The sequence below is a fragment of the Balaenoptera acutorostrata genome, chromosome 7 (genome assembly GCF_949987535.1).
Source record: "Balaenoptera acutorostrata chromosome 7, mBalAcu1.1, whole genome shotgun sequence".
Classification (NCBI taxonomy): Eukaryota; Metazoa; Chordata; class Mammalia; order Artiodactyla; family Balaenopteridae; genus Balaenoptera; species Balaenoptera acutorostrata.
The window spans coordinates 103,231,358-103,303,446 of record NC_080070.1 but is presented as its reverse complement, the minus strand read 5'-3'; the positions used below and the strand labels follow the sequence as shown (position 1 = coordinate 103,303,446).

Here is a 72,089-nt window from a genome sequence, read left to right as displayed (position 1 = left end):
TACTTGAGCTAACCTGAAGACAGCCTAGGAGACACAGATTCAAGGACCACAGTGTTTCTCTCAGTAATTAGGATTGGAGTCGGCAAGATGTAAAGGGTGACTCTGAGCTGGCAGCTACTAGCAGGTACTGTTTCTGAAAGGGCTTGTAGTGTCCTTGATTTGATACACTTCAGAAAATTCAAGTTCTCCGTAGTGCAGGGACGTGTCGGAGACCACATCCACAATGGCACCCGGCTCCATTTGGGATGCCCCAAACAGTTTTGTTTCTGTCAGAACAAAGGACAGACATTGAACATGACAAGGGCACACTTCATCAAGGTTTCAAAGAGACAGATTAGTATGTACATGGCGACTCAGCTTGACCTTGGTGTCTGGAAAGGAAATCTCATCTTCAAAGGAGTACTAGCATTGACCTCATGGGAAGGGAAGGGCATTCATTTGTATCTTCAAAGTAGACATTCTAAATAATCTGGTAATGCATTCTTTTTTTTTTTCTTGAATGGTTAAAGCGAATGTGCAATATATGTTTGACAGGCCATAAGACAGGCTGTTCTAGTTAGCACAAAGTTCAAGCCAAATGAGGTATAAGCAAGAATGACTTCCCCATACTTCAATATGTGAACATGTCTTCCATCAATACCTACCTATCTTAGTTTGGGTTCCCCAGAATATATGACTTGGGATATGAGTATATAAGTAGTTTATTTGGGAGGTGCAGGCAAACAAGCAGAGCAGTAAGGAAAGGAAACATGAAAGGCAAGGCAGATGATAAAGTGTATTTCGGTAACCAGTTACTAGGTGACTGCAGAGAGCATAACAGGGGTTCAAAACTGAGTGATGAATTGTGTAATGGATTTCCCGTTCTGCTCTCCTGTTTTGTGGACTGGCCATGTAAAAAGAATAGAATCTGCGGGACCCTAAGCGATCTGATAGTCAACGTGGCGGTGAACCAGGGAATCTTGCTAAGAGTCAGAACACTGCAAGGAAGTACTTACAGAGTAGAAAAATGTTCATGGTATCATATTAAGTAATAAAGACAGAGCACAACCTAAATATATGATATCACTCTATCTATGTGAAACAGTTTTTTTAAATGAACAGAAATTAATCTGTAAGTGAATGTACCAACTGTTACCAAGTAACTGCCTCTGAGCGATGGGACAAAAAGCGATTGCCTTCTCTTCTGTTTGTATTTCTTTATGATCCATACTGAGGATGCACTCATTATATATTAGGAAATAACAATGGCTTTTGTTTTTAAGGTATATTAAGGCACTACAAGGACACAGCATCTCTAAGGATCCCATTTAATGGTCACATTCAAAAATAAGAGAATCTTAAATGTCTTTTTTAGCTGGGTTATCTAAAGTATAGAGCACCATCATACACAAGAAAGCTGTCCCTTTAGCCTACATCTGAGATTGCCTGATGCAGTGTAGTCACCGTCAAAGATGTCAGATTAGAAGTTTCCCATGAGGCTTGTCAAGTGTGGACTTAGGCCTCTTTCTCCCTCCTTTTCCCTCTCCCTCCCTCTGTTAGACCAATAAAGGACTTTAGTCCTTTAACAAGAAAATGGGTCCTTAACACTAACATCACTGGTTGGTGAAAATCACACAGTAATGAGAGGAATCTGCTGATGAATTAGCAGACCTATTTCCGCAGGATGTTTTGAGCATTACCACGAGCTCCTTTCTCTGCAGTCTATGGGTCTTAGCTGTGTGTTCCGAGCACCACTTCCTCTTAGTAAATCAGTCCTCCGGTTTGCTCTGCAATCTTCCCACTATTCAATTACCTCTCCTGACTGGAGCTGGCAGCATGCTGCTCCTGCCCCAGGTCTTGGTGGTGGCCTCCCTCTGGACATGTGAGTGGCTTTACCCAAGGGAGGGGATAGATCACGGACAGTCCCATCACCCCTTTCAGGTGGACACTCGTCACGTGGTCATTCAAGCTAAGCTGACAAATTCCATCATCACCTTGAATTCTTTGGGAAGAAAATGTAAACATCAGTCCCCAGGCTTTTCATGAGGAGAGAACACATGTAGACTATGTTAATGAACATAAAAACTTCGCTAATTTTTCCTCTTGTTTTTCTTTCAGACACAAGTGGAGATATTCAAATAATACAACGCATAACATCCATTACCAAGAAAAAAGGAAATACGGCATCTCTTGAATGCCACATAAAAACAGATATGTTAAAGAAGAGTGTATACATCCACTGGTACCGACAGAAGCCAGAGCAGCCTCTAAACCGAATTCTGTATATTTCCTCCAATGAAAATGTTGTTCACGAACAAGGGATTGGTGAGGAAAGATACGAAGCAAGGAAATGGCCAAGTAATTCACTGCTGAGCCTCAGGATACATGGAGCAACCGAGGAGGATGCGGCACTGTACTACTGCGCCTGCTGGGATACACGGTGCGCAAGGGCGCCGCTGTCATTGAACAAAAACCCTCCCCCGCCATCACACCTGTGCAAACACACACCCCTCCTCCTTTCTGCCTCCCATAAAGGACTTTTCTGCTGCCCATGTGTCCTGAGCAGTGTCTGAGCAAGTAGCCCAAGGACCTGATCCGTGAGGCTTCTTTCAGCTAGGTCACTTTATCCTCCATCCTCACCTCTGGGGTCTTGGTACAGTTTGTAAGTGCCCCAAATTGTCTCCGCTTCACCATCTATGGGAGCCTCCTGGGAAGGAAGCCATAATCCAGTGCTGAACATGATGTGTTGGCTTGGAAAGAAGAATGAATGAATGAATGAATGAATGATGGAAGATACAAGTCCTTTTTAGTGACATGGGACTGGGTTTCTAACTCCTGCCTACCCACTCACTGACAGGGTGATATAGGAGAGTTACTGAATTGTTTATTTCTGTTTTCCCAATTTTATTTTCTTTTATTTATTTTTTAAAAAATTTCCTTTGAGGTATAGTTGATTTACAGTGTTTTGTTAGTTTCAGGTGTACAGCAAGTGAATCAGTTATATACACACACTCTTTTTAAGATTCTTTTCCATATAAATCATTATAGAGTATTGAGTAGAGTTCCCTGTGCCATACAGTAGGTTCTTGTTTATCTATTTTATACATAGTAGTGTGTATATGTCAGTCCCCATCTCCCAATTTATCCCTTCCCTGCACCACACCCCCGCTTATGCTGTGGTAACCATAAGTTTGTTTTCTACATCTGTGACTCTACTTCTGTTTTGTAACTAAGTTCATTTATACCTTTTTTTAGATTCCACATATAAGAGATATCATATGATATTTGTCTTTCAGTGTCTGACTTACTTCACTCAGTATGACAATCTCTAGGTCCATGTTTTCCCAATTTTAAGTGGGCATGGTGCTAACAACTGCACAGGTTGCTGAAGACTGAATGAGGTTCACATATGAACGTTTCAGCACGGTGTTCAACAAATCACAGTGTCCTTTCCAGCTACGACTAAACCACTTCACTGAGCCATCACAGCTAAAATAGGAGCTGAGGACCCTTTAAAAATCACATCTTACACTGTCCTCCAAACCACAGGAAAGCATAGCTTTAATGCTGACAAACTAAGAATGGTGAATAGGAAAAATTGCAGGGTAACGAACCAAGGGGATTTTGTTTCCTTCAACACTTTTCTTCATTCACAGCAAAATGAAGAAATGTCATATAATAACATCGTAGTATCCTAAGCAATAACTACAGTAATTGTTAGTATTTACCCAACTTTGTGAGCTTTCTTCAAACTAATGATCTATATAATATACAGCCTTCTGTATAAGGTTGTGGGATCGTTATTCATGTATTACTCTCTACAGTAATGATAATATCCTTCTAATTCTCATGAAAGCCATACAAAAAATCTATAACTCACAGAGTGAAAACGAGCCCAAGGATAAGTGTGTTTGAAGCAACACGTAAAGGAAAAGTAGGAGACTATTTCTCCCAAGGTGATGTTAACATCAAATGATTATAACATAAATGTTTTTTGATGAGCTTGTCAGGAGTCTGAAAGCTCCTTTATACCAGGAAGATGATCAAAATCACACTGCGACACATCTTACTGTGAAAGACTTTCATTGGCTCTAAAGCAAACCTTCCTCCCGTATTCTTGCCTCCACAGAACCAGGGCTGCCACTGCGTCCTCTGTCCTGTCCTGATTCACACCCCATTCTTACTAATCACTGGCCATGCCAACCACGTGGATTTTCCTTGTATCTTTGGCTTGGGTTTGTAGGTTGACTTTTCTCCTTTCTTGTCTTTCTATTGTTTTTGTGACCAGCGTCAGCCTTTTTAAGTGCCTCTGATTGTCCCCCTTGCTTTTCAGATGGAGACACCAACATGAGAATTTCTCAGGATCAACTCTCCTCTCCCCGAAGACTAGACAGAACAGTGAACATAAGTTGCAAACTGTCTGGGGTTCCCCTGGAGAATGCCATTGTGCACTGATATCAAGAGAAAGAAGGGGAGCCCCTGAAGCGAATCCTTTATGGCTCAGCTGACAGTTACAATCTGGATGAACCTAATTCCAGCTTGGAGACAGATAAGAAAGAGGATGGAATCATTTACCTGATAATCAATAACGTTGTCAAGTCCGATGAAGCCACCTACTACTGTGCCTGCTGGGATCTCACAGTGTCACAGAGTCAGAAGGGACTTGGAAGAAAACCTTCTCTATTACTAACTCTCAACCCCCCTCGCACTCAGGCAACCACGACAGACTCTTCAATTCTCTTAATCATGGGTTCATAGTTGTTGGAAAAGGAAGGGCCTTTAGGACAAATTTAGTCCAATGCCCACACTTCAGATGAGGAAGCTGGGGCCCAGAGATGGCAAGTGGCTTTTTGCAAAGCCAGTTAACCACAGAGGTAGGACACACCTGCATTTCAGATTCTCAGTCCAGTGCCTTTTCTTGCCTCTCTTGTGGTTAGCATTGAACTCTTTTTAGCGCAATAGCATTTCTCTCAAAGGGAACTGTGACAAGAATGGCTTGTCTTCATAAGTGATGTCCCCAGAACCCAATTAAGTCTGATTTGTAGGTAAATTGTGTGACTGACACACTGTTAAGCAGGGATAAAGGTCAGCAGGGGATGGACTCCCAGCTCTGTCTACCTCCCTGTTGTTTTCCTATGGCTACCCTATTATCCTATTACCAGTCCCCCTTCATTTCTGTAGCTTCCTATCTGTTCTGAAATCCTCAATGATTGGAATAATTTTCCTGGCATACACATCAAACATGGGGATTGCTTTCTTCACGAATATGTTTGTAAATTCTTTGCCACTTACCGAAGGACCTGCCCAACCAAGCCCTAAATTTCCTGCTCTTCAGTCTGAAACCTGGGACCAATCCTAACTGGATGGTCGTGCACTTGGTTCCAAGTTTGGTGGTCCTGATCTGCTTTTTGCAGTTCTTACCAGCCAGACTTGAAAATAACATGAAGAACAGCAATAACAACAAAATCTATACCCTTACAATACAGCTAAATACCTCTCTTCTTGGATTTCTAATAAGTAGCCAGAATAAAATTATTGATTCCAATTCCATTCCTTCACCCCAATCTGCACAATTTGCATTATTTTCCCCCCAAACTTTCCTATCTCAGTAAACAGCAAAGGTCTGTGTGTCATTTAACACCATGCAAGAATACTTGGTAAAAACAGATGGTGTTTTCTCGACCTTCCACATCTTTGGCTTTCTTCGGTATTCAGAAAAAAGAAATGAGGAAACCTGGCAGTTCTTTAGGTATTTCCCATCATATGAGATCTGAAAGGAGGAGACAGGAGACCCTGGGAACTGTGGATTCATCTGGTAGAAAGGAAACCACAAACCAGGCCAGAGCCTATGGTGTGCTGTCTGAGAACAGAATTGGCTGTCAAGACAAAGCCCAAAACCAAAACTCTCAGCTCCGAGGCAGAGAACTCCCACTCCTCTCTCTCTCTGACTTGGTGCAAGTGTAGAAACTCTTATTTTCCAGCTGACACATGCAGGGTAATCAGCAAGCCCAGCACAGAAATAATCACATAATCCTAACAATAATTATAATATGAGATTCATAACTTCTGATGATCTGCCAAGTTTGGTTGAATTTGGTCAACTATGAAGTCATCATGACACCTGAAAAAGCAATGCAAAACTTCAAGGAATCCTTTTGAAACTTGTGCTTTACTTCACTTGACTTGCTTGTTATTTCTGTATTCATTCCTCATACTGAAGAATTTAAGTTGCCTTTGTTGGTCACCTTAGAATGTGGTGAGTGAGGGGTGTGTGTGTGCATGTGTTACATAAAGCAGGATTACGAGCAAAGTGATTTTTGTACACAACACTAAGATTTTTCCATTCTTTCCAAGAAAATGAATTCTCTGTTCCTGAACTTTTGCATCATCTCTTCTAGATACGTTATCTCATGTGAACTTTACAAAAGTCCTGAGCAACAGATATTATCGCCTCCCTTTTAAAGATGAGGAAACCGACACTCTGAGATGTGCCCAAGGACACATCACCAGGAGCAGAGGAGCTAGAATTGGAACCTGATCTTTCTGGTTTTAAAACGTCTTTTTCTTCACTTTCAACCTCCTTAATGGTAATTTGATTTCTCCCATTTGAATTCTTTAGAAGCTCTGATAAACCTGTTAATATTTATTGCACCTGCCCTTCCATCCATCCCCACTGTCACTGCAATAAGCTGGGTCCTCAGACGCCTCTCAGTGGCTCATGGCGACTGTCTCTGAAACATGTCTGCTTCACCGGCGTTGCTCCCCTGACCAACCCACCTTTCTGCTCTTACATTACCTTCTGATCATGTCATTAAAACCTTCAGTAAGTCACCACCACTTATTCTTTTCAAAAAAATGTTTATTTGAAAATACTGGAAAAAAGTAAACATTCTCCAACTTTCTCCTTCTGAAACATTAAGTATTAAGTAAAGGTGCCTCCTAATCCTCTTCCCTTTCCAAGCTCCCCTACACAACAGACCCAATTAGTCCCCTACTTCTTTCCAGCTCACATCTCTAGATTCTTTTTCACTTAGATATTTATCTACTTGGAACCCAATTTATATGGTATGAGGTAGAGAGCTATTTTTGCTTTTTCCAACAGGGTAATCAATAGTCCAAAGCTTGTTTTAAAATAATCTATTATTTCCCTATTATTAAAAAATACCAGATCACTGGGGCTTCCCTGGTGGCGCAGTGGTTGGGAATCCGCCTGCCAATGCAGGGGACACGGGTTCAGGCCCTGGTCCGGGAAGATCCCACATGCCGCGGAGCAACTAAGCCCATGCACCACAACTACTGAGCCTGTGCTCTAGAGCCCCCAAGCCACAACTACTGAAGCCCATGTGCCTAGAGCCTGTGCTCCGCAACAAGAGAAGCCACCGCAATGAGAAGCTCGCGTACCGCAACGAAGAGTAGCCCCTGCTCGCCACAATCAGAGAAAAGCCTGTGGGCAACAACGAAGACCCAACGCAGCCAACAACAATAAATAAAATAAAATAAATAAATAAATAAAAAATACCAGATCACATTTTAATATCAGCATACACTTGGATCATCTTCTGGAGGATTTCTGTGTTACATAAGTTTCACTATTCTTACACCTTTATCCTACTATGTCAGTAGCTTTGCAATAAGTGATAAAACCTACTATGCTAAATGTCTCTTCACCATTGTTTTTAAAAATATTTTTCAATTATCTCATATTTATTCTTCTCATTAGAATTTAAAATCAACTTACCTAGTCCACCCCTACATTTTACAACAAAGAACAAAAAATAAAATGTTATCATAATTCTGGTTGGAATTGAGGTCAATTTATATACATGCTTTTAGGAAAGGTTAGCATCTTTATGATCTTGAGTTTTTCCTTTACAAATATGGTATATATGTGTTTATTCAGGTTTTATTTTATGCCCTTTAGTAAAATATTATACTCTTCATATAGTTTTTGTAATTTAATAAAGGATTTTGTAACTCTTTACTTACTCTTTTGTATTTTACTACCTTCATGGATCTTGAAATATAGACAACTCCTAAAATACCTTATAACTCTGCTCATTTTCTTGGAATAAGTTAAAACAAAGGAAAAGCTATCAGAAAGGAATTGGAGAGGGGGGGCAAGATGGCGGAAGAGTAAGACGCGGAGATCACCTTCCTTCCCACAGATACAGTAGAAATACACCTACACGTGGAACTGCTCCTACAGAACACCCACTGAACGCTGGCAGAAGACGTCAGACCTCCCAAAAGGCAAGAAAATCCCCACGTACCTGGGTAGGGCAAAAGAAAAAAGAAATAACAGAGACAAAAGAATAGGGTCGGGGCCTGCACCAGTGGGAGGGAGCCGTGAAGGAGGAAAGGTTTCCACGCACTAGAAGCCCCTTCGCAGGCGGAGACTGCGGGGGGCGGAGGGGGGAAGCTTCGGAGCCACGGAGGAGAGCGCAGCCACAGGGGTGTGGAGGGCAAAGCGGAGAGATTCCCGCACAAAGGCTCAGCGCCGAGCAGCACTCACCAGCCCGAGAGGCTTGTCTGCTTAGCCGCCGGGGCGGGCGGGGCTGGGAGCTGAGGCTTGGGCTGCGGGTTTGGCGGCGTGAACACAGCCTGAAGGGGTTAATGCGCCACAGCTAGCCGGGAGGGAGTCCGGGAAAAGGTCTGCAGCTGCCGAAGAGGCAAGAGACTTTTTCTTACCTCTTTGTTTCCTGGTGCGCGAGGAGAGGGGATTCAGAGCACCGCTTAAAGGAGCTCCAGAGACGGGCGCGAGCCGTGGCTACCAGCCCGGAGCCCAGAGACAGGCATGAGACGCTAAGGCCGCTGCTGCCGCCACCAAGAAGCCTGTGTGTGAGCACAGGTCACTCTCCACACCACCCCTCCCGGGAGCCTGTGCAGCCCGCCACTGCCAGGGTCCCGCTATCCAGGGACAACCTCCCCGGGAGAACGCATGGCGCGCCTCAGGCTGCTGCAACGTCACGCCGGCCTCTCCCGCCACAGGCTCGCCCCGCCTCCTCCGTACCGCTCCCTCCCCCCGGCCTGAGTGAGCCAGAGCCCCCGAAGCAGCGGCTCCTTTAACCCCGTCCTGTCTGAGCAAAGAACAGACGCCCTCAGGCGACCTACACGCAGAGGCGGGTCCAAATCCAAAGCTGAACCCCGGGAGCTGTGCGAACAAAGAAGAGAAAGGGAAATCTCTCCCAGCAGCCTCAGGAGCAGCAGATTAAATCTCCACAATCAACTTGATGTACCTGCATCTGTGGAATCCCTGACTAGACAACGAATCATCCCAAATTCAAGAGGTGGACTTTGGGAGCAGGATATATTAATTTTTACCCTTTTCCTTTTTTTCTGAGTGTATATGTGTATGCTTCTGGGTAAGATTTTGTCTGTATAGCTTTGCTTTCACCATTAGTCCTAGGGTTAGGCCCGTCCGTTTTTTTTTTGTTTGTTTGTTTTTACTTAAAAAAATTTTTTTTCCTAATAAATGTTTTCTTAATAATTTTTTCCTTATTTTCTACTTTTTAGAAATTAAAAAAAATTTTAATAAGTTTTTTCATATTTTTTTTTTAAAGGATTTTCTTATTTATTTATTTATTTATTTTTGTCTGTGTTGGGTCTTCGGTTCGTGCGAGGGCTTTCTCCAGTTGCGGCAAGCGGGGGCCACTCTTCATCGCGGTGCGGGGACCGCTCTTCATCGCGGTGCGGGGACCGCTCTTCATCGCGGTGCGCAGGCCTTTCTCTATCGCGGCCCCTCCCGTCGCGGGGCACAGGCTCCAGACGCGCAGGCTCAGCAATTGTGGCTCACGGGCCCAGCTGCTCCGTGGCATGTGGGATCTTCCCAGACCAGGGCTCGAACCCGTGTCCCCTGCATTAGCAGGCAGATTCTCAACCACTGCGCCACCAGGGAAGCCCTCATATTTTTTATTTTAAAAAATTAAAAAGTTTTTTTCTTAATACTTATTTTCTTAATAATTTTTTCTTATTTTTTATTATAAAAAATTAATAAATCTATTTTTAAAAATTAAAAAAAATTTTTTTCTGAATACATTTATTCTTAATAATTTTTTTCTTTTTTTTATTATAATAGCTTTATTTTATTTTATTTTATCCTCTTTCTTTCTTTCTTTCTATTTTTTTCTCCCTTTTATTCTGAGCCGTGTGGATGAAAGGCTCTTGGTGCTCCAGCCAGGCATCAGGGCTGTGCCTCTGAGGTGGGAGAGCCAACTTCAGGACACTGGTCCACAAGAGACCTCCCAGCTCCACGTAATACCAAACGGCAAAAATCTCTCAGAGATCTCCATCTCAACATCAAGACCCAGCTTCACTCAACGACCAGCAAGCTACAGTGCTGGACACCCTATGCCAAACAACTAGCAAGACAGGAACACAGCCCCATCCATTAGCAGAGAGGCTGCCTAAAATCATAATAAGGCCACAGACACCCCAAAACACACCACCAGACGTGGACGTGCCCACCAGAAAGACAAGATCCAACCTCATCTGCAAGAACACAGGCACTAGTCCCCTCCACCAGGAAGCCTACACAACCCACTGAACCAACCTTAGCCACTGGGGACAGATACCAAAAACAACGGGAACTACGAACCTGCAGCCTGTGAAAAGGAGACCCCAAACACAGTAAGATAAGCAAAATGAGAAGACAAAAAAACACACAGCAGGTGAAGGAGCAGGGTCAAAACACACCAGACCTAACAAATGAAGAGGAAATAGGCTACCTGAAAAAGAATTCAGAATAATGATAGTAAAGATGATCCAAAATCTTGGAAATAGAATAGACAAAATGCAAGAAACATTTAACAAGGATGTAGAAGAACTAAAGAGGAACCAAGCAGTGATGAAAAACACAATAAATGAAATTAAAAATACTCTAGACGGGATCAATAGCAGAATAACTGAGGCAGAAGAACGGATAAGTGACCTGGAAGATAAAATAGTGGAAATAACTACTGCAGAGCAGAATAAAGAAAAAAGAATGAAAAGAACTGAGGACAGTCTCAGAGACCTCTGGGACAACATTAAACACACCAACATTCGAATTATAGGGGTCCCAGAAGAAGAAGAGAAAAAGAAAGGGACTGAGAAAATATTTGAAGAGATTATAGTTGAAAACTTCCCTAATATGGGAAAGGAAATAGTTAATCAAGTCCTGGAAGCACAGAGAGTCCCATACAGGATAAACCCAAGGAGAAACATGCCAAGACACATATTATTCAAACTATCAAAAATTAAATATAAAGAAAGCATATTAAAAGCAGCAAGGGAAAAACAACAAATAACACACAAGGGAATCCCCATATGGTTAACAGCTGATCTTTCAGCAGAAACTCTGCAAGCCAGAAGGGAGTGGCAGGATATACTTAAAGTCATGAAGGAGAAAAACCTACAACCAAGGTTACTCTACCCAGCAAGGATCTCATTCAGATTTGATGGAGAAATTAAAACGTTTACAGACAAGCAAAAGCTGAGAGAGTTCAGCACCACCAAACCAGCTTTACAACAAATGCTAAAGGAACTTCTCTAGGCAAGAAACACAACAGAAGGAAAATACCTACAATATCAAACACAAAATATTTAAGAAAATGGGAATAGGGACATACATATTGATAATTACCTTAAATGTAAATGGATTAAATGCTCCCACCAAAAGACACAGACTGGCTGAATGGATATAAAAACAAGACCCATATATATGCTGTCTACAAGAGACCCACTTCAGACCTAGAGACACATACAGACTGAAAGTGAGGGGATGGAAAAAGATAGTCCATGCAAATGGAAATCAAAAGAAAGCTGGAGTAGCATTCTCATATCAGACAAAATAGACTTTAAAATAAAGACTATTACAAGAGACAAAGAAGGACACTATATAATGATCAAGGGATCGATCCAAGAGGAAGGTATAACAATTGTAAATATTTATGCACCCAACATAGGAGCACCTCAATACATAAGGCAAATACTAGCAGCCATAAAAGGGGAAATCGACAGCAACACAATCATAGTAGGGGACTTTAACACCCCACTTTCACCAATGGACAGATCATCCAAAATGAAAATAAATAAGGAAACACAAGCTTTAAATGATACATTAAACAAGATGGACTTAATTGATATTTATAGGACATTCCACCCCAAAACAACAGAATACACATTTTTCTCAAGTGCTCATGGAACATTCTCCAGGATAGATCATATCTTGGGTCACAAATCAAGCCTTGGTAAATTTAAGAAAATTGAAATCGTATCAAGTATCTTTTCCGACCACAATGCTATGAGACTAGATATCAATTACAGGAAAAGATCTGTACAAAATACAAACACATGGAGGCTACACAATACACTACTTAATAAGGAAGTGATCACTGAAGAAATCAAAGGGGAAATCAAAAAATACCTAGAAACAAATGACAATGGAGACATGACGAACCAAAACCTATGGGATGCAGCAAAAGCAGTTCTAAGAGGGAAGTTTATAGCAATACAAGCCTACATCAAGAAACAGGAAACATCTCGAATAAACAACCTAACCTTGCACCTAAAGCAATTAGAGAAAGAAGAGCAAAAAAACCCCAAAGCTAGCAGAAGGAAAGAAATCATAAAGATCAGATCAGAAATAAATGAAAAAGAAATGAAGGAAGCAATAGCAAAAATCAATGAAACTAAAAGCTAGTTCTTCGAGAAGATAAACAAAATTGATAAACCATTAGCCAGACTCATCAAGAGAAAAAGAGAGAAGACTCAAATCAATAGAATTAGAAATGAAAAAGGAGAAGTAACCACTGACACTGCAGAAATACAAACGATCATGAGAGATTACTACAAGCAACTCTATGCCAATAAAATGGACAACCTGGAAGAAATGGACAGATTCTTAGAAATGCACAACCTACCGAGACTGAACCAGGAAGAAATAGAAAATATGAACAGACCAATCACAAGCACTGAAATTGCAACTGTGATTAAAAATCTTCAAACAAACAAAAGCCCAGGACCAGATGGCTTCACAGGTGAATTCTATCAAACATTTAGAGAAGAGCTAACACCTATCCTTCTCAAACTCTTCCAAAATATTGCAGAGGGAGGAACACTCCCCAACTCATTCTATGAGGCCACCATCACCCTGATACCAAAACCAGACAAAGATGTCACAAAGAAAGAAAACTACAGGCCAATATCACTGATGAACATAGATGCAAAAATCCTCAACAAAATACTAGCAAACAGAATCCAACAGCACATTAAAAGGATTATACACCATGATCAAGTGGGGTTTATTCCAGGAATGCAAGGATTCTTCAATATATGCAAATCAATCAACGTGATACATCATATTAACAAATTGAAGGAGAAAAACCATATGATCATCTCAATAGATGCAGAGAAAGCTTTCGAAAAAATTCAACACCCATTTATGATAAAAGCCCTGCAGAAAGTAGGCATAGAGGGAACTTTCCTCAACACAATAAAGGCCATATATGACAAACCCACAGCCAACATTGTCCTCAATGGTGAAAAACTGAAACCATTTCCACTAAGATCAGGAACAAGACAAGGTTGCCCACTCTCACCACTATTATTCAACATAGTTTTGGAAGTGCTAGCCACAGCAATCAGAGAAGACAAAGAAATAAAAGGAATCCAAATCAGAAAAGAAGAAGTAAAGCTGTCACTGTTTGCAGATGACATGATACTATACATAGAGAATCCTAAAACTGCCACCAGAAAACTACTAGAGCTAATCAATGAATTTGGTAAAGTAGCAGGATACAAAATTAATGCACAGAAATCTCTTGCATTTCTATACACTAATGACGAAAAATCTGAAAGTGAAATTAAGAAAACACTCCCATTTACCATTGCAACAAAAAGAATAAAATATCTAGGAATAAACCTACCTAAGGAGACAAAAGACCTGTATGCAGAAAATTATAGGACACTGATGAAAGAAATTAAAGATGATACAAATAGATGGAGAGATATACCATGTTCCTGGATTGGAAGAATCAACATTGTGAAAATGACTCTACTACCCAAAGCAATCTACAGATTCAATGCAATCCCTATCAAACTACCACTGGCATTTTTCACAGAACTAGAACAAAAAATTTCACAATTTGTATGGAAACACAAAAGACCCCGAATAGCCAAAGCAATCTTGAGAACGAAAAATGGAGCTGGAGGAATCAGGCTCCCTGACCTCAGACTATATTACAAAGCTACAGTAATCAAGACAGTTTGGTACTGGCACAAAAACAGAAATATAGATCAATGGAACAGGATAGAAAGCCCAGAGATAAACCCATGCACATATGGTCACCTTATCTTTGATAAAGGAGGCAAGCATATACAGTGGAGAAAAGACAGCCTCTTCAATAAGTGGTGCTGGGAAAATTGGACAGGTACATGTAAAAGTATGAAATTAGAACATTCCCTGACACCATACACAAAAATAAACTCAAAATGGATTAAAGACCTAAGTGTAAAGCCAGACACTATCAAACTCTTAGAGGAAAACATAGGCAGAACACTCTGTGACATACATCACAGCAACATCCTTTTTGACCCAGCTCCTAGAGAAATGGAAATAAAAACACAAATAAACAAATGGGGCCTAATGAAACTTAAAAGCTTTTGCACAGCAAAGGAAACCATAAACAAGACCAAAAGACAACCCTCAGAATGGGAGAAAATATTTGCAAATGAAGCAACTGACAAAGGATTAATCTCCAAGATTTACAAGCAGCTCATGCAGCTCAATAACAAAAAAACAAACAACCCAATCCAAAAATGGGCAGAAGACCTAAATAGACATTTCTCCAAAGAAGATATACAGATGGCCAACAGACACATGAAAGAATGCTCAACATCATTAATCATTAGAGAAATGCAAATCAAAACTACAATGAGGTACCATCTCACACCGGTCAGAATGGCCATCATCAAAAAATCTAGAAACAATAAATGCTGGAGAGGGTGTGGAGAAAAGGGAACACTCTTGCACTGTTGGTGGGAATGTAAATTGATACAGCCACTATGGAGAACAGTATGGAGGTTCCTTAAAAAACTAAAAATAGAACTACCATACGACCCAGCAATCCCACTACTGGGCATATACCCTGAGAAAACCATAATTCAAAAAGAGTCATGTACCAAAATGTTCATTGCAGCTCTATTTACAATAGCCAGGACATGGAAGCAACCTAAGTGTCCATCATCGGATGAATGGATAAAGAAGATGTGGCACATATATACAATGGAATATTACTCAGCCATAAAAAGAAATGAAATGGAGGTATTTGTAATGAGGTGGATGGAGTTAGAGTCTGTCATACAGAGTGAAGTAAGTCAGAAAGAGAAAAACAAATACAGTATGCTAACACATATATATGGAATCTAAGGAAAAAAAAAAAAAGGTCATGAAGAACCTAGTGGCAAGATGGGAATAAAGACACAGACCTACTAAAGAATGGACTTGAGGATATGGGGAGGGGGAGGGGTGAGATGTGACAGGGTGAGAGAGTGTCATGGACATATATACACTACCAAATGTAAAATAGATAGCTAGTGGGAAGCAGCCGCATAGCACAGGGAGATCAGCTTGGTGCTTTGTGACCACCTAGAGGGGTGGGATAGGGAGGGTGGGAGGGAGGGAGATGGAAGAGGGAAGAGATATGGGAACATATGTATATGTATAACTGATTCACTTTGTTATAAAGCAGAAACTAACACACCATTGTAAAGCAATTATACTTCAATAAAGATGTTAAAAAAAATAAAAATAAATTAAAAATTTAAAAAAAAAAGAAAGGAATTGAGTGGGCATCATTTATGTCTACTATAGGTGCAAAGGGTATTTGACAGCTCCAAGTAATAATACCTTTGAATTTTCAGTTAAAAAAACCTTTCTAAACATGATTTTCATCCAGGTCTTCCCCCATTGTGTTGGGGTTTCTGAGCTGCTGTGAATGAACAGTTGCCCACCGTGGCCTCCTCCTACTTTTGTTCTCAGGCCAGAGGCAATGATTGCTCACAGGACTTAGGCCGGAACCAGGTGGATCTGGAGTGGACATGGGGATACTCAGGGCCTGTCCTGTCTGGGTCCTGGCAGATGGGCAGCTCATCTGTATTCAGAGGAGCACTCAGCTGCTTCTGGCAATTTCTTTTCCCCTGATCCACGTTGAGTGATATAACATTACAGAACGGCATCCCAAGATGGCATCTTTCAGCTTATCAGAGAACTAGACTTGGTTTTTAAGGTTTAGTTTAAATAAGGAATCTATTATTTCAAAGAGACAGAATGCTACAAATTTCTTCTTTCATCCCACGAAAAATAATAAGTCATCACAGGGCTCATTTTCTCATTTGACACTGCCGTTTTAAAAATCATGTGGCCCAATGGTAAAAGCGGTTTAGGAGAAAAGAAGAACTTTGTTCACATTGCTCAGTATATCTGTGTTGGCATATTTGCATTTTCAGTTACTGAAGCGTTTCCTCCTTTCAGAAATACATTCCCTAATCACTAGTGGAGCAGCCCTGGTGTTTGTGAGAACAAAAGAGACTTTCTTTGATGCAAACTCAGCAGTTTCAACACAACCAAACACCTGGAAATAAAAAAAGCCTTAATTCTCTGAATACTTTTCCTGGTAATTTAGAAAAGCAGTTGGTTGACCAGTTGGTGCTGAACTCTTCTTTTCCTGCTTTTATCCTTTTCATTTTCTATCAGTGCTTTTTAAAGTTTATGACTCGGAGGAAAACAGACATTTGGGTCAATTGATTTGAGGAAAAGCTACAAAATATCAGATGCCATGAAACCTACATTCAGGAACGTTCGAAAGAACCGGAAGATCAAATTGACTCTACAAAGTTTTTTAACTGCTGGTCATGTCATGAAGCTAGGAGAAGGCTGAAAATTTTGTAGGCGCTCTAACCATTGTGATACGTCAGATTGGATCAAGATATTTGGAGAAGGAACTAAGCTCGTAGTAACTCTCCCTGGTAAGTAACTTTTTTCTATTTTAACTTAATAGTGAAAAATTCATAGTTGCTTTTTAGAAAAAAACCCCAACAATTTAGGATTCCCCCTTATCTGGCTGCCACATGCTTGTCCTCAGCATCTGAAGAGCAATTTTGCAGCTACTGGTCACTGTATATGGAAACAAAACTCTCTTGTAAATGGCTTATTCTTTTCCCTGCTCGTTAGCAGTTGAAATTCTACCTTTAGAAATTCAACTTTTTATCCAAAACAGAATAGACTCAGGGTAGAAATTAAAGTATTTTGAGGACCATGTCTGTAATCCGTTGCTGTAAGTTATTGGTTCAAAATGCTTTTCTTATAGATGGGCTTTTTTAAAAATATATTTTAAAAAAATTTTTATTTTTTCTTTGTGTCTTTATTTTTGGCTGTGTTGGGTCTTCGTTGCTGCGCGCGGGCTTTCTCTAGTTGCAGCGAGCAGGGGCTACTCTTCGTTGTGGTGCGCAAGCTACTCATTGTGGTGGCTTCTCTTGTTGTGGAGCACGGGCTCTAGGCACGCAAGCTTCAGTAGTTGTGGCACATGGGCTCAGTAACTGTGGCATGCGGGCTCAGTAGCTCTGGCACACGGGCTTAGTTGCTCTGTGGTATGTGGGATCTTCCCGGGCCAGGGATCAAACCCGAGTCCCTTACATTGGCAGGCGGATTCTTAACCACTGAGCCACCAGGGAAATGCTATGGATGGGCTTTTAAATGAGAAACAATATTTACCTCGTCTCTATAGTTTGAGATAAACACATTGCTCCTGTCTCCCAATTACCTGAAAAAAATGACATTTTTGGTTTTCATCTCATCCTTAACAGAAGTGCAAAAAAATTCTTATAGTAAATGACTATAGAACATCGATAAATCCCACTTCTTGTTACTCTAGCTTCTCAGAGATAGGCTGAGATCAGCTGAAATTCATGCAGTTACAACTCTTGTTACATTGCCTGGATATGGACCAGTTTCAGGGGATTTGTGAGCTCAGTGAGCCATCTCAGCTCCAAAGTCCATGAAAAGAGTCTGCATGGTTGTATATTCTCATTTGCTCCTTCTCTCAGCAAACATTTATTGAGGACACTTTCTGTGCTGGATGCTGGAGATAAAAGGGTGAACAAGACACAGATAGGACAGGTCCCAACGCTCAAACAGCTTCCAGTCTAGTGGAAAAGCCTTCTAGATTCTGGCTTGATTGGGCCCCATATTCTTTGGCCCATGGCTGCCAGAGAGGTGGGAGGTCTTGCATTGATGGGCTTGTTTCCTTTCTTAATTGATGTAATAGCTATAAAATCCATATACTTAGTTTACTGGAAGATTTTGATGAAATGGCCACAACCATCCCATTAAAGAGAATAATAATATCACCTACTATTTACTGAGGACCAGACACCAAGATAATTAGTTTCAATGCCTTATCTCCTTCCTCAACAGGAATCCTCTTCTTCCCATTTCATAGATAAGGAAACTGAGGTTTAGAGAAGTTCAGTTACTTGCCTACAGGCACATGACTAGTTACTGTGGCAAAATTTGGGATCCAATAGCGACTTGTCGATTCCAAAGTGCGGGGTCTGGACCATCATGTGATATTAAACGTCATGTTTTTATATTCTGAATATTTAATCTTTTGTATTCTGACCTTTTAAAAGGATTTTGTAATTGACTACCTAATTAGTAATAGTTCATAATTTGTATTAATACTCACGTGTGAAAATAATGCTCCCGCTTCTAATCATGGCACCGAAATGACCTTGCTCCTCCCAGAAAAGATCATGTAAGTCATACTGAATATCCAATTATTAAATACTCAAAATATGATGCTTAGAGTATCTTTATAGAATGGCAATTCATTTTGACACCATTTCACTCAATTTTCCTTCTGTACTGGCATCAAATTTGCTAAAAATATTGAATCTGGTAAAAGAATTATAGCATTTATACTAAATTGCATAACTTAGAGCTGCTTTTCCAGACATGGTGGGAGCGAAAAATACCAAATACACACTATTATATTTAAAATAGATAACCAACAAGGACCTACTCTGCTCAATATTCTGTAACAACCTAAATGGGAAAAGAATTTGAAAAAGAATAGATACATGTATATGTATAACTGAATCACTTTGCTGTACACCTGAAACTAACACAACATTGTTAATCAATTATACTCCAATATTAAATAAAAATTTTAAAAAATAGTGCAGAAAAGGTGATACCAAATGCTTGAGAAATACCAAACTGAATAGGATTCTCTGATAAGCAGCGGAGAATTTTATTTCAATGGCCTTGAAACCATAAGGTTATTTTCAGGTAGAAAGGAGCAGTCTTCCAGCAATGAATAGCTTAAGAGGTCATCATTAAAAATTCACACCCTGCAGCAACTCATCTGGTCTACTAAATGAGGATTGGATTCTGGAAAGAAGTTACTTTAGAATTAACCCAGATACCTACCTCTCAATACATATATATCACAAAATACCTATAAAAAGTAATGAATATACATTTATTAAATAATCAAATACATTATTCCTAGTTCAATTTTGGAAATTAAAGAAACATTAACTAAGCATGAACTGATTTTATACATGAAAACCCTCTAAGGGAGGATATCTAGAAGATTTAGGCAAAATGGTGAGAAAAGATGGAATCATACTCTCCAGTGTATGTGAGGTGAGATGGAAACAGACATAACCCAAGCTGCCCAATAAGAGCAGGTTCAATTTTTCAATTCTTGACCACGTTTGTACCTAATGTGCTTTTGCTTGAGTTCCATCTTTGTTTATTGTTAGCAGGGCCAATTTTTTATGTATTTATACAAATGTTGAAAAAATATGGGCACAATTTTAAAGCAGGCCCAGAGGGAGATTTCTACAAAGGCTTTTTAGATAGTGGGCTAACACATGGCAAGAGCGTCAAAGTGTTTGGTTCTGGAACACAACTCATTGTTACAGGTAAATATTCTTTAAATTCTGTAGTAAGGTAGGGGAGCGAGGCAAGCAATACAGGCACTGCATGCTGCAGTGCTGGTGTTGGCCCAGAATTCTTGGATTTGATCCCTGTTTGGTCACGAATCAGGGTGGGGTCTCTGGAGAGGTCGGTGACTACATCCAGGTCCTTGGAGTCTGCCTGGTTCCTTCTCTGCTTAACCGAGTACAGAGGACATTGACAAGAGTTAGGCAGTTAGACCAAGTGTGAGTCCCTCAGTGGTGGATACATTAGGTTCATTGGGTCTTGGAAAATTTCGAAGACTCTTAGTTGGTTTTTTAATTTGGTTCCAGAAATAACTGATGGAAAAATTGGACTAATATTGTTCAACTTGTCATTTAGTTAGAGAATGATTAGTATCAAGTAGCAAGATATTTAACTTTGCAACCATATTCAAGCATGTCTTAAGGTGGATTTTTTTTTTTTTTTCTAAATTCAATCCAGTAAATTTGTTCCCTCCTCATTTGCCTTAAAGGTGAAATTTTGCCTGGATGAGGGGGGAACGTCTCTCAAGGATGTTCCTACCCTATGAGATCCATGGAAATGAAAGTTTTTAAAAATTTTCACAAAGTTGGTAAAGCATTGAAAAAAATGAAAGAATTATATATTTTGATCTCTTTAGTGGTTGTGATCATATGAACAAATGAATCTGTAAATTGAAAAGCAACATACCGGTCCCTCTTTTTTAACTGACTCTATTCAATGTAAATTATAGCAATCAAATTAAATAAAGGTGACCCAGATATAACTCATAAGTGTCCTGAAAAATCATTTTTAGTAGTGTGTGGTGCAGGGAAAAATATGGACTTTGATTCTGGATCTGTCACTTTCTGTATGATGATCCTTTAGCAAATAAAATTTGATCCACTGGTTAGTGCTTTAAAAAATTGTGCAAATAATGCATGCCCATTGTGGGAAAAAATTGAAAAATACAAAAATAAAGAAAAATTAAAAATTTTTATAGACACATCACTGTTAACAGTTTGATATATTTCTACTCACTTATTCCATCTGTGCAACAACCATCTCGAGTAGATGTTGTGAGGATTAAACAAAATTAAAAATGAAAATTACCTACCACAAATGTTGGGACATGGTCTATGATAAAAAGATCAATTCCTTCTCCAGAATTTAAATTATTACTCATTTACTCATTGGAATTCTTTATGAAATCAGGAGTACAGCTAAATGTATTAATTACCATCTAGTCTTAGGTCATTTTAGAACAAATGGTCGGTACTTAAAAATTCTCTCAGTTTCTATGACCAATTGTTACCTGCTTCTAAAAGTGGTAAAATGTAATAAGCATTATCTCAAATATTATTAGCCTGAATATAAGGTGCTCTCTCATCTTGCAGTAGAAATATCTGGAAGTAAAAAAAGTGTTTTTTTTAAATATTATTATTTTTTTGCAACTTGAACATACAGGCTTATAGAGATATAGACAAAAGTCAAATATTCAATTGTAGTATTTAATTTATTTGGATTTCACCTGAAAGTTAAAAATTATGTCAATACAAAACCAGTTGAGAAATATTGCTTTTTGCCCACACATTTCATTAAAAATTTTGTTCAGACCCTAAACAAGCACCTAAAACATCTACCTTAGAGCAACTTTCTAAGTCATCTCAGGGTCCGTTTGCTTTGTGATCCCCATACGATGATGCCAGTGGGTATTTCATTCAAAGAAATAATTACCCACTTATAAAATAGAAGGAAAGCATTTGTAAAATTTATTCTATTATTCTATACATGTGCCAGGTAAGCACAAACTGTAGAGACTTCAATCCCAAATAATTTTTACCAGGTAATATTAATACTCCCAAACCAGCTTTAACTGAATTCCTTTCAGGTTGATATCTTGTCCAGGTAGTACTTTTTGACCAGAGCAGGGTATTAGAAGAGTATCTTTTAATATGAACGGTTGCACAGGCACTGATACATAGGCAGCCCCTTGTTTTGTGAGGGATAATTTTGAGAAAGAAAGCCTCACCTTGTGTTCTGGCACCCTCGGTCTGTTTGAATCCTGCATGTTTTGCTTCTATATCACAGAACTAGGATTTGTAAACATATTTTACCATGCCTCATGTCATACTGGAGCTAGATCTTACTAATTATGAACCCCTAGGGCAGAAAAACAAGCAAACTATAATGCACAAACTATTTGTCACTTATTTAAACTGCTTGTTTGCAAAATCTATTTGAGAAGACATAACAGAGCAAACATATAGAGAGGCAGAGCATGAAATAAGAATAGAAGATCAAAGGCACTAAGGGAAGCAGAAGGGAAAAGGCGTCTGATAATCTAGCAAGAAGCACAGGGTAAGATTTTATGCTCAAAGGTAGGAGAGTTACGTATCAGTTATATCTCAGTAAAAAGAAGTGAACAAAAAAAGAAAAAAGAAGGTAGGGGAAAATAGTCGAATACATACCCTTTGTTAACTGATAAAATGAAGCACACCAAATTTTCAAATATGATATGTTTTCCCACCATAAAATTAGAAAAAGACTTCAATGCAGGAGTTTTGAAGGAGGAAAGTGATGTAAAGCATGGACATTGACTTCAATATCCATTCCATAAAATGGAAGAAATGGAGGGCTTCCCTGGTGGCGCAGTGGTTAGAAATCCGCCTGCCAATGCAGGGGACACGGGTTCGTGCCCCGGTCCGGGAAGATCCCACATGCCGCGGAGCGGCTAGGCCCGTGTGCCACAACTACTGAGCCTGCGCGTCTGGAGCCTGTGCTCCGCAACGGGAGAGACCGCGACAGTGAGAGGCCCGCGCACCGCGATGAAGAGTGGCCCCCGCTTGCCACAACTGGAGAAAGCCCTTGCACAGAAACTAAGACCCAACACATCCACAAATAAATAAATAAATAAATTTAAAAAAAAAATGGAAGAAATGGTCTTTAAGCCAACCCAGTTTATACTCCCAGTGCATTGATGATACGGTACCATAACATTTAATGTCATTTGGATGGTGACCCTCAGCAGATAACGTCAGGCAAGTTTTCGTGATCCAAGGTGACAATAATAGGATTTGAGGACCAGGCATCCTGCCATTTCTCTAGTCATCCTGCCTTGAAGGTCCACTGCCAGGAGTTGCAAGCTGAACTCTGAGCTTGAGCTGGAGAGAAGTCAGACTGAGGCTGAAATTTCTGGTAAAACTTCGGATGCCAATAGATTATGCTGTTGATTGGGGAAAAGCCATTTGTTTTGGACAACACAAGTTAAGTAGTCCCATATACTGATTACATATATTTAACCAATGTTCCCTTTGATTTTCTTAACCATAGATATGCAGGGGATAAGACAAGATAGATGATTGCCTATTAATTGGGTGTGTAAAAGGCACATTTCCTATGATGAAGGCTTTGAAAATTCCAGATATATCAGAGCACAGCAAACCAGGGAATCAGTCTTCCTGCTTGTTTGCCACAGATCCAATTGCAACCCCCAGATACTGAATTTCTAGCGGTGAGGGCATGACTTGGTCCCATGAGATTAAAATGTCATATTGGACCACACAATCATTACAAATTCCTAATAAAATGATAATGATAATAATAATTATTATAATCTCATTTCTGTAGCACTTTTAATCAAATTGCTTTTCAGATCTTGTTTTATTTTGGCCTCACTTCAGCACTGGTAGGGATGTTGAATTGATTTACATTAACATCATTGTTTTCAAATAAATAAAGGCTTTAGTTTACCTGATTAGCTCAGACACAGAACTTGTTAAGAGCAAAAAGAACCAGGAATAGAACCCTGGTCTCTTGAATAGCAGGCTGTTATAGTTCCACTAGGATTTGAAGAAATCAGAGAAGCTAAATTAGTCTAAAGTTTTTGATATGGGTTGAATCACTGTGGAGTTAATACATAAAAATTTTCGGCACGGGGACAAAACTTGTGGTCACAGGTAGGTATCAGAGGAATGCAATTTTTTTCAAGTTTTTGGAGGGAGGGAAGAAAAAATTAGAGTAATAGTTAAGAATCTTTAGAAAAAACAGGGCTGTGATGGTATTTAAATGTAGAAACCTTAGAAGGATTTTTAAACAAATCTGTATAGTAAAGGACAGCACAGATAACACTGTGCATATGCTGTGATAGGAATTAGCTTTGTGTCCATGTGGACTTATACAAAGTGCTCATACGTATGTAATTATTATCAAAATGTTTGACCCAAGGCTGAAGTTTGTTATTACAGGTAAGTTTTGTGAGTTGACGTATTACTTTTCTGATGGTGAAAGGGTGTTGTCAAGGAGCCTGGGCTTTGGTATCAGGCTGAGCTGGAGCTCCAGGTCCATCACTTACTGCTTATGTGAACTTGCAGATGATTCTCTGGCCTCAGTTTCCTAATCCATAAATGGGATAACAGTATGTATCGAGCATGGGTTGTGTTGGAATTGAATGAGACAGTGTGAATAAAGTACTTTGCACATTGGCTAACTGATCATAGGTGCTGGATAGGTGTACCTACAACTTATTCCAAGAGAATTGTGTCCAGTATAGAGTTATTTGCAACCTATAATATTAAGAGAACAGATATTCTCCAGTGAATACAGTTGTACTTCTAACTGCTCAAATGAGAAGTTATCTTACTGTCCACTCACACAAAAAGATTGAATTTAGACATCCTTTTTTCTCTTTAGCGGACTTTTTCCTCACTTAGCAAGAAAAATGAGATTAAAATGTGTCTGTTTTTCATTTCTGTTGTTGTTCTATGTTTGTAAACATAGATTATGAACACTTTAGGTACATAGAACAAGAAAATAAATCTTAATCCTTTATCTCAATTGCTATTATCTCTACACCAATATTTATTGCCTCTAAAATTTATAGCCAATAAGTTTGAGTTTCATACTCATGTTTATAAGGAAAAAAATTAAATTCATACAGAAAATGGTCGAGATGTAAAGTCAATTAAATGTAGTTAGAAATGTCATAAATTTGAAATTCTTATTTAAATATAAATTAGCTGTAATTATTTATTTGATTAAAAATGTGATAAGACAAAATAGAACATGCAAATCAAGATCAACAAAGTACATATACAGTTGGAGAAATTTTTAGTGTCATTATTATAATCAATCAAATATTATTTGCTCTAAAATTGAGATGTATAAAATTAAAATAAGCACACTGTGAACTAACTATATTTACAGTATGAGTAAAAAATCAACATTGTTTGCTTACTGATTTAGTATAAAAATCAGGAACTTGGCTACACAGGCAGAAATTCTCAAGAATATTTTTCCTTTTCTGCTCAACAGGGAAATCCAGTTCTTCTTTTCTTAAGAAATTGCCCATTGAATTATTAAAGTAAATCCAAACTAGTCAAAAGACAATATCAGTAAAGCATTAGCATTTCAATTGAAGATCAAATTGGAAAGAGTTCTAACATTTATAATTTCAATTGTTATATTAACAATAAATGTATAATCAAGAACATTCCAGCATTCAAGTGACATCCTTTGCGAACTGTGATGTTTTTGTACATATCTTGACATTATGTCTGCAAGAAAACTCGGGAACCATAACTTTTAACATTACACTAATTATATATACTCTTTATTCAGCAGGCATAGACACAGAAATATTTGAGCTTGAAAACAGTTCAGCAGCCCAACAGGGTAGACTCAAATTTGTGGGGAGACAATAAAAGTCAAAATATGGTGCCTTCTTAGTCATGCTTCAACTTCAAATGAAATTCCAAAATAAAATGTGTTCTTTTTTTTTTTTTTTTTTTTAATTTTTTTTTTTTAATTTACTTATGGCTGTGTTGGGTCTTCGTTTTTGTGCGAGGGCTTTCTCCAGTTGCGGCAAGCGGGGGCCACTCTTCATCGCGATGCGCGGGCCTCTCACTATCGCGGCCTCTCTTGTTGCGGAGCACAGGCTCCAGACGCGCAGGCTCAGTAATTGTGGCTCACGGGCCTAGTTGCTCCGTGGCATGTGGGATCTTCCCAGACCAGGGCTCGAACCCGTGTCCCCTGCATTGGCAGGCAGATTCTCAACCACTGCGCCACCAGGGAAGCCCTAAAATGTGTTCTTGATGAACATTTTCTAAAGTGGAACAAAATTCTGTAAGTGCATTACCTGGTAAGGTAAATATAAAAGCATTTCCAAAAATAATATATTTTAATAGAAATATTGGAAGTATTGCTGTTTTACTTCTAAACTCAAGGCACTGTTTTGGAGGTGCAGCTTTAATATTGCCCTCCTCAAAAATCTAGAGTGGTTCAGATGTGACATTGAGAAGTTGTACAAAATTAGAAATCAACAAGGAGAACTTCTTCACTTCAGAACTGAGCATGGGACCCACATTTGAAGCTCAAAGTTCAACTTGATAGATTGTCAAATACAGGTGGAGGTAGAGTCCCATTAATACAAGTAACTGTATATTGTTTTTAAAATGATAACCCCCTCCTGACATTTATTTATTTAGGAATTAAGATAAATATGGTGCATTCCAGAATCAGTTAAATGAAGAATGAGGTTCCACAGAGATGCAGAACGTGAGAATGTATTAACCGGCCAAAGAGAGCGTGTTACAAAACACAGGATAGGAAAGGGAAATAGCTTAGAAGTGACCAAAGATTCTTACCTGTAGAGAAACCATCAAAGTTACATGGTCTTCTCCCCCAACCCTACCACCCACTCTCATTCCCTTTAAAACAGGCTCCACTATGATAGAACAAAAGAGATTTAAGAAAATAAATTTGTTCTTGAATGTTCCAAGCATTGATATGGGGCAGTTTTTTTCATATTCCAACTTAGCAAGTGGAGAAGGAACCAAAGCCAAGGTGCGAGCCAGCCTCTGCTCCTGAACAGCTGTGACTTTGGACAGGTTATATAACCTCTTGAACATCTCTTCCCATTGAAAATAAGAGCAATAATAAGTACCTAGACATCTACTGTGGATGAAAGGCCATGATGAGAACTAATTCAATGGAAGCTTTTCTTCCTTTTACTATAAGCTAGGTTGTTCCAAACCACACAATATTTATGTTTCTCTAATAATTCTTTTCAATTCTATTCCATTATCCCCTACAGATAGAAACCTTGATGTAGACATGTCTCCCAAGCCCACTATATTTCTTCCTTCGATTGATGAAATAAACCTCCATGAGGCTGGAACACATCTTTGCCTTCTCGAGAATTTTTTCCCTGATGTTATTAAGGTCTATTGGAAAGAAAAGAATGGCAACATAGTTCTGGAATCCCAGCAGGGAAATATCATCAAGACTAATGATACATACATGAAATTCAGCTGGCTGACCGTGACTAAAAAGTCAATGGATAATGAACACGTATGTATCGTCAAACACGAGAATAATAAAAGAGGAATTGATCAAGAGATTCTTTTCCCTTCAATTAACAAAGGTATGTGATTATAAAGAAACATAACCTCCCATAATTCTTTTTTTCAAAGAAAATACCCCACCTTTACGATCAAGCATTAATGAAAAACAAATATAAATTGTTAAATGTTGTTACATTTAATGGTAGCATAAATGTCCCGCTATTTCCCCACAAAATTAAAATTGTATTGGCTTTGAAACATAAAAAAGAAAAAAGTTTACTGAAGCTTTTTCAGCTCAGTTTTATCATCTGAAATATAAAGGTCACAATGATGTATTTTAGGGTTGCTGTATAGATTAAATGAAACAACGCATGTCAAAGTACCTATCAATTTAGCACATAATAAATGCACAAAGAGAGATTCCATTTTTGATGATCTTACTTGATCAGGAATTAAGAACAATTACACATCTTTCAAGAAGGTTCTACTCAGCAAGCAAAGTCCCTCTCACTTCACTCTTACTTTACTCAAAGTATAACACAGAAATAATGAGTTACTAAATGACAAAATGGTGTTCATATGAGGAAGCCAGATCATGGCTCAACAAAATGTAGAATAATTACTGCTACATGTTTATTATGGTCTTAGGTTTTTGAGGTTTGTGTTTTATCTACCACTTAAGCTAAAATTTTGTAATTGAAGATCGGGTGAGCCTAAAGTGTACAGACTTACTCCCATTTTACATAATGAATGTATTTCTTGCCATTGGTAAATGCCTCTCAAGAAAGTTTTATTGCAGCCCTAGCACGTGCCAGGCCTGGAGGGATGTGTGGATGAACACACTCTGGTGAATTACTGTCCCAGGAGGGTGCACTACAGTAAAGAGAATATACACTTTTCCTAATCACTCAGGGCCATTCGTGATTCAGGCATGATGTCCCAAAGGAGTCCCTTTGATGCAGATGCTTTACATATCCACACAGTGTGGGCAGAGGGCTGGCTGTACCTTGGCCCTGGCAGCGGTCCTGTAACTCACTGGACTTGGGACTTAATGACCTGAGTATTCACCTAACAGACCAAAGGACCCAGAGTGCCCATCAGAAGAAATCATTTTGTATCAGTTATTTTCTGTGTGGTTAGGAAAACTTTTTAAGCAGTGGCAACCAAGCATAAAACAAAACTGTGCAGAGATTTTGGTGTGTAGCGGTCTGAATTTCTGAAGCAAGTCCTTTATCTTCTCAGATCGTGAGTTCATCCAATGATCAAATTACATTGGAGCGCTTGCCTTGGCTTTGTCCTGGGGCTGCGATGAAGAGCAAATGAAATAACGTCAGTGAAAACGCTTGCTTTCCAAACCATAACACTGATGTATTTATTCATGCATTCGTTGTATTTATTGATATGCTTTTCTCAAACTAACTAGAGTAAGATTACAAAAACAACCCTAATTTTCTATTTCTACAGCTAAGAAACAGAGGGGAAGCAAATAGGCAAAGTGTAAGTTTAACATAACCTTGGGTGTAAAGGTCCTATTAGGTTTTGATTTTGCTAGTGATCAGGGAAAAACAAGAATGATAAGTTCCATGTTGATGATGATCATAAAGGAGAGAAGTTCCAGTTCATAATGTGTTTTACTTGGCACTTAATTTCTGAAATAAATGTCTCCCATGGGCTTCTCAGTGCAACAAAGCGGATGGGGGCATTTCTGTCAATGTCATTCTACACTAAATTCCTAATGCTGTTTCATAGAAGTTTTTGTTGGTTGTTGTTTTTGTTGTCTTAATGAAAGATAAAGATATAACATGGAAGCACAAATCAATGAAGTGATCTTGAAGGCTCATAAAAGTAATCTGGCCCAAGTTCTTGATTGAGGAAGAGAACTTAGGATATTCACACAAATTTTATGATGAAAACTTTTTATGCTATTGTTTTTACCTCAATCAATGTATGGTGATAAGTGATTTTTATTTATCTTATAATAAATAAATTCGCTGAAAGGAAAAGAAAGAGGTTTTTAAGACATATTAAAGTCAGTTCTTAAGTATATTTTAACACCTAACATGAGTGTACTAACATTTTCCTTCTTGGGATTTACCCCAAAGTAACACAGGTTTACCCTCTACCTGAAAGTAGATTGTTCCTATGAAACGTTTCCTAAGCTGAAAGGCATAAAGCGAAGAAGCAATCATCTTAAGGCAGATCTTGCTAACAGATGTGCAAAGTAAATGGAGATAAGGCACAGATGCTCACAGATACAGCTCAGAGCTATGGCAGCTTGATGCTGAAATGCTGATGTAGTCCCTTGGCGGTGCTGTCTTGTTGCTGGAGTGCCCACTGCCTCTATCATGGCTGGTTGCAAAACAAGCACTAAATGCTATTTTTGCTTTTAGCCTTTTCTCGTAAAAGTGAAAATCCTCTTCAGATTTCTTTCTGTTAGCAAAAACAGGTACTAATGTAGGTCTTTCGTAAAAGCGAAGTGGCGTAAACTTTTGAAAAATAGGGGATACTTGTACCTTGAACCCATTTTTTAGAGCAAACCAAATAGAGGTCTCCCTGAACCATATCATAAACTAGAACCATATCATATGTACAAAAGCACATCTAGGAGAAAAAGGGTAAACCAAACAACCTCTGTGTCTCTGATTTCCTCCATCCAACAGTCTATTATTTTTTTTTAAAGAAATTTTGTTTTTGTATGGATGTTTGCCTTTTTTTTTTCATTGTAGATAAATACAACCTTCACCTCAGGTTATCATATTAACTAGAAATATGATTTGGTCTATCTCTCTATCCTGGAAAGAATTGAACTGAAATGCTGAGCTCCTGTAATAAATATTTCATTTGTTAAGAATAATTAAGATCTCTGGAAAAGAAGACGTTTTCAGTGTCCACCATGGTGGAATTATGTTGTCTCTCTATACATTAATTTCTCTGTATTTCTATGGATTATTTTTTACAAAGTTCTTCCCACCTACTCTATCTCATTTAATCCCCCATGACCATCCTTTGAATGCACTCTGTCATCACTGATATGACTTATCCTCTAATCTTTATTCCTCTTTTGTACCGTGGAATACCCCCAAATACAACTCACTCCAGTGTCACTGGGGAGTTAAAGGAGATAATGCATATGAAGTATTTAAGCAAGTACCTGGCACAGTAATAATCACTCACTAGCTATTAGCCTCATTTATATTGTTATCCTGACGTCCACAAACTCCACAACTGCAGAAAATTACGTACATGAGTTGGGGATACTGGGGGTATGTGTGATTTGGAAAGGTTTGACTGCTTTTTTTTTTTTTTGATGGGAAATTTACCTAAGTCAGACTCCTTCAAACATGAGATTCTGTTGTAGATTCTGGGATTGGATGCATACATTTTGGGAGCATCCCTTCATGTCAGCAGTGGGCGCTGAAGATGTAGAGCAGCCGCTTTTTCTGATGATTTGTCTTCTGACAGTATTTCCTGAACACTTTGGGGCGTAGGAGAGGCGAACACAGAAGGAAACCAAGATGGTCTTGGATATTACCCTCCAGTTGTAATAAAGAAGAACAAAAATGCACCCTTCATGAACTTGAACATCCTTGGATACAGAAAACAGTATATGAATTAGATCTACTGAATTACATTGAATCAGACCATCTATTCCCAGATTGTAGGGCTCTTATTTTTAATGATTCTCTCCTCTCTCGGCAGATTCTGTCAGTCTGTCTATCCAGAGACACACACGAGATGCACACTGTCAAATAATGGATATAAACAATTCACTAATACTTGCTCTTATTTCTTGTAGAGGTCACTACACATGCCTGCGTGAAAAAAAGGAGTGGTAAGTTTTTGTCTAGGTTTGCCTTTATGTCATGCTACAGCACATTTTTTTCCTCTGGATAAATTTAACTTTTGAACTTCCTTGGTTTAAGGTAGAAAAACCAGAATGCCTGGATGCTGCAGAAATAGATGTGATATTTTAAGTAAATCTATCATCATTTCCTAGGAGTCATCTTAACACAGTAAATGCTGGTTTTGGTGTGACATGACTCTAAATTAGGGGGTGCAGTGATAGGTTTTGAATTATTTCAACAGTGGATTTCCTCCACTTGTGTGGCTTGTGTTTCTAATGACTAGGGAAACGTGATGTCAAGCTGTTTGTAGATTTTTTTTTTTTTTAAGTTTTAGCCCTTGCTAGTAGCTAATACATGAACTGACACTTACCGAGAGCTTCATATACACAAGGTGTTGTGCTGTGTCTTGCCTGCATATTCTGTTTACTCCTTATAATACTCCTAGGAGGTGATACAATATTTTCCCCTTACTTTACAGATGAGGGCAATGAGCTACAATTAATTAAGTCCCTTGTACGAAGCCACACAGCTCTATCTGGGGAGTCAACCCAGCCCATCTGAATCATCGGTTCATGCACTTACTCAGTTCTCTGTCCCTCCTCTAAGATATAAATATAGAGCAAGAATCCCAAAGCCAAAGCCCTGAGACAGAGGGGGCAGGGGTGTAAGAGCCTGGGCTTCCGCTATCACAGGCTGGACTTCAACTCCAGTTCTTTCACTACTAGTTGCATGAATATGGGTAAATTCCTTACATTTTCTGAGCAATACAGTCCTCATCTGCCAATAGGGAACAATTACACCCTCCTCAGTTATTGCAGACATAAGGTCACATACGTGGAATATCTCCCATAGGGTATCCATTTAGCTGGCACAGAATCAGTACTAGTTGGTGGCCCTTTCTCCGTACATGAAGGTTCTAAGTGAATTTGGAAGCACGGGCTCTGGCCCTGCTGGTCCCTCTTCCGTTCCCCGTACCAGGGGGCCTGGAACTCAGCTGACACCTGAGCTGACTGAGGGCAGTGAGTTATGAGCACATCACCTCCTGAGATCCCTTTCCATACCAAGTGCTGGTGATTCTGGAGTTCTGACTCTATGAAGATGAAGCGTGGAAAAGGGAAATTTCCTCAGGAACGGAGTCAGCCTTGTGGTCCATTGAGGAGCCAAGTCAGGGCCATGATCATTGTTGGTAATTGTTTCTTGACATCATATATGTCTTCGAAACCTTGATAGGAGAGGAAGTGACATTACCTAATAACATCCTAGCCACAGTGAGAGATGTGAAAGAAAATACAGGTGACTGAGGCATGAGATCCTAAAGTTTCAGAGAATTTGGATTAAACAGTTTATTCCATTTTGTGCAATGTTCTCTTTACTAAGCCCCCAACCACCCCACTGTGAACACCAGCAGATTTCCCTGATTTGTACCCTCATAGGAATCTCACTGATGCTTCTAACTGCGACGCGTTCCCCCATCACTGTTTTATCCTCTCAAAAGAACAGGCAAAACTAACCAAGATGACTTCTCCTAGATTCCCTGCAGCTGCAGCTCATGAACACCAGTGCCTACTACACCTACCTCCTTCTCCTCCTCAAGAGCTCGGTCTACTTTGTCATCGTCGCCTGCTGTGTGTGTAGGAGAACAGCCGTCTGCGGCCACGGGAAGAGCTCGTGACAGAGGGGACCACAAAGGGGTCACCTTTCCTTCATCATCTCTTGTCTCTGAAAGTGTCTGCTGAGGATCTAGCTGGGCTTCCTTTCTGGGTTTGGGTTATGTCAGTTCACATGCGTATTCTTCTGTGTGCCCTTATTGTGTAAGGGCTTTTCAAAGCACTGGGCAAGCAGACAGTTTGACTCCGTGACAGGGAATTCTGCCATCACTCGGGGGCAGGGCCCAGGGCTGGCCCAGGGGAGCCTCTCCTGCCACTGTCCCCACAACCGCACCAGCTCCTCCTGCCCCCGAGTCCTCGTGCCTCCTGAGGGCACACAGCGGGCAGCTCCCCTCTCCTCCCTCAGTGCCTCCACCCAGACCACGGCCCCCACCCTCCCTGCCACCCACCCTGGGGCCGCCAGCTTTGCCACTTGAATCCTGTCCTTGGATTTTCATAAGAGACACAAAAAATAAAAAAAGAAATCAAAAGTCCAGTTTTGTCTGTGTATTTTAATTTCATGAAATCTAACCAAGGTAAGAAACAGCATGACAACCGAGCTATCACATCCAGCGCTGGTTGTAATCATGGTCACACCGCATTTCTGAGTCTTTCCCTGAGATTCTGGTTATGGTGCTTTCTTTGGGGCACTGGCTCCCACGGGACCCACCGCCAAACGAAGATGCCCGGGTTCCTTCTCTTTCAAAGGTCACCGGATTCAGACTCACTGGTTTGGGACGTTCCTGTGATGACAGTGTAACAGCCAGCGTGACCTGCACTGTGTGTGCTCAGATCTGTACTAGTGTCTCACAGGCACTGACTCCTGATCCTCACATTAACCCCATGAGAACTGCACTGACACCACAGGGACATTGGGTGCAGGGTGAAGCACACAGACTCTGAGCCCTGAGAACTTGGGTTTGAAGCCTGGGTCTGTATTAGTATCTGTGTGACCTCAGGCAGCTATTTGAACTCTCAGTGCCATTGTCTGTGTAATGAAGTTACAGCGCCCTGTCTCCTGGAGCATAAGGATTAGATGAGTTAATGATGCTTGGTCCATGCGAGGCCTCAGCAACATTAGCATCTACTGTTGGTAGCTCTGCTGTAAAAATAGTAGATTCCACACATACACCGAACCACCAAGAGTCATCTCTAATCTCATTCCCTGCAGATGGGTTAGATGTGGATGAAACAGGGACTCAGTTTCTACTGTTCACCAGGTAAACCCATTAATCCTCTAAGAGCCCTTGGAGGAAGGAACAGTTGTAGCCCACAGTTTACAGATAGAAGAGATGAAGTTATCTGCCCATCACCACTATTTTGTAAGTAAGAGTCATTTAGAACCAGGTCTCTCTGATCTCAGAGCCTGTATTTTGTTACCTCGTATCTTTTAGCTTTCCCAACACACTTTCAACTGGGAAAACAAAGCAAAACAAATGAAAAGAAAACAAAACATGCACTGCTCCTTTACTAAAGACATCCTTCAAGGCATCAGTGAGAAATTTCTAAAGGACTTGTGAGTGCACCTGTCTTCTCCTCATGTACATACTCTGGAATCACCATAGCTGCTCCCTTCGTTGTCAACACCATGGAAATCCTGCCTTACTCTGTGAGTGTGTCTAGATTTGTAACTGCCCTTTTATGGGGTGTAATGAATTGGACTGAGATTCTCAGGCAGAGCAGGACAGTGGATGGTATTCTGAGCATCCTGACACCACAGCTCCTCCCCTAGACTCAAGAGGCCCTGAGGTCCTCAGAATCTCCCTGTGGAAGCCTCTTATGTGTCCAGGTGCATTTCTGAGGTGGGAGGAAGACATACATCCTTTTGGTCCAGTCCTTTTCCACTACAGCGCGGCTGCCATGTGGTATTGGGGGAGGAACCCTGGACCAGAGGTTCCACATCACACCCCTGTTGTTAGAGCCTCGGCTACTTGGTTTGTTTTAACCAGCTGTGTCATTTCTTCTTGACCACGTAATGTTGCCTAGTTTATCCATCTTTATAAGAAAGTGTTCAAGTTAAATACTTTCAGATTTCCAGAGCAATTTACAAATTTAATGACTAACATCCTAATGAAGCAATAATAGCAAATGCTGGAATATTTCTTTCTGGTACTGGTCTAGGTACCTATTAACTTATTTAATTCTCACAAGAAGCCTATAAGACATGTGCAATTCAATCTTTTCTATAGACGGGGAAACTGAGGCAGAGAGGTCTAAGGAGGGTCCCCAAATTAAAACAGCTAATAAGAAACAGAGCTGGGAATTTGAACACCAGCAGTCTGGATACTGGAGCTCTGCTCTTAACTTCTACGTTAGTTGCTGCTAGAATAGAAACAGGTTACTTTTACTTTCAATTAAAACAGGAAATTTTCCTTCTCAGGCTAAGAAGTGGTAAAGCCAACTGCCTCTTTCCCTGTCCACATTTCCTTTCATTGCTCCTAGGCTGGGAAGAGGTTAATGCCAACTTCCCACCTACTAACAGGATTTCTGTGGCTAAAGTCCAGGAGACTTTGTTGGATGAAATAAATATCAGAGCAAAAGGATGCATCCACAGGTGTGCAATGCAAAAGTTAGGCGAAGATTTGTATAGTTCCACATTAAAACATTCAAGGCTCAATAGACTTTATAGAACTAGAGTACTCCATACACTTCTCAACTATAAAAAAGGGAAAAGTCAGACAATAATTCTCAAAGTTTTCCCCATTATGAATTCTCACTGTTTTGGAATTCTTTCTCTCTTCAACTTCACTCTTCGAATGAAATTCTGTCAATCAAGCAGCCTACGGTTAAGTAATACTTGATTTCCCCTTTTTTAAAAAAATCAAAGTCCTATATAACTGTCAATTAGCAATTCTGAGTAATAAGAGACAACCGGAGGGACTGGACTATACCAAGATGACCTAATTCAGCCAAAAGGCTAGAAACTCCACATTTTCGTTAGCCATGAAAACTTGTCGGGGTAAGTGCATGATCTTTGTCATGCTCTGTTAGGCTAATTTTCTGTTTGCTTTCTTACTTTTGTTTGTCAGTTTGAATAACAGCATGTGCCGACCACTTAGTAAGCATCAGGAATTCTGTAGGCAGTTTGCTTGTTTCAAGTATGTTGTTCATTTCACTAATGGAAAGACTAGGTCCCAGAGAGACTGGGGAAAATGCCCAAGGTTAAAAAAGGAGTAGTGCCAGAATCCACGTGGGCCAGGTCTGCAATTGTACCACAATGTAGGTGAATCCCAGGAGAGTGCTGTCAAAGGTCAGGATTTTGCTGATCCGACAGTTGAAAGATAGTATCTCATCGTGGTTTTAATTTGCTTTTCTCTGACTAGTGAGGATAAACAACTCTTCATATAGGCAAAGTCTATTTATATTTCTTTTTCTGTGCAATATTTGTTCATGTCCTTTGATCATTTTTTCTATTGAGTAATAATACTAACAAGTAAGATGCTCATTTATATGTGTGTCTGTGTATTTCTCTAGGCACAGGCATAAAACAAAATGTTTGATGCATGATAGGTGGGTGAAAAAAAACTTGTATATTTTTCTATTTTCTCTAATGACTCCTTTTATATTTTTATTCTTTAAAATAAATGTATTTATTTATTTGTTTGTTTATTTATTTATTTTTGGCTGCATTGGGTCATCGTTGCTGTGCGTGGGCTTTTTCTAGTTGCAGTGAGCAGGGGCTACTCTTCATTGCTGTGCGTGGGCTTCTCATTGAGGTGGCTTCTCTTGTTGCGGAGCACAAGCTCTAGGTGCGCGGGCTTCAGTAGTTGTGGCACGCGGGCTCAGTAGTTGTGGCGCACGGGCTTAGTTGCTCCGTGGCATGTGGGATCTTCCCGGACCAGGGCTCGAACCCGTGTCCCCTGCGCTGGCAGGTGGATTTTTAACCACTGCGCCACCAGGGAAGTTCCTCTAATGACTCCTTTTAAAGTAAAACCTTTTATATATCAAAAATAAACCAATGTATCATTTAAAATTGGAAAGCTCTTTTTTGTTTGTTTGTTTGTTAATCATCAACTTTTAGTATCTGCTAAACAGGTTCTTTGAGAAAGGAAGTAGAAATTCCCTTTTGGAAAGAAAATAAGAGCAACCAGATACCAGAAAGGTGAAATCTAATTTAGATCAACTCCTTGATTCTCCTGAAATTGCTCAAACCTCTTTAGCCCAGATACATGGCCCTCCTCTTACAGATTTGGAACTATTTCTGCATTGGGAAAGCACAGAAGCCAAGAGGGGAAACCTGCAAATCACTGAAAGCTTTGTGCAGCTGACTTCACTGCCAGGGCACTGCTGGGCAGTGTTTCCTGTGGTTTCCAACTTCTCAGCAACTTCCTTTCCCAACTAGCCCTGGGCTGCCCTGACCTGAGAGGTGCGGAGACGGGAGGGCGGTGGTGGTGAGGGTGACAGCGTGAGTGGCAGGAGGGCGCTGATATGGCTGGTGGTGTTTCATTTTCTCAGGCTTCTTTTGTTTGCGTGCTCTGTCGAATGTGGTTGATTCGTGGAAAATGCTCAAAGTCAAACCGGCCCCTGCTGGTTGGGACTGTGCAAGGGGTAGATGGGGTGTCACAAGGAAATAAGAACAGTTAAACCACAACCAACTTTGCTCACTTTCAAAGGGCAACAGCCAATGGAAGAAAATATCCTTCTACACACGCATGTGATTGTTATCAAACATACTCCTAGGCTGTGGGTCTGGGTTCCCCATTATTTCTGTATGCAGTTCCTCCAATTAGCTCCTATGTGAGTTGGGAAACTTACGCCCAGAATATTCAGATGCTGCTCCTCCGTCCACGCTCCTGACCCTGTTCTGGAGGAAAGAGCAGACAGGACTCCTTGCAGCACTAAGATAATTCCTGACATTCCACCAACCACCCATGCTCTTCCATGATCTGTGATTTACTGAGGCTGGTACTTTTTGGTTTCATTTTCTCAGTATAGATGGGGTGACACAAGATCCGATCCCCTAAACCCAGTGACATGGACAGAGTGCAGATGTGGGTGACAGAGAACAGAGTCATGGAGGCCCTGGGTTCACCTGTGCAATTGAATGTCACGTAAGTCCCCCTAAAGGGACAAGATGACTTCAGAGTCATCCTGAGCAAGGCTTACTAGAGGCACTATCATCAGATCACAGTGTGACGGGTAAATGAGCAGAGGACTGCTCAGCAATGTCAGCATGAAGAGCAGGTGTCCCCTGCCCACCCCACCCAGCAGGGACCAGAGAGGGGGTCCAGACCCTGGACTCCATCCATCCAGTCCCAGAGGGAAGCGTGGCTCTATTGCTGAGACCAAGGTTTTTGCTCTCACATTCTGACCTCACGGCACGTTCAAGTCACACACTGACCAGCTGGGACTTGTTCTCGTGACAACAGTGGGCATCCAAGAAAGCCAGCAAAAGTGCATTAGGCCTCTTGTAGTTGTCAACTGGAAAAAAATGCACAAGATAAGTTGAGTTTATTCAGTGTCTTACTGAGGACCATAGCCTGGGAGGCTGACTCTCAGTAGCTCTGAGAAACTGTTCTGCAGGGGAGGGGAGGGAGGTCAGTATATCTGTGACTTTGCTGAAGGGGTGCATACAATCAAGCACACATCAGGGTAGAAGGTTGCCGCTGGTCACGAGAATCAGCTCTTAGTTATTGGCTTTAGTGCTTTACTAAGTATGTAACAATGTAAAAATTTGGGTTCAAAATTTTTTTTCCTGAAAATATTTAACTATCTAAAGGTCTGTTCTGCTAGCTTTTCCAGCGCATAGAGTACCTCATTCCTGATCTCTACCCTGGACTCTTTTCAGGGTGTGTTAAGAGTCTGGGACTGCAGTTGCTAATGACTCAATCCTAGCAGAGTCAGAAGGTGAATGGCATTCTTGAGTTGGCAGTGCCCCCTCATGGTCATAAATTGCACCAAGGTTTGGGATGCAGGCATTTCGTGATCATTTTGTCCAATGGTGCTAGGAATGCTCATTCCTAGGTCAAGCCAGGATTTCACTGATAGGCCAATCAAAGTGTTATTACTGGAATAGACCCTATTAATGGTAGCCAAAAGTCTCTAGATCACCTGTCTTACTAGTCTGTTATGGTCCAGGGAATGATTCCCTCTTGTGACTTCTTCCCATACCTAGAGTTACACTATCACAATCATTGATCTCATAAAACACTATATATTTGTTCAATCCTTTCAAGTCTCCCAGTCACCGTTAGTTTTATCGGCGGCTCAGTCACACATCTGGTAATGCAACAATCTTGTAAAAAAGGCAGAATGAAGTGATATAGCTGGTAGCATTAATAGGGTTAACCAAATATTCAAGCCAAGAGCTTCTAACACCAAACCAGTTTTTTAAGGGGTCATCAAGCCTGGGGAGTGGATCACTTTAGGAAGAAATCTGATTTTTTTTGTGGGCTCTTCAATGTGTTATCTTAGAGGATTCATCTGGTGTGAAAAAGCAGCATTCAGTTTGAATTATGGCATTGGTGCCTCCCGAGATGCTGTAAGGGTATTGAAAACCATTCGATTTTGTAATACCACTTTTCTCATCATAGAGAAAGAGTTCAGTAGGTTAATAGCCTGATTGCTGTCATTTATGGCCTGTTGAGTGAATTTTGTTAATGCTTCGATATGGCCAGTTACCAACTCTGATCCTCCTGCAGGTGCAAAGATGGCTGCTAAGTGGTCATACCACTGAATTACAGATCCCTTGAGCCATACAGATCACTTGGCTTATACCAATGGTAAATTTTCTGGGGCCATATCTAAATTGGCCTCTAAGTGACCTTGAGTCCACAGGAGTCCCAGGGTACATCTTCCTATGCATCCTGGAAGAAGCTAAGGCCATTGATTGGTTCCTCAAATCCACTGAGTTCTCTTAGGGGCAACCCAGTATATCTCCAATCCTCTGAGCCAGTCTGTCGTGTATTGCTATCTCTAAGGGTAATGATATATTGGCATTGTTCATAAGGCACCCAGCCCAATTACCTAGTGTTCTTAGGCTGATTATCCTTAGTATGGTTTAATTGTTCCCAACATAAGGGAACTTTTCAACTTAAATGACCATAGCTTGGTGTTAACCATATAAATCCATCCCATAATTGTGGGAGGTTTCCTCCTAATAAAATGGGAAGGTTACGTTGTGTTTTTTTTTTTCCCCTGCATCATGCAGTATATGGGATCTTAGTTCCCCAACCAGGGATGGAACCCATGCCCCCTGCAGTGGAAGCACAGAGTCTTAACCACTGGGCCACCAGGGAAGTCCCAAGTTTTTGATTGAGAGTCAGATCTTTGTTCTGGTTGAGCTTGAGTAGCCTTTCAAGAATATTCATATTTATGGTCAGTGTCAAAGCAGATATTATTGATCAGCCAAGTGAGGGCATCCCATCTCGTAATATCAATAGTGTCCTGAACAGAGCTATAACTTCTTTCTTTTAAAATAAATTTTCCGAGGGCCATCCAATCAAAGCCTTGGAGAGGAGAAATCCACCAAGGTTAACGTAAGTACTGGAGGTGGGTAATCAACCACAAGCCCAAGAGTTGGATTGATTTCTAAAATCTCATAGCTCACTCTCATGATAGAAGAACATTTGATTCTATGCAAAACTCCAATAAATTAAGAAAACATGGGTCAGGTTTGGCATTTGGAACAACTGTCTAGTTCTGATGTCTTCTTCTCATCCTGGTTCAGGTGTACTCTCTCCTCCATTTGAGCATCATTTTAAGGTGATTTTGAGTTAAGCAGTCCTCTCTATAAACTAGTCTGGTGCAGGGGGCATTTGCAAGTGGAAAATATGAATCCAAGAGTCAATTCCCTTTAGTTTTGCTACACATGAGCTAACATATCCATGTTAGGGGCCTTTCCATCTAGGCTGGAGTGAGTCTTTCAACGTGCTCTCCTTGCACACGGGTCACTGCAAGAGAACTAAGCGTCCAGAAACAAACTCTTATATTTATGGTCAACTGTTTTTTACAAACGTGTTAAGTCAATTCATTGGGGAAAATGTGGCCTTTTCAACGAATGTTTCTGTGACAACTGTGGATATTCAAATCAAAATTTATTTCCTTACCTCCAAACACAAAAATTAATTCTAAATGGCCAAGAGAGGGTGCTAGAAGTTAGTGAAAGTAACTTAATGGAATCAAAATAATGTACTTTTTATGCAGGAAGCACAAAACTGAACACAAGTAGGAAGTATAACAATATCACATTATATATCAAATGCAACATCCCAAAGAGGACAGAAATTAATTGCTGAATCACAAACAGCCCAGCGGGTTACTTAGGGCACATGCTCTGGAGACTGGCTAACTTGGTTCAAATTCTTGCCGTGTCTTTATTCCCTAGGCAAGCTTAAGTAAGTTACTTAACCTCCCTACGCCTCTGTTTCATCTGTAAAATGGTCACAAAACTATAGACAGAGACAGACACCCATTTAGAGGTCATGAGAAAATTCTAATATTTCATGATAAACTGTTTCCCATATTGCTGCCAAGCAACACCAGTAGCTGAAATTGAAATGTAAACATAGCCTGGATGCTGTAACCTTCTCCCCAAGGCAGCAATGTTTTGACAAGTCTCCTAACATGACCATAATAATTCTGATCTCTTCATATGTGACAGGTACAATTGTCAGGAGAAGCCAAAGAAGTGAATTTATATTTGTGAGCTTGGACTCATTCTTCTATTGTAGCCAGCAGACCAGAAGCCCAGGCTTACATCCCACAGGCCTGTGGAGCCCAGCAAAGATGATGAGATAGAAAGGGAGAGATGGAGGAGAGAGGTTAAATGGAAAAGGGAGAGGAAGCTATTTTGAGACACTGATAACAATAGAAATTAGCGTTAGGAAGTTAGGGAAAGAGGGATGAAGGGCAGAGTGGGAATGAGAGGAAAAGAGAGAATGACTGAGACAGTGGCATAGAGAGATAAGAAGAGTTGGTGAGGAGAGAAATATACACAGAGAAGTATAGATCTCTGTAATGAGAAGGAGAGAGAGATAATAAAAGAGAGATAAATAAAAAGACATAAAGAGAAACAGAGGGATAAGGCGATGGAAATAGAGAGAGAAGAAGGAAGATTAATATCGAGAAAAAAAGAGTAGAGAGAGATTTTCATATAAATATAGTGAGATGGAGAAAGAGAGAGGGGTAGACACCAGAGACAGAGATGGAGAGACAGAGAAATATACAGTAAGAGAGAAGTGGAGATAAAGGGAGAGAAAGAATGACAGAGCTCTAGAGACAGAGGAATATATGTGACCACATAGAGTGTGATATACACATAGATATAGATATACAGAAATAGAGGTAATATTGTGTGTGTGTGTGTGTGTGTGTGTGTGAGAGAGAGAGAGGAGAGGGAGAAAGAAAATTAGAGATACGCATATTTATATACATATTGTTGCAAACTGTATATTTATATATTGTTACACATTTATTTAGTTTAAGAATATATTTTATATAATAAATGAAAAATATGTATTTCTTTCTTTTCTCTTTATATGTTGATATATTATCTTTCTACCTATCTATATCTATCTATCTATCTTTCTATTGCATAATAAAGCTGTATAACAAACATCCCAAATGCATAGTGGCTTAAAACAATAATCAAGAATTCTCACAAGCCCATGGGTCAGCTAAGCTGTTCTGCTGATCTGGGCCAGATTTAGCTGTTGACCAGCCAGGCCCCAGCCAACCCATTAGCTGACCAATATGTGACCTTGTCATGGTGGTCTGGGCTGGGATGAATCAGCTCTGTTCCAGGTGGGACTTCATCCTGCAGCTGACTAGCTGGGACTTGTTCTCATGACAGTGATGGGGACCCAGGAGAGCCACCAGTAGCTCATGAGTCCTCTTGGGGTTGTCAACTGGAAAACCAACCAACAAACAAACAAAGAAACAAAGTAATAGCTGGGGGTTGAGTTCATTCCCTGTCTTACTGAGGACTATAAACCAGGAGACAGACTCTCAGATAGTTCTGAGAAACTGTTCCAAAGGTAAGGAGGAACCCTCCTACACTGTTGGTGGGAATGTAAATTGGTACAGCCACTATGGAGAACAGTACGGAGGTTCGTCAAAAAGTTAAAAATGGAAGTACCACATGATGCAGCAATTCCACTTCTGAGTGTTTATCCAAAGAAAATGAAAGCACTAATTCAAAAAGATATCTGCACCCCTATGTTCATTGTTTATAATAGCCAAGACATAGAAACAACCTAAGTGCCCATCAACAGATGAATAGATAAAGTAGCTGTGGTATATATATACATATATAATTATTATTATGTGGCCCCTAATTATGTAATGGATTAAGACAATTCTCCTGACTGCTTTACATCTCTGTTTCTTGACTGGCTGTCTATCTCTCTCTCCCATTCTGTATCTCTACTTTCCCACTGCACCAGTCTTTATATCCCTCTGTCTCTCCATCTCTTCGTCCACAGATCTTCTCCCTTTCCTATTGCTACCCGCCCACCCCCTCTCTCTTTCTTTCCAGCAATGACTCCTTCCCTTTCTCTAGTTCTCTTTATCTCTCCTCTGTTTTACTAGTTCTTTCCTCATCTCTATTTCTGACTGTTTCTATCTCTCTACTTGCCTGTCTCTACCACCTGTCTTTCCTTGTCTATTTCTCTATATCCCTCTTACCTATTTTACTTTCTATGTCTATCTCTACTTCTCTCCATTTCCTCCCATGGTCATCATAACTACTTTAAATTCTCTGTTATTCCAACAACTGTGATATTGTTGTTATTGTGATATTGTGTTATTCCAACAACTGTGATATTGTTGTCATTGTGATATCACAATATTGTGATATTGTTGAATTGTTGTTATTCCAACAACTCCCTTTTCTCCACACCCTCACCAACATTTGTTGTTTGTGTTCTTTTAGATGGTAGCCATTCTGACAGGTGTGAGATGATATCTCATTGTTGTTTTGATCTGCATTTCCTGAATTTCAGATAAACAAAAAATATTTTTTTTTTTTTAGTTTATGGACTTTCCAAATATTGCAAGGCTCCTTGCATTTTTTTTTTTTGGTGACATCTGGAAAGCCTATATGAGGCAGATTTTTACTTGAAGATGAAGATAAATCCTCTATCAAATTGATTTATAACGCAGGCACACACACAAACACACATCCGTTTACTTTTAAGGAGAGTCAAATGTAGACCCACGTAACTGATCTTAATTTCTTATAATAAAGTAGGTTCACTTCTTATTGGATTTGCTGGTTGTTGTCTTCAAAGTTTGCTTACAGGTGTAAAAGGAAAGGTAGTTTAGGGAAAGAATATAAAGAAGTTTCATCACCGGACAGGACCATGGCAGCAGCATTAACATGGAAACTGTGAACTGCAGGGAACTTAGCCCAATTCAGGACGGCTCACTCTACTAGGCAACAGACAAGCTTTATCCGAGTTTCTCCTCCCTCTCCCCCATCTGATCCATTTGCTTGCATTTCTGAGCTCTCGGCGCTCAGGCTTCTTTTCTCCTGGGGGTGGAGACTGCTCCCAGCCTGCCAGAGCGGGGCCCTCGAGAAAAGGGTTGGTGCAGAGAGGCAGGGCTCCTCCCCAGGGTTCCACCAGCACCCACCCACCCCTAGGATCAGCGTGGTGGTCTTTAAGAGAGAACCTCACTGACTTCCCTGCCTGTCACATCTGCTCGGAACCCCAGTCTAGCTCACTGCCCCAGGCATGCTGCGGGTCCCAGGGCTACTTCTTGTTTTCCTGGCTCCTGGTAAGTATGGTGTCTGGTTGCTCGTGGGATTTTTCTGTATTTTTTGGCCATGGTGGGGTGGGGGTGGGGGGTGGGGAGGAATTACTATTTCCTCTTCCTCATTATTTTTTGTTGTTTTTCCCATTGCAGTCACTCAGGTATCTTCCAACTTGAAAAGGGACAAGCTGTCAGTCACTAGTAAGATAGGGGAGACTGCTTCGCTCACTTGTGAGCTTACACAAGATGCCAGCTATATCCACTGGTACAAACACCAGAAGGGGACTGCCCCCCGACGTCTTCTCTACTACGACGTCTACTACTCAAAGACTAAGTTCGATTCAGGAATCAATGAAGCAAAATACAGTGTTTATAAAGTCACAGGGAGGAGCTATACATTTGCAATCCTAACTGTGGAAGACAGTGATTCCGGGATGTACTACTGTGCTGTCTGGGAGAAGCACGTTGGTTCAGACTTCCTGTGCACTGCACTGGAAATTTGGCTTGTGGGTGCCAAGAGCAGCCCTGGTACCAACCCCTGCTTCACTTCCTGCCCCCAATTCTCTTTACTCTGAGCAAAGAGAAATCCTAGGCTCAATGCCCATTCCCCAACCTTTATATCCCACTGCCACCTCCTCCTTCCCCCAAAACAGCCACAGTTTTTCCTAAAAACAGGCCTCCACCTCCGGGCCATAGGCAAGCAGTCTGGCAGGCAGCTCTCCTAGGAGCTGGTGGAGTCCGTATAATTTTCTCTTTAGGACAGACAGGTCACCTAGGATTGATTTGTTAGGGGAAACATTTAGGAGAACAAACTGGAGAGGCTAGGTAATACTGAATCATTTATCCAATCATCATCCAGAGAAAATGGCTGGGAATGGAGCGTCTTCATTATTCAGGAATATGAAGAATGAGAAATGATGGAATGAAAACTTGGACTTCCTGAACCTCAAGCTGGTATCCAATTTCTCTTTAGGACAAACTGATATTTTTCTCACATAACCAACAAGGGCATGGTTGACGGAGTGAAAGTGTAGGCAAAAAGTGACTGTTTTAGGTAAGTCAACCATTGTGTTCTACTTACACCTTTTTTTGAAGTTCAGCCCACAGCCAGAACTGTTCTGTCTTAAACAAGTAAGTAAAGCCAGAGCATCTTTCCACCCCCTTCTTTGACGTGGCCAAGTGCCAAACTGGAATGAGACTTATCAGATTATCATTTTCTCAATAATTAAAATTAAAGAACACTTCAGGTGAACAATCAGACAATGAAAAGTATATATTTCAATTGAAAAGTCCTATAGGAAAGGGTTGTGGCTTTCTTACTGGGCTAGGTTTAAGGATGTAAAATTCAAACTGAAATACAGAAATGCCAGATTCATATATATATGTATGGTCTCTTGTATACTGGATTCTCCAAATTTCTACCAGAGTCTGAGCTTTTGGAACAGTATCTCTCAGACTGTGGTCCATGAACCACCTGCATCAGAAACACCTGGACCGGAATAAAAGTGCATGTTCTGTGTGGCACTCAACACAGTGAATCTTGGAATGAATACTGAAAATGTGCGTTTTTTGATAAGCTCCACTGTTGATTTTTCTTCAAATTGATTTATAAGAACTGCTGCCCTAGCAGTAACGGATAAAGTGGCATGCCTCCCTTGAAACGGGCCAGTTCCCAGCCTGACGCAGGAAGGCAGTCTAGAACGGTGCTCATGGGCTTGCTCCCAACCCAGAAGCCCCTCCTGTCTTATTGTACCCTGGGTGCTGCCACTCTCCCAGGTCATCACGTTTCTCCATGAGAACCCCAAAACACAAGTCAAAGCTTCAGGTCCTTCTCACTTCTGTGACTGTGGGGAAGAAGGAATTAGATGGTAAAAGAACCAACTTTAACTTGCCATGCTATATCAGCAGCCACACGTTTTAACAATTTGCAGCTTTAAGAAAGCCTGAAGCATCAATATATTTTCATTTATACTTTTCCAATGGTGCTAAAACTTTGTTCTGCCCATTTGTTTCTTTGGTCCGATTTGATTTGAATTTTTGTGTATGGGCGTAAGGTAGCAATCTTAACGTGGAGACCCAATTTCTCCCCCAATTACCGACTAATGCATCACTGTTTTTCATTGCCACTTTGTGATAACTACCTTTCCATATGCTCACAGAGCCCTTGATGTTCTCACCCTTCTTTTCCACTCTCTGTGTCTGCTTATACAGGCCAGTTTCTCTCAGGGCCAGCTAGAGGTGGAGTCACTGTACATGACAAGAAACACAAACACATATAGGATAAACAGTATGCTACTAGACAACCCGTGCATGACTGAAAAAATCAGAGGAAATCAAAAATACTTGAAGACAATGAAAATGGGAAATCACCATAAAAAATCTGTGGTATACAGCCAAAGCAGTTCTAAGAGGGCAGTTTATAGTGATACAAGCCTACGTCAGGAGACAAGAAAAACCTCAGATAAACAGCCTAAACTTTCACCTAAAAGAACTGGAAAAAAGAACAAACAAACTCAAAGGTAAGTAGAAGGAAAGAAATAATAAAAATCAGAGCAGATATAAATAAAATAGAGACTAACAACACAATAGAAAAGATCAATGACACTAAGAGCTGGTTATCTGAAAAGACAAACAAATTGGAAAACGTTTAGCCAAACTCATCAAGAAAAAAAGAGAGAGAACTCGAAGATATAAAATTAGACATGAAATAGGAGAAGTTACAACTGACACCACAAAAATACAAATGGTAATTAGACATTACTACAAATAATTATATGCCAAGAAAATAGACAACTTGGAGAAATGGATAAATTCCTAGAAATGTAAAATCTCTCAACTGAATCAGAAGGAAATAGCAAATATGAATAGACCATCAGAAATGAAACTGTATCAGTAATGAAAAACCTCCTCCAAAACAAAAGTCTAGGACCAGACAGCTTCTCAGATGAATTCAACTTAATATTTTTAAGTTAACATCCATCCATCTCAAAATGTTCCAAAAAATCAAAGAGGAAGGAACACTTCCCACCACATCATCAAAAAGGCTACAAACAATAAATGCTGGAGAGGATGTGGAGAAAAGGGAACCCTCCGACACTGTTGGTGGGAATGTATATTGGTGCAGCCACTATGAAGAACAGTATGGAGGTTCCTTAAAAAACTAAAACTAGAGCTACTATATGATCCATCAATTCCACTTCTGAGTGTTTATCAGAAGACAATGAAAACACTAAGTCGATAAAGTATCTGCACCCCATGTTCATTGTATCATTATTTACAACAGTCAAGATGTAGAAACAACCTAAGTGTCCATCAACAGATGAATAGATCAAGTACGTGTGGTATATATATACAACGGAATATTACTCAACCATAAAAATGAATGAAATATTGCCATTTGCAGAACATGGATGGCCCTAGAGATTATCATACTGAGTGAAGTAAGTCAGACAGAGAAAGACAACTATTATATGATGTCACTTATATGTGGAGTCTAAAAAATAATACAAAAGAATTTATTTACAAAAGAGAAACATCCTCACAGACCTAGAAAACAAACTTATGGTTACCAAAGAGGAAAGTAGGGGGAGGGATAAATTGGGAGTATAGGATTAACAGATACACACCACTAAATATAAAATAAACAACAGGGATTTCTGTATGACACAGGGAACTATACTCAATATCTATAATGGAAAAGAATCTGAATATAGTTATATATATATAGTTATATATATATAGTTTTATGTATATATATAACTGAGTCACTTTGCTGTACACCTGAAACTAATACGATATTTTAAATCAACTATACTTCCATTTTTAAAAAGTCTTTTTCCTCATTTTAAACCTCCTTAATGGTAATTTGATTTATCGCATGTGAATTCCTTAGAAGCTCTGTTAATATTTATTCACCAGCCCTTCCGTCCATCCCCACTGTCACTACCATAACCTGGGTCCTCAGATGCCTCTCGGTGGCTCATGGGGATTGTCTCTGAAACACGTCTGCTTCACTGGGACTGGCCTTCTGACCAACCCACCTTTCTGCTCTTTATCTTCCTAAAGCACAGATCTGATCATGTCACTTTTCTCCCTAAAACCTTCAGTAAGTTCTCATCATTTAATTTTTTAAAAACTATTTATTGGAAAATGTTGTAAAAAGTGAAAGGTCTCCAAATTTCTCCTTCTTAAAAATTATTAAGTAAAGATGTCTCCTACCCTCTTCCCATTCCAAGTTTCTCTACCCAAGGACCCAATTAGTCTCCTACTTGTTCTTTCTAGCTCACATCTCTAGATGTCTTTTTAATATAAACCTAATTTATGTGGTATTTGATAAAGAGCTATTTTCATTCTCCCAACAGATATAATCAATAGTTCAAAGCTAGTTTTAAAATAATCTATCATTTCCCTACAATTTAACATGCCTTATCCTATTTTTACATTAACATATGCTTGGAGCATTTTCTGGAGGATTTGTGTTTCATTTATGTTTCAATATTCTTACTACATAACTAGCTCAGCCCCAATCCTTACAACATACAACAACAAAAATGTTATCTTAACTCTGATTGAAATTACAGTCAATTTATATACATATTTTAGGAAGGATTAGCATGTTTATGATACTAAGTTTTTCTTTCATGAATATGATATGTCCCTCAACTTATGCAGATTTTTTTAAGCCAGCTGGTAAAATCCTATACTGTTTTCTTTATACAGTCTTGTATTATCTTGTAAATTTAATCAAAGATCTTATAACTCTTTACTTACTCTTTTACATTTTACTACTTAAATCCTTCACGGATCTTGAAATACAGACAACTCCTAAAGCTTCTGACAATTCTGCTCATGGTCTTGGAATAAGGAAAAACAGAGGACAAGATATCAGAAAGGAGCTGAGTAGGTATCATTCATGTCTACAATAGGTGCAAAGGGTATATGACAGCCCCAAGTACTGATAACTTAGAATTCTCAATTTTTAAAAAACCCCTTTCTAAATAGGATTTTCATCCACCTCTTGTCTTCCCCCATTGTGTTGGGGGTTCTGAGCTGCTGTGAATGAACAGTTGCCCACCGTGGCCTCCTCTTACTTTCATTCTCAGGCCAGAGGCAATGATTGCTCACGGGACTTAGGCCAGGACCAGGTGGATCTGGAGTGGACATGGGGATACTCAGGGCCTGTCCTGTCTGGGTCCTGGCAGATGGGCAGCTCATCTGTATTCAGAGGAGCACTCAGGTGCTTCTGGCAATTTCTTTTTCCCCTGATCTAAGATGAGTGGTTTAAGATTACAGAAAAGCCTCCAAAGAGACTTCTTTCAAAGTATCAGAGAAATGGATATTGTTTTCAAGTTTTAGTTTAAATAAGGAATCTATTATTTCAAAGGAGATAGAATTCTACCCATTTCTTCCTTTATCCTAGACAAACTAATGTAATCCAAGGACTTATTTTCTCATCTTGCATTGCCATGGTAAAAAATCCTGCTGCCCAATGAATGGAGAACTTTTTTTCGCATTTCTCAAGTACACTTGGGACGGCGTATTTGTATTTTCAGTTACTGAAGAGTTTCCTCCTTTCAGAAGTACATTCTTAAATCGCTAAAGGAGCAGCCCCGGTGTTTGTGAGAACAGAAGGGCCTTTCCTTCCATGCAAACTCTGAGCAGTTTCAACAGAGCTGAACACCTGGAAATAAAAAAAGTCGTGATTCTTTGAATAGTCTTCCTGGAAATTTAGAAAAGCAGGTGGTTAACCAGTTGGTGCCAATGATGTGTTCTTTTCCTGCTTTTATCCTTTCATCTTTCATCAGTGTTTTCAATGATTACTCCTCCTTGGAAAGCAGATCTTTGGATCCATTTACCTGAGGAAAACTTATAAAACATCAGATGCCATGAGACCTATATTCAAGGACTTCCAAAAGAACTCAGAAGATCAAACTGCCAGTACAAAATTTTTAAACTGCTAGTCACTTCATGAAGGCAGGAGAAGGCTGAGACTATTGTAGGAGGTTTAACCACTCAGGCTGGAAGAAGGTATTTGGAGAAGGAACGAAGCTCATGGTAGCTCCCCGTGGTAAGTAATTTTCTTCTATTTTTACCTGAGTCATGAAAGACTGACAGATGCTTTTTATTTTTTATTTTACTTTATTTTTTGGCCACACCTTGGGGCATGTGGGACCTTAGTTCCCCAACCAGGGATCGAACCCAGGCCCATGGCAGTGAAAGCGCTGAGTCTTAATTGCTGGACCGCCAGGGAATTCCCTACAGATGCTTTTTAGAAAACACAATTTAGGATCCCCCTTATCTGACTGCCACATTCTTGGCCTCAGCATATGAACAGCAATTTTGCAGCTACTGGTCACTGTATATGGAAACTAAACTTCTTTGTAAATGGTGTAGTCTCTTCCCTGCTTGTAAGCAGTTGAAATTTGTCTTCTAGAAAATACACACACACACGCACACACACACACACACACACCAAAATAGACTCAGGCTACATATTAAAATATTCTGAGGACCCTGTCTGTTTTATTGTTTCATTTATGTTTCAATATTCTTACACCATTGTCCTGTTCTTTATTACATTAGTATAAGTTATCGGTTCAAGTTCCTTTTTTTTTGTAGATGGCATATTACCTGAGAAACACTTTTCTTAATTATCTCTTCTGTAGAGTTTGAGATAAAACACAGTGTTCCTTTCTCTCAATAGCCTGCAAAACCAATATTATTGCTTTTCATCTCATCCCTAACAGCAGTGCAAAAACATTTTTATAGTAAATGACTATAGAACATTGATAAATCTCACTTCTTATTACTCTAGCTTCTTAGAGGTAGGCTGAGATCATCTGAAACTTAAGCTATCCCATCTCTTGTGAAATTGCCTGGATATGGACCAGTTTGTGAGCTCAATGAGCCATTTCAGCTCCAAAGTCCATGAAAAGTGTCTACATCCTCATTTGCTCTTTCATTCTCTCAGCAAATATTTATTGAATTCAGTTTCTGTGCTGGATGCTGGAGATAAAAGTGTGAACAAGACACAGATAGAACACGTCTCAGCACTCAAACAGCTTCTATTCTAGTGGGAAAGCCTTCTAGATTCTGGCTTGATTGGGCCCCGTGTTCTATGGCCCGTGGCTGCAGAGAGGCAGGACGTCTTGCATTGACGAGCTTGTTTCCTTTCTTAATTGATGTAATAGTTATTACTTATAAAACCCATACCTTTTGTTTGGTGGAGGAATTTGATGAAATGGCCCCAAATCATCCCATTAAAGAGAATTTGAATATTAATTAACATCAGCTGATATTTACTGAGGGCCAGGCACCATGATAAGTAGTTTCAGTGCCTTATCTTTTCCTCAAAGGAATCCTTTTATTCCCATTTCATAGATAAGGAAACTGAGGTTTACAGAAGTTCAGTTACTTGCCTAAAGTCACATGACTAGTTACTGTGGCAAAGTTTGGGATCCCATAGAGACTTGCCTATTCCAGAAGTACATGGTCTGGACCATTATGTGATATTAGAAACATAAAGTCATGTTTTTATATCCTGAATATTTACTCTTCTGTAGCCTGACCTGGATTCTTTAATTAATTACTTTATTGGTAATAGCTCATACTTTGTATTGCTACTCATACGTGAAAGCAATGCTTTTGCTTTTAATCATGGCACTGAAATGACCTCTCTTTTCCCCCAAAAGATCATGTAAGTCATATTGAATATGCATTTATTAAATATTCAGAATATGTGTCAGTTCTATCTCAAAACAAAAGAAGTGAATAAAAAAAGAAATAAGAAAGCAGGAAAAAAATGTAGTGGAATACATAGTTTTTATTAACTGATAAAATAGCACACCAAATTTTCAAATATGATATGTTTTTCCAACCATAAAATTATAAAAGAACTTCAATGCAGGAGTCTTTAGGAGGAAAGTGAGGTAAAAAGGGACATTACCTTCAACATTCATTTTATAAAATGGAAGAAATGGTCTTTAAACAAATTCATCTATACTCCCAGTGCATCAATGCTATGGGCACCAACATTTAATGTCATTCACAGATGGCGACCCTCAGCACATAAGGTCAGGCAGGCAATGTTTTAGTGATTCAATGTGACAATAGGAGGATTTGAGGACCAGGCATCCTCATTTGGACCAGGCCATTTCTCTAATCATTCTGTCTTTAGGCCCACTGCCCAGAGTTGCAAGCTGAACTTTGGACATAAGCTGGATAGAAGTCAGTTTGAGGCTGAAATTTCTGGTAAAATCTTGGGATGCCAATAGATTGTGCTTTTGATTGGGAAAAAAGCCATTTGTTTTGGACAACCCAAGTGAAGAAGTTCTGTATACTGACTGCATCCATTAGGCTTTAGCCAATGTTCCCTTTGATTTTCTTAACCCTGGAAATGAAGCAAATAAGATGAAACAAACGACTGCCTATTAACTGGGTGTATGAAAATCTGTGATGACAGCTTTGAGAATTCCAGACATATCAGAGCACAGAGGAATGCAAACAAGTCATCAGTTGCCACAGATCTAACTGTAAACCTCAAATGGTGAATTCCTATCATGGTAGGCCAGGTTTGGTCCCATGATATTAAAATGTCATGTTGGACCACATGATTATCACAAATAAAAATGCTAATAATAATGCTAATGATAATATAGTAATATTCGTAATCTCTTATCTCCATATAATTTTTATTCAAATCACTTTTCAGATCTTGTTTCATTTTGGTCTCACCGCAGCACTGATAAGGATCTTCAATTGACTTAACACTAACATCATTGTTTTCAAATAAATAAAGCACCTAAGGCTTTAGTTTACTTGATTTGCTCAACTACAGAACTTGTTAGGAGCAAAATGAACCGGGACCAGAAACCTGGTCTCTTGAATTCCAAGCCATCATAGTTCTACTAGAATTTGAAGAAATCAGAGAAGCTAAATTAGTCTAAGGTTTTTGATACTGGTTGAATCACTGTGGAATAATTATATAAAAATCTTCAACGTTGGAACAAAACTTGTTGTCACAGGTAGGTACCAGAGAATGCAATTTTTTTCAAGGTAATAGAGGGAAGGCAAGAAACAATTAAATGGGAATGATAGTTACAAAAAATGAGAATGTGGATGGGGATTAGATGTAGAAATTTAGGAGAGATTTTAAAACAAATCCATATAGTAAAAGACAGCATAGACAACATTGTGCAAATATTGTAATAGGATTTGTCTTGTGTACATGTGGACTTCTATAAAGGGCTCGTGTATAATGTGCATAATCATGATGACTGTGTTTGGCCCAAGGCTGAAGTCTGTTATTCCAGGTAAGTTTTGTGAATTGACAGGTTTCCTTTTCTGATGCTGAAGGGGTGTTTTCAAAGAACCTGGGCTTTGGAGTCAGGCTGACCTGGAGCTTCCGATCCACCACTAACTACTTGTGTGAACGTGGAGGTGATTCTCTGGCCTCGGTCTCCCAATCCCTAAAATGGGGTAACAGTATATATCCAGCAGGGGTTGTATGAGAATTGAATGAGGTAGTGTGAATAAGGTACTTAGCACATTGTCTAATACATCCTAGGTGCTGGGTAGGTGCATCTACACTCTATTCAAATGTAAAGGGAAAATTGCCTCCGAAAGGAAAAGTTGTTTGCAGCTAAAACTATTGACTGAACTGAAATTCTTCAGAGGATGCATCTGCACTTCCAACTCCTCAAATGGAAAATTATCTTACTGTCCACTCATACACACACAAAATTGAATTGGGAGGTATTTGTATCTCTTTAGCAGACTTTTGCCTACTTGGCAAGAAAAATGAGATTCAAATGTGTTTATTTTTTTATATTGATATATCTTATTGTCCTATGTGCTTTAAATCTTAATCCTTTAACTTAATTGATATCATTTCTAAAAATGACATTTATTGGCTCTAAAATATATAGCCAATAAGCTTGGGCTTCATGCTCATATTTATCAGAAAAATAGTTTGAATTTATAAAGAAAATGATCAAGAAGTAAAGTCAATTAAATATAGGTAGAAATGTCATGAATTTGAAAATCTTATTTAAATATGAAATAGTTCTAATTATTTAATTTATAAAAGAAAAATGAGAAGGAAAAAAGAGAGAACACGTAAATCACTATCAACAAAGTATATGGTTGGCGAAATACAGTGTCTTGCTAATATAATGAATAAAATACTACTTGCATGAAAAGCAAGATGTATAAAATTAAAATAAGCACATTATGACCCAACTATATTTACAGCATGAGTCAAAAATCAACACTGTTTCATTACAGATTTAGTAGAAAAATCAGGAACTTTGTTGCACAGGCAGAAATTCTCAAGAATTTTTTTCTTTTCTTTTCAAATGAGAAGTGCAATTTTTCTTTTCTTAAGATATTACCCAGTGAGTAATAAAACTAACTCCAATAAGAGAATATTAATTATTTGCTTTTCAATTGGAAACCAAATTGGAAAGGGTTCTAACATTTATCATTTCAACTATTTGATTAGCCATAAAGTTTACATTCCAGCATTCAAGTGATATGCCTTTGTACACATATGATGTTCTGTTATATATTTTGACATTTTGCCAGTTAGAAACTTGGGAACCATAACTTTTAACATTGTTCTAATTATATATACACTTTATTCAGCAGGTGAAAAAAGAGAAAATAGTGGTGCTCTAAAGCAGTTCAGCAGCCTTATAGGGCAGAGTCAAATTATGGGGGAGATGCTGAGAGTCAAAATATTGTGTATTATTACTCAAGCTAAAACCTCAGAGGAAATCCAAAATAAAATGTGTTTTTGGTGAAAATTTTCCGAATTGAGACAAAATTCTAAGTGCATTACTTGATAAGTTTAGTATAAGAGCATTTCTGAAAATAATACATTTTTAAAATGTAAGTATAGTTGATTTACAATGTTGTGTTAGTTTCAGGTGTACAGCAAAGTGATTCAGTTATATATATATATCTGTGTGTGTATTCTTTTTCAGGTTCTTTTCCATTATAGGTTATTACAAGATATTGAATATAGTTCTCTGTGCTATACAGTAGGTCCTTGTTGTTTATCTATTTTATTTATAGTAGTGTGTATCTGTTAATCCCAAAATAACACATTTTTAATAGAAGTTTTGGAAATATTGCTATTTTGCTTCTACATTCAAGACATTATAAATAATGTACTGCTCTACTCAAAAATCTGGAGTGGTTCAGATGTAAAATTGAGAGGTTATAAAAAATTAGAAATAAAGAGAATTCCATCACTTCAGAATTGGGCATGGGATCCATGTTTGGAGCAAAAAGTTCAACTTCATAGATTGTCAAGTACACATGGATGTTGATTCCCATTTTAAAAAGTAGCTGTATATATATTTTTAAAAATGATAAATTTTCTCTTGGTATTTATTTTTGTGGGAAATAAAATAAATATGGTGCATTCCAGAATCAGTTCAGTGAAGAATGAGATTCCACAGAGTTGCAAAACATGAGAATGTGTTATTTGGTCAAAGAGAGCATAAGTTACAAAACACAGGATGGGAAAGGGAAGTAGTTTAGAACCCACCAAATATTCTCACCGTTAGAGAAACCATCAGAGTTACCTGGTCTCCTCTTCCACCCCCATTCCCACCACCCATCCATCCACTTTAAAACAGGCTCCACTATGATAGAGCAAAAGAGCTTTTAAAAAATAAATGTGTTCATGAATGTTGAAAGCCTTGATATGGTACACTTAAAAGCCATACCCCATCTTTGCATATGGAGAAAAAATGAAGGCCAAGGTGTAATCCAGCTCTGCTACTTAATAGCAATGACTTTGGTCAAGTTACATTAAGTCTTGAACATCTCTTCCCATTGAAAATAAGAACAATAATAAGCACCTAACAACTTGGATGAAAGTTGGATGAAAGGCCATGGTGAGCACTAGCTCAGTGGTAGCCTTTCTTCCTTTTACTGCTTGCTAGGTTTTTCCAAACCACACAATGTTCATGTTTCTCTAATAATTCTTTTTAATTACTATTTCATTTGCCTCCACAGACAGAAACCTTGCTGCAGACATTTCCCCCAAGCCCACTATTTTTCTTCCTTCAATTGCTGAAATCAACCACCATAAGACTGGAACATATCTTAGTCTTCTGGAGAAATTCTTCCCTGATGTTATTAATGTTTATTGGAAAGAAAAGAATAGCAACAGATTTCTGCCATCCCAGCAGGGAAATACCATGAAGACCGCTGACATGTACATGCAGTTCAGCTGGCTGACCGTGGCTGAAAACTCAGTAGATAAAGAACACATATGTGTTGTCATACACGAGAAAAATAGAGGAGGAACAGAACAAGAGATTCTTTTTCCTTCAGTAAATGAAGGTATGTGACTGTAAATGTAAATATAACCTCCCAGAACACTGTTTTTCAAATAAAATATCCCACCTTTTCTGTTAAGCATTAATGAAAAACAAATATAATTTTTTATAAAATATTTCATTTAATGGTAGCATAAATGTCCTGCTATCCTCCCATAGAATTAAAATGGGATAGGCTTTGAAACATAAAAAAGAGAAAAAATTTTTACTTAACTTTTCTCAGGCTCAGTTTCATCTTCCAAAATATTAAGGTCATAATGATGCTTCTTAGAGTTGTTGTACGGATTAAATGAAACAACATACGTGAAAGCATCTAGCAACTTAGCACACAGCAAATGAGCAAAAGCAAACTCCACTGTAGATGATCTTGGTTGATCAGGAAATAAGAACAATTATACAGATTTCAGGAATGCTCTGCTCAGCAAGCAAAGTCACTCTCACTTCAATCCTGCTTTACTCAAGGTACAGTCCCAAAACAATGAGTTATTAAATGACAAAATGGTGTTTGTAAGAGGAAGCCAGACTGCAGCTCAACAAAAAAGTAGAATCATTTGACCACTGCGCTTTTGTTATGGTCTTGGGTTTTGACGTTTGTATTTTATATATCACTGTGAGGTAAAATTTTGTAATTCAAGATTGGGTGAGGCTAAAGTGTACAGACATAATCCCATTCTACATAATGAATATATTTCTTGCCATTGGTAAATGTCTCTCAAGAAACTTTTATTGCAGCCCTAGCACGTGCCGGGCCTGGAGGGATGTGTGGATGAACACACTCTGGTGAATTACTGTCCCAGGAGGATGCACTACAGTAAAGAGAATATACTCACTTCCTAATCACTCAGGGCCACTCGTGATTTAGGCATGATGTCCCAAAGGAGTCCCTTTGATGCAGATGCTGTATATATCCATGCAGAGGGCTGGATGTGTCTTCATAACTCACTGGACTCGGGACTTAAAGTCCTGAGTATTCACCTAACAGACCAAAGGCCCCAGAGTGCCCACTGGAAGGAATCATTTTGTGCTTTTCCCTGTGGTTAGGAAGCCCTTTTTAAGCAGTGGGAAACAAGCACATAACATGTGCAGAGACTTTTGCTGTGTAGCAGTCCTAATTTCTGAAGCAAGTCTTTATCTTTTCTGATTCTTAGTTTGTCCAATGATCAAATTAGGTTTGAACACTTACCTTGGCCTTTTCCTGGGGCTGCAATGAAGAGCAAATGAAATAACATCAGAGAAAACGCTTGTTTTCCAAAGCATGACATGGAGGTATTTATTCTTATATTCATCCTATCTATTTATATCCTTTCCTAAAACTAATTAAAAGTAAGATTACAAAAACAGCCCTAAATTTTAATTTCTACTCTAAGAAATAGAGAGGAAGCAAATTTGCTAAGTGCAGTTTAATGTAACCACGGCCCTGAGTGTCCTATTAGGTTTTTTTTGTGTGTGTGTATTTTTTTTTAAACATCTTTATTGGAGTATAATTGCTTTACAATGGTGTGTTAGTTTCTACTTTATAACGAAGTGAATCAGCTATACATATACATATATCCCCATACCTCTTCCCTCTTGCGTCTCCCTCCCACCCTCCCTATCCCACCCCTCTAGGTGGTCACAAAGCACCGAGCTGATCTATCTCCCTGTGCTATGCGGCTGCTTCCCACTAGCTATCTATTTTACATTTGGTAGTGTATATATGTCCATGCCACTCTCTCACTTCGTCCCAGCTTAACCTTCCCCCTCCCCGTGTCCTCAAGTCCATCCTCTATGTCTGTGTCTTTATTCCTGTCCTGCCCCTAGGTTCATCAGACCATTTCTTTTTTTTAGATTCCATATATGTGTGTTAGCGTATGGTATTTGTTTTTCTCTTTCTGACTTCACTCTGTATGACAGACTCTAGGTCCATCCACCTCACTACAAATAACTCAATTTCGTTTCTTTCTATGGCTGAGTAATATTCCATTGTATATATGTGTCACATCTTCTTTATCCATTCATCTGTCAATGGACACTTAGGTTGCTTCCATGTCCTGGCTATTGTAAATAGAGCTGCAGTGAACATTGTGCTACATGACTCTTTTTGAATTATGGTTTTCTCAGGGTATATGCCCAGTAGTGGGATTGCTAGATCATATGGTAGTTCTATTTTTAGTTTTTTAAGGAACTTCCATACAGTTCTCCAGAGTGGCTGTATCAATCTACACTCCTACAAACAGTGCAAGAGGGTTCCCATTTCTCCACACCCTCTCCAGCATTTATTGTTTGTAGATTTTTTGATGATGGCCACTCTGTCTGGTGTGAGGTGATATCTCATTGTAGTTTTGATTTGCGTTTCTCTTCCTATTAGGTTTTGCTTTTTCTAGTGATCAGGAAAAAATAAGTATAGTAAGTTTCACTGTGGCGATTACCATATTGGAGAGAAGTTCCAGTTCATAACGTGTTTCACCTGACACAATTTCTGAAACAAATGCCTTCCAGGGGGTTCTAATGGCAACAAAGCTAATGAGGGCATTTCTGTTAATGTCATTGTACAGCAAATTGCTAATGCTGTTTCTTGGAAGTTTTTTGGTTTTTGATAAAAGCTAAGAATATAACATGGAAGCACAAATCAATGAAATGATTTTGAAGAGAAACAAAGCTCATCTGATCCTAGTTTTTGAGAAAGAGAACTTAAACACATAGAGTTTATTATAAAAATTGTTTCTACTTCAATCAATGCATGGTAATAAGAGGTTTATCTTTTAGTGAATAAAGTCACTGTAAGGAAAAGAAAGAGACTTTTAAGACACATTAAAGTCAGTCCTTGAGGATGTTTTAACATCTAAACATGACTGTACTAATATTTTCATTCTTGGGATTTACTCCAAAGCCTTTATACCTCAAACCAATTTTTTAGAGCATATTGAAAAAAGATCTCATTGAGGGCATAAAATGGTATACCAGAACCAAATCCATATGGACAAGAACACATCAGAAGAAAAAGGATAATCCAAAACAACCATTGTGTCTTTGTTTTCCTCCATCCAACAGTCTGTTATCTTTTAAAAAAATTTTTTGTACTTGTATGATGTCTTTTTTTTTTTTTACATTATTCATGAATAAAACTCTCACCTCAGGTTTTATAGAGTCAGAGAACTATAAATGTGATTTAGCCTATTTTTATATCCCTGGAAAGGATTGCACTGAAATACTGAGCTCCTGCAATAAAAAGGTCATTGATAAGAATAATTAATATATCTGGAAGAGAAGATGTTTTTAGTGTCCACAGTGATGAAATTATGTTGTTTTTCTATAGACTTATTTCTCTCACTTTCTATGGATTATTTTTGCAAAGTACTTTCCACATGCTCTGTCTCATTTAATCCCCCAGGATGATCCTTTGAATGCTGACTCTGTCATCACTGGTATCATTGGTATGACTCTCCGCCAGTTACTTACCCCCTAATTCTTATTTCCTCTTTTGTAACATGGAATCCTGCAAAATACAACTCACTTCAATGTCACTGGAGGATTAAAGAAGATAATGCATGTGAAGTACTTAAGCGAGTGCCTAACTCGGTTATAGTCACCCACTAGCTATTAGCCTTATTGTTTTAATTATGCCCATAAACACCACAACTTCAGAAAATCATGTGCATGAGTTGGGGATACTGGGAAACGCGTAATTTGGAAAGGTGTGGCTGCTTTCCTTTGCTTAGATGGGAAATTTGCCTGAGCCAGACTCCTTCAAATGTGGGATTCTCTTTTGGATTCTAGGATTGGATGAATTTGATTTGGTAGCAACTCCATGTCGGCAGTGTGTGCTGAAGATGTAGAGCAGCCGCTTTTTCTGATGATTTGTCTTTGCAACAAGTATTTCTTGAACACCTACTTTGTAGCAGGCACTGTGCTAGGAGCTATGAATACAGAAGGAAAATAAGATGGCCTTGGGTATTACCCTCCAGTCACGATAAAAAGAAAAATCTACCCTTCATCATGAACTTCAACATTTTCATGGGTAGAAAACCATATGTGGATTAAATCTATGAATTACATAGAATCAGACTATTTTTGGAATTGTAGGGCTCACATTTTTAATGACTATCTGTCAACAGATTATATATATATATATATATATATATATATATACATATAAATGTTACAATCCACACGTGTAAACACACACACACACTGTCAAATAATGGGCATGAATAATTGACTAATACTTGTTCTCATTTCTTATAGTTGTCACCTCAGCTGTCCCTTCTACTGAGTCTCCAAATGATTGTTTGAATGATGAAAGCAGTAAGTTTTTGCACACGTCTGCCTTTATGTCATGCTTCAGTCTTTTTTTCTCCCTGATCTATTTACCTTTTGAACTTCTCTGGCTTCAAGTAGAAAAGACCAATTATCTGGAATTGTGGGGCTCATCATTGTCATAGTTTTAATGACTATCTCTACTGTCTCTCTGTCAGTAAATTACATATATATATACAGACACACATATATATACATACATATACACACAGTGAAATAATGGGCATGGACAATGGATTAATACTTGCTTCCGTTTCTTCTAGAAGTCACTGGTACTGATTCTACAAAAGCTTGTCTGAAAGATAAAAGTGGTAAGTTTTTGCCTATGTTTGCCTTTACGACTTCCTACAGACTTTTTTTCCTCCTGATCAAACTACCTTTTGAACTTCCCTTTCTAATGGTAGGAAAAACCAATTATTCCTGGAATTGTGGGGTTCACATTTTTAATCAGTATCTCTCCTGTCTCTGTCAGCAGATTTTATATTATATATACATATATATTAACACACATACATATACACGTATGTGTCACTGTCCAATAAGAGGTATGAACAATTGACTAACACTTGCTCTCCTTTCTTCTAGAAGTCACTGTTACTAATTCTACTAAAACTTGTCTGAAAGATGAAAACAGTAAGTTTTGTATATGTTTGCCTTTATGTCATGCTACAGCACTTTTTCCCACTGGATAAACTTAACTGTTGAACTTTCTTGGTTTAAGGTAGAAAGCCAGAATATCTGGATATTACAGAATAGACTGCATAATATTTTAAGTAAATCCATCATTCCCTAAGAGTCATCTTAACACATTAAATGCTGGTTGTGGTGTGAGATGACTCTAAGTTAGAGAATGCAGTGATAGGCTCCGAATTATTTCAGCAGTGAGCTTCACTCAGTTGTGTAGTTTTTGTTTGTAGTGACTGAAGAAATGTGATATCAAGTTGCTTCTAGACTTTTTTTTAAAGTTTTAGCCCTTGCAGGTAACTAATACATGAACTGACACTTACTGAGAGCTTCATATACACAAGGTGTTGTGCTGTGTCTTGCCTGAATATTCTGTTTACTCCTTATAATACTCCTAGGAGGTGATACAATATTTTCCCCTCACTTTACAGATGAGGGCAATGAGCTACAATTAATTAAGTCCCTTGTATGAAGCCGCACAGCTCGAATTGGGGAGTCAACCCAGCCCATCTGAATCATCGGTTCATGCACTTACTCAGTTCTCTGTCCCTCCTCTAAGATATAAATATAGAGCAAGAATCCCAAAGCCAAAGCCTTGAGACAGGATGGCCCCATGGGCAGGGGTGTAAGAGTCTGGGCTTCTGACTATCACAGACTGGACTTTAACCCCAGTTCTTTAATTATTAGTTGCATGAATATGGATAAATTACTTACATTTCTGAGCAATATTGTCCTCATCTGCCAATTGGGAACAATTACACCCTCCTCAGTTACTGCAGGCATAAGGTCACATACGTGGAATATCTCCCATAGGGTATCCATTTAGCTGGCACAGAATCAGTACTAGTTGGTGGCCCTTTCTCCCTACATGAAGGTTCTAAGTGAATTTAGAAGCACTGGCTCTGGCCCTGATGGTCCTTCTTCCGTTCCCCGTACCAGGGGGCCTAGAACTCAGCTAACACCTGACCTGACTGAAGGCAGTGAGTTATGAGCACATCACCTCCTGAGATCCCTTTCCATACCAAGTGCTGGTGATTCTGGAGTTCTGGCTCTATGAAATAAAGTGTGGAAAAGGGAAATTTCCTCAGGAACGGACTCAGCCTTGTGGTTCATTCAGTAGCCAAGTCAGGCCCATGATCATTGTTGTAATTGTTTTTATTTTTATTTTTTAAAGCTTTTTTTTTTTTTTTAAACACTTTTATTTATTTTATTTATTTATGGCTGTGTTGGGTCTTCGTTTCTGTGCAAGGGCTTTCTCTAGTTGCGGCGAGCGGGGGCCACTCTTCATCGCGGTGCGCGGGCCTCTCACTATCGCGGCCTCTCTTCTTGCGGAGCACAGGCCCCAGACGCGCAGGCTCAGTAATTGTGACTCACAGGCCCAGTTGCTCTGCGGCACGCGGGATCCTCCCAGACCAGGGCCCGAACCCGCATCCCCTGCATTGGCAGGCAGACTCCCAACCACTGCGCTACCAGGGAAGCCCTGTTTTTATTTTATTGGACTATAATTTCTTTACAATGTTGTGTTAGTTTCTGCTGTACTACAAAGTGAATCAGCTATATGTGTGTGTGTGTGTATGTATATATATATATATATATATATATATATATATCGCCTCCCTTTTGGGCCTCCCTCCCATCCCCCCCATCCTGCCCATCTAGGTCATCACAGAGCTTTTTGATATCATATATTTCTTGCAAAACTTCAAAGGAGAGCAAGTGCAATTATCCTATAACATCACAGCCACAATGTTAGACATTCAGGAAAGGCAGGTGAGTGAGTCATGATCTCCTAAAGTTTCAGGGATTTTGGATTCCCCACTTTCCTCTATTTTGTACAATGTTCTCTTTACTAAAATCCCCCACCCACCCACTGTGAACACAACCAGATTTCCCTGATTTGTATCCTTCGTCGGAATCTCATTGCATGCACCATGTGTAACGGCTCAGATGTTTGCAAATCAGCAATTCAACTTGATATTTATGCCTCACCTTGATGTCTGGAGATGCAGGATTACAGAGCAGCTAAGAATGTGTTCTTCAAAGTCATGATGCTGGGATTGAAATGTGGTTTCTGGTACTTCCTAAATGGATGGCATCAAGCAAATTATTTCTCTCTGTCCTCACTTTATTTGTAAAATGGGCTTGAAATTAATAATCTCATAGGCGATTTTAAAACTTAAATAAGATTAGAATTTTGCATGCAAAGCTCTCAGAATAAGGGTTTGATATTTGGTTAGTGGTTGATGACTATTACCTGTTATTATTACTCAGAGATGTGGTGGAGACAAAAAAAATGCTAAATGCTCTTTATCACACATATTGTTTCCCATTGAACTCGTTCATTAAAAACATAACCTTACTTTTTAATATTTTGGAAACTTCTGGTGAATGAGAGGTTTAGCTGAGGTTGCTGATCGACTTGAATTGCAAGCTGGATTCTGAGCTGTCCTAGTGGTGGTGGTCATGGTGGTTGTACATGTTTTCTTTGGGGTTTGGTGGTGCAGGGGTACTGCTTCCTAGTAGGTCATCAGAAATAATTAATTGTGGCCGCCCCTTCCATGAATATGTCCTAGCCTCTCAAAGGAACAGCTGAAACTAACCAAGATGACTTCTCCTAGATTCCCTGCAGCTGCAGCTCATGAACACCAGTGCCTACTACACCTACCTCCTTCTCCTCCTCAAGAGCTCGGTCTACTTTGTCATCGTCGCCTGCTGTGTGTGTAGGAGAACAGCCGTCTGCGGCCACGGGAAGAGCTCGTGACAGAGGGGACCACAAAGGGGTCACCTTTCCTTCATCATCTCTTGTCTCTGAAAGTGTCTGCTGAGGATCTAGCTGGGCTTCCTTTCTGGGTTTGGGTTATGTCAGTTCACATGCGTATTCTTCTGTGTGCCATTATTGTGTAAGGGCTTTTCAAAGCACTGGGCAAGCAGACAGTTTGACTCCGTGACAAGGAATTCTGCCATCACTCGGGGGCAGGGCCCAGGGCTGGCCCCGGGGAGCCTCTCCCGCCACTGTCCCCACAACCGCACCAGCTCCTCCTGCCCCCGAGTCCTCGTGCCTCCTGAGGGCACACAGCGGGCAGCTCCCCTCTCCTCCCTCAGTGCCTCCACCCAGACCACGGCCCCCACCCTCCCTGCCACCCACCCTGGGGCCGCCAGCTTTGCCACTTGAATCCTGTCCTTGGATTTTCATAAGAGACACAAAAAATAAAAAAGAAATCAAAAGTCCAGTTTTGTCTGTGTATTTTAATTTCATGAAATCTAACCAAGGTAAGAAACAGCATGACAACCGAGCTATCACATCCAGCGCTGGTTGTAATCATGGTCACACCGCATTTCTGAGTCTTTCCCTGAGGTGCTGGTTATGGTGCTTTCTTTGGGGCACTGGCTCCAGTGGGACCCACCGCCAAACGAAGGTGCCCGGGTTCCTTCTCTTTCAAAGGTCACCGGATTCAGACTCACTGGTTTGGGACGTTCCTGTGATGACAGTGTAACAGCCAGCGTGACCTGCACTGTGTGTGCTCAGATCTGTACTAGTGTCTCACAGGCACTGACTCCTGATCCTCACATTAACCCCATGAGAACTGCACTGACACCAGAGGGGCATCGGGTGCAGGGTGAAGCACACAGACTCTGACCAGAGGGCCTGAGTTCGAACCCTGGGTCTTTTTTTTTTTTAAATAAATAAGAGAGGCTGTTATAAATATAATTAAAGAATAAGAACAAGAGCAAGAGACTATCAAAATGATCGGGCAAAATTTTCAACTAAACTCAATTGAAAAATACAGTAAAATGGAAACTTAATTGTTAAACAAGTCATGCATTATAGAAAAAATTTATAAGCTAGAATCTAAAAATGAATAAATTACATGCACACACAGAGATATATATATCTCTCTCACATATAACATATAGAAAATATATAAATATGTATATCTATATGATTAGAAAAAAGGAGTAAAGAAAGAAAATATCTGACATACTTACAAATGGACTCCTGGAAGAAAAGAACACGAAGAATGGAGGAAAGACAATATTTAAAGAGATAATGGCTAAGTATTTTCCAGAATTGTTGTATGGCATGAATCCTCAGTTTCAGGAAGTCTAATCAATCTCAAACAGGATAAATAAAAAGCAAGATATACTTAGCCAAGTTGCTGTAAAACTGTAGGACCAAAGACAAAAACATTATTTTAAAAGCAGCCAGAGAAAAAAGAGAAATTGCTTACAAATGGCAAAAATAAGATTAAAACCTGACCTCTTGACAACAGCAATATAAAACAGAAGATAATTAAACAGTAGCTTCAACTTTCTGTGAGAGAACTACTGTCAACTTAAAGTTCATTATCCTCTAAGCCTACCTCTCCAGGACAAAGGAAAATATATTAACTTATAGATTAAGGAATTTCTAAGGTAAGTATTTCCAAAAAAAAAAAGAAAGAAAAAGTGATCTCAAATGGAAGCACCTGAGATGCAAGAAATTATAAGCCAAAAATATGGCATGCATGTTAATCTAAATAAACAATTACTATATAAAGGAAAATAATATCTCAATTATAATCAAGAGAGAAATGATCTGTTCTAAGGCTTTGCTTTTATATTGATTTAACTTTACATTGTGTTGAGTTAAATTCCCTTATTGAAGCTCTTTAGGGTAACCACTAAAGAGAAAAAGCAAGAGAGGAAAAAAATAGAATGGGGAAAATTAATAATAAAAAAGGAAAAAAAAAGGAAAAAAAAAAAAAAGTAAGAAAACAGAGAGGAAAGAGAAAACATAAATCACAAAATAACCTAGTAGTAATGAATCCAAATAACTCAGTAAGCATTTCAAAAATAATAGATTATATAAAAAACAGAATCCAACAATATATTGCTTGTATATGACACAATCAAAATGTAAAGGCATTTGGGTGGAAAAAGATCTACTAGGCAAATACTAAGCAAAATCAGCTGGGCAAGTATTATAACAGAAGAAAAGTAAATAAATGACATAAAAGTTGGAAAGGAAGAACCAAATCTATCACTATTCACTATCCATAGATCATATGATTGTTTACAAGAAAATCCAAAATAAACAATAGGAAATGATTAGAATTAGTAAGAACTTAACAAAGATGTTGGGTATCAAATTGATATATAAACGTAATTTGCATTTACACATATTTGCAGAAAATAGAAAATGAAATTCAAAAAGGTGACTTATCATAGTAATTCTTTATATTTATCTAACTAGCATCTATCTAGGTATCTATGTATCTATGTATCTATCATCTCTCTATCTACCTAAGTCTTTCACCTATCTACAACATCTAGAATTAAGTCTAAATTTAATGTGGAACCTTTTGAAGAAAATTATAAAATTTAGTGAAAGACATTAAAGAAGAATGAAATAAGTAAAGAAATACCACGTTTTGGGAAGGGCATATTTAATGTTTTTAAGATGTCAGATCTCTCCAAAATTATCTGCAGATCCTGCACATGTCCAATGAAAACACAAAAACATATTTTGTGGAATTTTACAAGCTGTTTCTAAATTTTATATGGAAGATAGAGGGGCCAAAAATAGCCAAGAGACTCCTGAAGAATATAAATAAGGTGAGTATGGGTGGGGTAGTGAATGGCCCTTCAGTGTATCAAGATTTATTATAGAACTACATAATTTAGACAGAGTGGTATGGTACAAGGATAAACAGGGAGAAAAAAGTGAAGAGAATGGAGATCAATTCATATAAAGTCCTATACAAAACAGGGATGGCAATGGAGGAAATCAGTGGGAAAAGGATCAATTATTCACTGAATGCTGCTGAGGCAACTGGTTATCCATAAGGAAAACAAAATGAAATCGTATCCTTACCTCACACCATGCACAACTTTCTTGTTTTATGCCTCCTGATGCTTCTGAGGGACTTTCTCTTGTCACAATGACCACTGGGCAACAGGACAGGGGCTTTCTCTAGTGATTCACGGTGGAAAAGCCCTAAAGAGAGAAACTTCTAAAAGCTACCAATGGGTAGCAAGCTGATTCAGCTCTTCAGCAATTCAGCAGTAGGTTGTCACATAAAGAGCATATACAAATTCAATTCCCTGCTGATTCTAACTAACGTTTTGGAATCCTAGTCACTTCTAAGTACATTTCCTTTCCTTTAAGAAAAGGTTAAGTGCTAATGTGGTTGCTGGTTTGCCAAGAGAAATCTGGCAACTCTTACAAGTACAGATGTAAAGTGTAATGAAATTCTTAATGTAGAGCCATACAATTCATTGCTTTGAAAATAATAACTACAAAGCCATCCTACATTCTTTTACTAATAAGTATTGACTGGAGTTGGAGGAAGAATTTTTTTCTGACCTGGTTGATGAATTCAAGTGCCAGAGCCCTGGGTCTTTATTAGTACATTTCTGTGTGATCTCAGGCAGCGATCTGAACTCTCTGTGCCGTCATTTCCTAATGTGTGTAATGAAGTTACAGCACCCTGTCTCCTGGAGGGTGAGGATTAGATGAGTTAATAATGTTTGGTCCATGCACATCCTCGACAACATTAGCATCTACTGTCAGTAGCTCTACTGTAAAAATAGTAGATTCCACACATACACATCCAGACACACCGAGGATCATCTCTAATCTCATTTCCCTGCAGACAGGGTGGGTGTGGATGGATCAGGGACTCAGTTTTAACAATTCCCCAGGAATCCTGTTCATCGTCTAAGAGCCCTTGGGGGAGGGTACAGTTATAGCCACAGTTTACAGATTGGAGAGATTAAGTATTCTGCTCATGGTCACTATTTTGTAAGTAACAGTCATTTACAGCCAGGGCTCTCTGAACTCAGAGCTCATATTTCGTTTCCTAGGATCTTATGGCTTTTCCTTGACTCACTTTCTACTGGGAAAAATAAAAACAGAACAAGCCACAACAAAATGCAACATGCACTGCTTCTTGACTAAAGACATCCTTCAAGGAGTCGGTGAGAATTTTCTAAAGGACTTGTGGGTGCACCTGTCTTCTCCTCATGTACATACTCTGGAATCACCATAGCTGCTCCCTTTGTTGTCCACATCATGGAAATCCTGCCTTACTCTGTGAGTTTGTCTAGATTTGTAACTGCCCTTTTGGGGGGTGTAATGAATTGGACTGAGATTCTCAGGCAGAGCAGGACACTGGATGGTGTTCTGTGCATCCTGACACCACAGCTCCTCCCCTAGACTCAAGGGGCCCTGAGGTCCTCAGAATCTCCCTGTGGAAGCCTCTGATATGTCCAGGAGCATTTCTGAGGTGGGAGGAAGACATACATCCTTTTGGTCCAGTCCTTTTCCACTACAGCACGGCTGCCATGTGGTATTGGGGGAGGAACCCTGGACCAGAGGTTCTACCTCACATCCCATCGTTAGAGCCTCCACTTCCTGGTCTGTTATAACATTTTAACACAGAAACGTCTGTGTCATTTCTCCTTGACCACGTCACGTTGCCTAAGTTTACCCATCTTTAGAAGAAAGTGTTCAAATTAAGTCATTTCAGATTTCTATGGCAATTTACAAATTCAATGATTAATAACCCAATGAAGTAATAATAGCAAAGGCTTTCTAGTACTGGTCTAAGTGCCTGTTAACTTATTTAACTCTCACAAGACACGTGCAATTATCTCTGTTCTATAGATGGAGAAACTGAGGCAGAGAGGGTTAAGGAGGGTCCCTAGAGTGAAACAGCTAATAAGAAACAGACCTGGGATTTGAACCCAAGCAGCCTGGCTACTTGGATTTGAACCCAAGCAGAGCCTGGAGCTCTGCTCTTACCTTCTACATTAGTTGCTGCTATTATAGAAACAGGTTACATTTACTTTCAGTTAAAACTGGAAATTTTCCTTCCTTGTCCACGTTTCCTCTCCTTGCTCCTAGGCTGTGCATGCAATTAAAGGGTCAGAAGCCAACGTGCCCTCAAATTTTTCATGCCAGGAAGACTTTTATACACTGACTTGCCAACCACTGATAGAACCTCTGTGACTAAAGTCCATGACACTTGGTTGGATAAAATACATACCACAACAGCAGGCTGCATCTGCAGGTGTGAAATGGAAAAGTTAGGCAAAGATGGATACAATGCCACATTAAAACTCTCATGTGTCAGTTGTTTTTATAGAACTAGAGTACTTCATACACTTCTCAAGTATACAAAAGGGAAACTTCAAGGCAGCAATTCTCAAAGTTTTTCCCATTATGAATTCTCTTTACTGTTTCGGAATTCTTTCCCTCATAGACTTCATTTTTTGAAGGCTTCCTGTCAATCTAGCAGGTCATGATTAAGTAATACAGGATTTCCCACTTTATTTATTCAAAATCACATATAATTGTCAATTAGAAATTCTGAGTAAAAAGAGATAACTAGAAATACTTCACCAAGCTGGTATAATTCAGCCAAAAAGCTAGAAATTCAACATTTCTGTTAGCCATGAAAACTAGTCTGGGTAAGTGCACGGTCTCTGTAATGGTCTCTTAGGCTACTTTTTGTTACGTTTGCTTTCTTTTGTTTTCTTTGAATAATAGCAAGTACCTACCACTTAGTGAGCACCAGGAATTCTGCTGGGCAGTTTGCTTGCTTCATGCCTGATGCTCTCACTAAAACACAGATCAGGTATGACACTCATTTCACTGATGAGAACACCAGGCCCCAGAGAAACTAAGAAACATACCCCAAGTTAACACGGAGCAGTGCCATAGTTCGCATGGGCCAGGTCTGCATAACTTAAGCCCTACTGCTTTATCCATTATAACAGTTGCTGTCTTCTTGGGAACCCATGGAATGTTAACTATAACTCAAAATAAATGGAAGGAAGGGAGGGAGGGAAGGAGGGAGGGGGGGAGGCAGGGAGGGGGGGGAGGGAAGGAGGGAGGGAGAAAAGGAAGAATCACTGAGGCCCAGACTTCATAACAGCCCAGGCATCAGACTTTAAAAAGCCTCCTTCGGTAATTCTAATGTGCAGCCGGGTTGAGGCAGCAAGCGACTGAAACAGCCCCAGTGCCGCCAGCTCAGATCTCAGGCAGCGAGGAGTCGTCACAGAGCCCATTACACAAGTGTACGACGTGCTTCACCTGGAAAGTGATCTTACCATCCACGCATCAATTTCCTAAGGAAACAAAATGTATGTACTGGGATTTATGTGCCCAGATGTCCATCCAATGTAGCGCCACTTACAGCCCAAAGTAACCCAAATGCCCAATTAGAAACTACAGAAATAAACTAAAGGACATCATACGACAGACTACTATGTGTCTTCCAAAAAAATGTACGTTATTTAAAGAAATGGAGAATTAGTCAGGAAGTGTTGTTGAAAAACTAATATGCCTAGCAAACGCCAGTCAAATTGTTAGATTATACCATCACCTGGTTCCAAATCAATCAAAACACTCTAGAAATTGCATTAAGAAACCTTGCTCCAACCACTGTATCTACGTCCCTACCTCTTACAGGTCACACTTCTGTTTCCTCTGCATACTTCCAGTTTTTATTTAGCAAGTTCGAATGAACATACAAAATAAATGAAACATATATGTACATGCATGTATACATATTCTAATTTCCTGCTTCATACACAAAGGTAGTAAACAATATACATTATTCTGCACCTCTCTTCTCACTTATACAACCTAGAGCTCTTTTCATGTCAGTCTCTGGGGACACATGGACAGTTGTGTGATATTTCACTGGTGAATTACAATACTTTACAAAAATCAGTTCCCCCGTGATATGTCATTGGCTTATTTCCACTCTTTTGCTATTACAAAAGATGCTGAAATTATAATAGTGTTTTATGTCATTTTGACCATGCATATTGGTCATTTTAACAGCTATGGCCAACTTGCCTATGATGGACACAGCACCACCCTGCATCTGTACCACAATGTAGGTGAATGCTGGGAGAGTGCTGTCAAAGGTCAGCATTCTGCTGATCTGACAGGTGAAAAACAGTATCTCATCTATCTCACTGTGGTTTTAATTTGTTTTTCTCTTTCTGTGAGTGAGGATAAGCATCTCTTTATATAAAGTCTATTCGTATTTCCTTTCCTGTGCAATATTTGTTCATGTCCTTTGATCACTTTTTTCTATTGAGTGGTAATAGTAACAAGTATGATGCTCATTTATATGTGTGTCTGTGTATTTCTACAGGCACACACAAAACAAAATGTTCACTGCATGGTAGGTGAGTGAAAAAATAAGTGATTGTATATTTTTCTATTTTCTCTAATCCTTTTAAAGTAAAAATCCTTTTTATGTATTAGAATTAAAACATTGTCTCCT

General features: G+C 39.3%; 1 long non-coding RNA gene and 2 gene segments (V, D, J or C); 2 read left to right on the top strand and 1 right to left on the bottom strand.

Annotated features, from left to right (window-relative positions):
• LOC103015899 (T-cell receptor gamma chain C region C10.5-like) overlaps window positions 1–33,148 on the top strand; it is a 35,270-nt gene extending 2,122 nt beyond the window's left edge. The window contains 5 exon segments of the C gene segment in view: window positions 16,071–16,080; window positions 16,933–16,983; window positions 27,036–27,365; window positions 31,082–31,117; window positions 32,660–33,148. Coding sequence covers window positions 16,071–16,080; window positions 16,933–16,983; window positions 27,036–27,365; window positions 31,082–31,117; window positions 32,660–32,802 — 570 coding nt within the window.
• Window positions 33,149–44,408: 11,260 nt separating this feature from the next.
• LOC103016392 (T cell receptor gamma constant 1-like) lies at window positions 44,409–64,922 on the top strand. The segment is given in 8 exon segments: window positions 44,409–44,494; window positions 44,624–44,938; window positions 50,487–50,537; window positions 56,498–56,827; window positions 61,048–61,107; window positions 61,383–61,430; window positions 61,705–61,752; window positions 64,422–64,922. Coding segments are annotated over 8 exon segments (1,038 nt in total).
• A 157-nt stretch (window positions 64,923–65,079) lies between these two features.
• Window positions 65,080–67,839, bottom strand: LOC103016464 (uncharacterized). The gene is made up of 3 exons (XR_451488.2): window positions 67,658–67,839; window positions 65,791–65,968; window positions 65,080–65,280 (listed from the first exon to the last, which is right to left on the bottom strand). It is a non-coding gene; the product is annotated as an uncharacterized LOC103016464 (long non-coding RNA).
• Window positions 67,840–72,089: the final 4,250 nt, after the last annotated feature.